The 71,008-nt window shown below is 38.7% G+C and overlaps 7 protein-coding genes across 11 annotated transcripts; 3 read left to right on the top strand and 4 right to left on the bottom strand.

The window, feature by feature from the left end:
- The first annotated feature begins 27,625 nt into the window (after positions 1-27,625).
- Positions 27,626-28,338, top strand: LOC6562572 (NADH dehydrogenase [ubiquinone] iron-sulfur protein 6, mitochondrial). Its single transcript, XM_001988384.3, has 3 exons — positions 27,626-27,829; positions 27,930-28,106; positions 28,173-28,338. Exons 1-3 carry the CDS (start codon positions 27,698-27,700, stop codon positions 28,242-28,244), a joined length of 381 nt encoding a protein of 126 aa, XP_001988420.1. The 5' UTR covers positions 27,626-27,697; the 3' UTR covers positions 28,245-28,338.
- A 1,500-nt stretch (positions 28,339-29,838) lies between these two features.
- On the bottom strand, positions 29,839-32,217 carry LOC6562573. Its single transcript, XM_001988385.3, is given in 4 exon segments — positions 29,839-30,767; positions 30,826-30,940; positions 31,381-31,580; positions 31,929-32,217. Coding segments are annotated over 4 exon segments (1,242 nt in total). The 5' UTR covers positions 31,997-32,217; the 3' UTR covers positions 29,839-29,908.
- Positions 32,218-32,807: 590 nt separating this feature from the next.
- LOC6562574 (protein insensitive) lies at positions 32,808-35,144 on the bottom strand. Of its 3 annotated transcripts, none has more exons than XM_032736138.1 (3): positions 34,998-35,144; positions 34,072-34,130; positions 32,808-33,994 (listed from the first exon to the last, which is right to left on the bottom strand). In XM_032736138.1, the coding sequence occupies exons 1-3, from the start codon at positions 35,059-35,061 to the stop codon at positions 32,861-32,863; spliced, it is 1,257 nt and encodes a 418-aa protein (XP_032592029.1). In that variant the 5' UTR covers positions 35,062-35,144; the 3' UTR covers positions 32,808-32,860. The 3 variants fall into 3 exon arrangements, with proteins under 3 accessions (XP_032592029.1, XP_032592030.1, XP_001988422.1); XM_032736139.2 differs by lacking the exon at positions 34,998-35,144 and adding an exon at positions 34,320-34,520; XM_001988386.3 differs by lacking the exon at positions 34,998-35,144 and adding an exon at positions 34,329-34,519.
- A 205-nt stretch (positions 35,145-35,349) lies between these two features.
- LOC6562575 (early boundary activity protein 2) lies at positions 35,350-36,910 on the top strand. The gene has a single exon (XM_001988387.3). It carries the CDS (start codon positions 35,504-35,506, stop codon positions 36,704-36,706), a length of 1,203 nt encoding a protein of 400 aa, XP_001988423.2. The 5' UTR covers positions 35,350-35,503; the 3' UTR covers positions 36,707-36,910.
- Positions 36,911-37,160: 250 nt separating this feature from the next.
- Positions 37,161-38,395, bottom strand: LOC6562576 (probable NADH dehydrogenase [ubiquinone] 1 alpha subcomplex subunit 12). 2 transcript variants are annotated; one of them, XM_001988388.2, is made up of 5 exons: positions 38,353-38,395; positions 38,199-38,294; positions 37,958-38,135; positions 37,383-37,467; positions 37,161-37,320 (listed from the first exon to the last, which is right to left on the bottom strand). In XM_001988388.2, exons 2-5 carry the CDS (start codon positions 38,291-38,293, stop codon positions 37,253-37,255), a joined length of 426 nt encoding a protein of 141 aa, XP_001988424.1. In that variant the 5' UTR covers position 38,294; positions 38,353-38,395; the 3' UTR covers positions 37,161-37,252. The 2 variants fall into 2 exon arrangements, with proteins under 2 accessions (XP_001988424.1, XP_032591622.1); XM_032735731.1 differs by having other exon boundaries at positions 38,349-38,355.
- A 59-nt stretch (positions 38,396-38,454) lies between these two features.
- On the top strand, positions 38,455-39,335 carry LOC6562577 (actin-related protein 2/3 complex subunit 5-A). Its single transcript, XM_001988389.2, has 2 exons — positions 38,455-38,782; positions 38,854-39,335. Exons 1-2 carry the CDS (start codon positions 38,570-38,572, stop codon positions 39,094-39,096), a joined length of 456 nt encoding a protein of 151 aa, XP_001988425.1. The 5' UTR covers positions 38,455-38,569; the 3' UTR covers positions 39,097-39,335.
- A 487-nt stretch (positions 39,336-39,822) lies between these two features.
- LOC6562856 (dynamin-1-like protein) lies at positions 39,823-44,887 on the bottom strand. 2 transcript variants are annotated; one of them, XM_001988390.3, is made up of 8 exons: positions 44,639-44,887; positions 43,256-43,400; positions 42,502-43,166; positions 41,965-42,416; positions 41,545-41,905; positions 40,367-40,586; positions 40,091-40,302; positions 39,823-40,023 (listed from the first exon to the last, which is right to left on the bottom strand). In XM_001988390.3, the coding sequence occupies exons 1-8, from the start codon at positions 44,738-44,740 to the stop codon at positions 39,967-39,969; spliced, it is 2,214 nt and encodes a 737-aa protein (XP_001988426.1). In that variant the 5' UTR covers positions 44,741-44,887; the 3' UTR covers positions 39,823-39,966. The 2 variants fall into 2 exon arrangements, with proteins under 2 accessions (XP_001988426.1, XP_032591620.1); XM_032735729.2 differs by having other exon boundaries at positions 43,244-43,400; positions 44,639-44,845.
- Between the last annotated feature and the right edge of the window lie 26,121 nt (positions 44,888-71,008).

Here is a 71,008-nt window from a genome sequence, read left to right as displayed (position 1 = left end):
CTATTTTCAAATATGCAATTTGCAATGTGCGTTTATTGATTTTATTATTAGCCAAACAACAAAAAAAAAAAGAAAGAAAAAACCTAATAAAAATCAACGACAAAAATGTAAATCGATATCGATCCAGCGACCAAAATTATGCATTTGACGATACATTTTTACAACTCATACTTCACAACAGTGACAAAAGCAAGTTCACTATGAGGAGCTACTTGTCAATTGAGGGAGATTTTGAGTTTAGAAATTCAGTTGTTTCTCGAGAGATGTAACATCAATCGAAAGTATATTCCGCCTGTAATTCAAATAGTTCTAAGCATCTTTGTGGTTTCGTTTGATTTTATTTTCTGGCTGTTAAATTGTCACATCAATTTGTCTCTTGCAATAAATTTAAATATTTTACTATTTTCAAACGTCTTTTAATTTCGAGCTTAAAAAAAGTATTAATAATAAACGTTGTTGGACAACGTTATAAAAACTTGATCTGCAATTGGTGAGTTCATACAGACAGACAGTTAGACAGGCAGTTACACAGATAGACTTAGGCTTCAATCTTAGGGGCTTCAGATTATAGAAACCCACTCGCTAGCAGAGTATCCACAGTTCTGCGATGCTATACCTCATTTGCATCAAGCTAATGGGTTAACTCGAGACAAATGCCAAGACGCTGCGATTGCCAACGTTTTGGGAATGCTGCCGACGCCAAAGGCGAACGTTAAACAGATTCAGTCCGTCTGCCATCCACAGAAAATCCCCGTAAGACCCGCTCACAACCCTTGCACTTACAGATCGATCAACTGCTGGCCGCCACATTATTATGGTTCGTTAACCTGTTTTATTTTGGCCAGTCAACGCCGATCAACGTCAACGTCAACTGCCAACTGGCAATTGGCAACTGGCTATTGCGAGCGGGCAACTGGAAACAGAAAACTGGCGGCTGGGGGCTGCATATGAATGTCGTTTATCATAATCTTATCAACAATTCACATTCAATTATAAATCAATCAAAATTGCACCATTTTCATTTATTTCATTTGTTATTTGTTGTTTCGCCGACACAGGCAAAGTTTTGGGTTTGCATTTTGATTAAGATTTAGATGTCGATTGATATATGGCGACCACTTCGGAGCTCCCACGTTTAAGTTTAATGAACGTGTCTACCAGGAGAGGGCGCAGAGAGACGGGGGAGGGCTTAAATCGTTTTGCATGTACGAATCGATAGCAAAATGTGCCGTATATCGATAAGTTCTGTTCGGTTTGAAGTTGTGGTTATTTATGGTCGATCTGGCTTGGCATTCTAGTTGATTGGGTCAGCGCTTGTCCCAAGTGCTCTGGTGCGTAAATTTATCTCTCAATTGCAAATTGGCAATTTTGCAACCCCCCGCGGCACAATGCACAAACCCCTCGACAGGCCTTAATCAGGGACAGACACATACTACAACTGATTGCAATCAAGTTGCACTCGTCTCTATTATCTCTGCGGTTGTTTTGTGCTTATCTCGCCAAATCTCTGCTAAAACTTAATGCTTCATTAATTTCTATTTTATGTGTGGAGTGGCAACAAATTTCAATTAGAAACCACTCACATTATGACAATCCTCTGGACTCGCTCATATCTAAACGAATATCTGCAATACGTGACTGGAATATGAATAATGCAGTTTTGTGCTAAATTTCCATTTGCATTTTGCACACGCGGATAGTACAAGTACAAGTTTGAGATATTGACAACCGAAATCGCAAGAGAATTACGTGAGTTGGGTTGAACTTCAATTGAAGTGTGTTTAAAGACTTCAATGCGTATATGCAGATAATAAAATGATTGTCTTAGTTTTGAAACAGACAAAGATATCTGCAAATGCAAACGAGATCAGACTTTCATTGAGTCGATTTCCCAAGAATCTTGGAACTTCCGATTAGCATTTGATTTTATATTTGAGAAAGAAAGAAATCAGGGATCTTACAAACAAATATTTTAAAATACATTAATAATGCGAAAAATGGTATAATAAAGTTGTATAAATCAATATAAATGGAATTCAACAATAAGCGTAGTAATAATCTAATCTTAGAGAAAGTTACGGCTTTGGGAAGAATCAAGCTCAATCAAGGGACATCGAAAAGTCTTATGCTTTTTTATAAGGTCTTAAAAAGTATATTTAATACACTGGCAACTAAAATCATAGAAGAAACCATGAATTAACAAAGTTTTAATTAGCATTTTAGATAAGTTGCAGACAATGATAGTCAAAATCACAATGAAATTAAAGCATTTCTTAAAATAATTTTGCGCAATCAAATTAAAATTTGTTTATTTACCTAAATATTAGCATCATTGTCATTAGCATAAAACAACAATTTATAGACTTTTCTTTTGTTATTCTAAGAAGTATGAAACTGAAAAACTTAGTAGCCCACGCGTATGCAAATTGTATATACTTAAGTATATTTTGTGCGCAATCTTCATCTTTAGACCTGCCCCAATCGAGAGGTCATTAGGGTTCATTTTATACAACCTTGAACCAATATTGTTTTTGCTTTAACTGTTGTTGTTGCTGCTGTTGTTGCTGCTGTTGTTGCTGTTGTTATCGCGACACCGGCATATGTTTCATTTCAGAATCAAAAACATAAGAAGACTGGTCCCATCTTGAGCTAATTATGCCGAGAGTTTTTAAGCCAACCTACACACAGAGTGACATTTATTTTTGGCCACCTTTGCTAAATGTTGGCAACATTTTTCTTTCTTGTTGCTGCTAATTAATTACATCTTGGCAAGGTGTGCCAAGATGTGCTCAGCGATTCATCAAGAGAAACCGAGGCGAAGACAGCGTCACATTCTCGCAGCCATCCAAAACAAGTCAAGGCCCAATACCAACTTGTAGATGAGGCAGCAGTATTCAATAACTATGCAATTGGGACATGGGATTGGTGCCTAAGACCTCATGACTTTTAATTTGATTATGGGTAAAGAAGTTATGCAAATGCTGGCAATATGTATTCATATTACCTAAAGGTCTAACTGGCCTGCCTTTATGTACCGATCGGTCTCTGGGAGTTATAGTAGCTGTAGTGTAGCTGTGGTCTACAAATATTTCAAAATATATTCGCATATCAATCTGAGTTATACTACAAATTTCATTATGATTTGTCCGCCAAATAAGCAACATTATCGTCGAGTCGAAGAACTCTAATTGTTTATTGTAAATGTCGTAAATCTATAGAAATGAACCCTAACTATATTTTTCTTTACATTGTCTAATACATATGTACTATATGTATAGATCCCATATTTCCCAAAAAAACTTTCAATGATATCTACAATTTATGATACTTAATAAATGTAACCCTTAGTCGAGCATTTTTAAATGATTTTTTCAACAATTTTTCAGGGGTGTGTTTTGAGTCACATCACAGTTGTCATTAGGCGTGTACGGAACACCATATACAATATATATAAAAATAATTTCATATAGAGTATTATTATTTTTTTTGGATTTTGCATAAAAAATGCATTTGAAGAGGCAGCCCCGAGGGGTCAGCAGCAACACCCCGTCGACAACGCGGGGTAACAATTACAACAACAGCGATATTTTTAATAGAACAAAATGAAATTATTGTAACAAGCCAGATTTATATGCATGTGTATTTTTTTATGATATTTGTGACAGAAAATTGTATGCATTTTCCAACTAATTTACTGCCTGGATTGTCCTTTCAATTCGAGTACATTACGAAACTGGGGCAACAGCTGCCGTTGCAAGTTCAACTAATTGCATTTAATTACGCCAAGTTGTAAAACGAAGATGAGCAGCGACACACACACACACACACACACACACACACACACACACACATAGTAGTCTAGCCCATCCTGTGTGTCATAACAAGCAGCGTTGCAGGCATTGCTAAAAAGGAGAGAGTTAGGCGCTGGGTTAGACTGGGTTTTCGGGTCGAGTCGGTTCGGTCAATGATTTTTATGGCACGAGCATCATTTTTACGAGCAATTATGCAACATGGGCCAATAACAACAACGGCAGGCAGATGGGCAGCTGCTTAGAAGGCGTGTCCCTGACACGCTTCGACAACGTGCAACATTGCGAGTCGAAGCGTTGCAAATGCCGCCTGATGGATTACAGTTTCTCCAGGTCTCGCTCTCTATCTCTCTCTCGCTCTCTCTCTCTCTCTCTGTTCCTCTCTCTAGCTCTACTGAGGACACCCCTTTGGCTGACTTAGTTTTGATTTGTGACAAATTGTCTGTGACATGCGTGCAACTGCGTCTGCGCAACTGCTGCATGGAGAAGAGGATGTGCCCAACTCACACTTGAAAGTGTCGCAACACATTCGTCACTCGTAGGCGCATTGACAACAGCAACAACAGCAACAACAACAACAACAACATATACATATATATTTTAAAGGCGTGTGTCGAGCGATACGTCAACTGTCATTAGAGGTACATAACTGTAGAGTTGCGCCAGTGCTTGTCTGACAGCGGCAGACGGACGTGCATGACGGACAGCAGATTTAAAATGCTGCATGCCACCACGCCCCCTCTTTAGTGCACGCCCTTGCCCTTGCCCGTGGCCAAAACCTAACCCAGTTGCATAGTTTAAAGTTATGTTTATTTAGTTGTGTCTTTTCGTTAGCGAAAGCAGCGTTGCGCTTCAACAACAGTTGCCAAGTTGCCAAGTTGCCAAGTTGCCAAGTTGCCAAGTTGGCAAGTAGGCAAGTGAGGCTTATGGGCGAGGCAACTGACACATCATTGAAACATCAGACATGAACGTAGTACGCTCAGTTGTAGTACAGTCACAAAACAATGAGCTATTAATGAGCTGCCCAATGTGATGAAGCACTTAACGTGCCCATAAAACAGCTGGGGGAATGCCTTCTACAGGCACACACACACACACCCACACACACACACTCACACACATATCTTGAGTGTAATTTTACACCTTGCAAACAAATTGTAGTTTCAATTGCATTTCTGGTGTTATTTATTTGCTTTAATTAGCTAATGATACAGCTATTTTAGCGAATAAAAACACTTAATAAAATTATAATCAACAATTTGTATTTTTATATGAAAAAAAAAAGATATTAATGTTAGTATAATAATAGTAAAATATAACAACTATCAGATTCACCTGAGGCATAGTTCAGCAATATTTGTGAACAACATTTAAATTTGTATATTTTTTTTTATCGAAATTCCAATGTAGCTTTTAATTTCATTTCAGTGTACAGCGAAGCGCTGCGAATATGCCAAGAGGAGAAACAGCAAAATCATAGTCATCAGCATCATCAGCATCATCATCATCACCATCATCATCATCACCATCATCATAATTATAATCGTCATAAGCAAAAAGCGTGCTACTGTAACTCGGTCAAAACCGTAACGATTTACTTGTGGGATGCGGCGTTAATCATAATTTGATTAAAACGAATATTTCCATGTAAAATCAACAGATATGGCAAATAGGCAAAACACCATTTGACATTGGCCTTTGTTCAATTCACAAAAATCTATATATAAGGATTACAATCATCCCAAATTAGCAGGTGACAATTAAATTATCAACTTGACCTTGGGATTTAGAGCCAAAGATGTTTATTAACATATTTTTGTGCATAAATTGCTTTCCATTTGAATATGTTGTTTTTTAATATTTTATGAAGCAAACTTTTTCTTTCGTTTTTTGTTTTTCTCATCTCTCAACTCAACTAATGTGACTGCATTCACAGGCAACACACACACACACACACACACACAGCAGCTAACGATTTCCCTCCCCTTGCCCATATCTCTGGGTGTATATGTGTATACATGCCCCAAAGTAAAACAAATATAATTTCGCAAAGTAAATATGAAATTATGATAGCCCATCTGGCTTCTGGTTTCCATTTCCCAACCTCAGCGCTCTGGTTAAAGGTAAAGTGAAAACATTTTCAATAAGGCGAATAAATCAATCACCCAAAATTAAGCATCGCTTTCATTATCAACGCACACTAACCCGATGACAACCCTTTCTCCAAAAAAAAAAAACAAAAAACAAAAACAGAAAAAAAACAAACCAAACCCTTTTGCCTGCATAAAAATGTCAAAAAAATCAGCGAAAAAAAGGTAAAAAGGGTTAAAAAAAAAAGAAATAATCAACATACATAAAATATGAAACGCGGCCTTGTGTTTTCAGTTGAAATGCAACAATAACAACAATAACAACAACAACAAACAACCGGAAAGTATCATAAAAATTAATTAAAGACGTGCTGAGTGAAGAAAAAAAGCAGAAAAATAACAAAAGTGAAAGTTCAATGGGATTGCAACGAAAATGAAGCAATTCGAATGAGCATCAAATGAATTAGCGCGAAAAAAAAACACAAGGAAAAAGGCGTGGAAAACTCTGCATTAGGCTACCGCAAAAGGCTTAGATGCGCTTCAATTGAGTCAACGCGGGCAGCAGCCAGAGTTCAGGGGTGACTCCCAATCCTGGCCACAGACAGCTGCCAATATTTGCTAGCAAATTGTTTGCGGCAACTCTGGCCGCATTATAAAGCGATTACGTTCGATTTGTTGGGGGCGCGAAAAAAAGAAAAACAACAGCAACAATTTTACATGGCTGAGCGGAAAGTGACCAGAAGTTAAAACCAACAAACCAACAAAACCAACCAAATATCCGCAATATTCAATGCGTGTTTGTGTGCATGTCAAAAGCAAAATGCCCGCCCCGTTCCGCCCCTGCGACCCTGACACACAAAAAGGGGCGTGCAATGATGGCGAGGGAGGGCGAGGCAGGTCCGAAGGGGTCGCACTGATTGCAGGCCCATTGTATGCAATCGCATCTCACTTTAATGCTGACCATTGTGTGCTCTGATTTGGTTGTTTGTATGCATTTATGCATTTATGATTCAATGCAAACTGCAACTGCAACTGCAACTGCCTTTTGAGCTGTCAACTCGTCGACTCAAATATCGTATGTGCGTTAGCAATGAAGTTGTCTGCATCTGCGAATGCGACGCCTGCGATCATTAAAATATATTTCAACGAGCCCCAATCGCTGCAGCCAAAGTGCCGGGCGCGTAATTTAAGCCCAAATTGACCCAAAAAACGAGAAAGAATGTTTGCTGAAGCCAAGCCACAGTTTACATACCCTTACAGACCGGATTTTCACTGGCTCACATTCAAAATTCTATTATTACTTTAAGTAACTCAGATCGATTGACTATATGGTAGTTATAAATTAGAGTAGTCAATTTGTTCTCAAAGTTTTTGGAGCATTATAAGACTCGTAACTCTTGATAAGCTACAAAAAGTTGTTCGTACTCGTAGAAACTCATCTTTGGATCGATGGTTCCTAAGGTAATATATGTACAGATTATAATGTTAATCAAGAGTATGAAGACTTTATGGCTGCGAAGACGTCTCCTTCAGGCATTATAATACCCTCTGCAAGAGTATAATAAAAAGCACACACTGAATACCAGTCGAATCCAAGCCACAAGACCCATGCGAACCAACTACTAAGTAAGCCAATCCAATCCAAGCCGAGCCAAGCCAAGCCAAGCCAAACCAAGTCAAGCCAGAGCAGGCCATTCCAAAGAGCCAGAGCAGACCGTGGCAGTCAATTCAAATCGTATGCCATGCACTTTATCTATGGAACTTTGCAGCGGCAAGTTGCATAAATAATCCGCCTAGCACTTCAAATTGATAAAGACAATTTACAATTTACAATATGCATGGGCTGCCTGCCACGCTAAGACCCAAAAACAATCTCAATTTAACAACACACACAACGCAAACAGCAACCAACAAACAACAAGCGACAACAACAACAACAACGACAACAGACATCAATAACATTTAGTAGGGTATCCCCTCATCCCCAACTCTAAAATGACAGCCCAAACAAATCAAATTGAAGTCATTTGCCCCATCAACACTCGCGTCAGAGCGTGTGGCAGGGGTAGACAGTGCCTCATGTGGCACAGTGGCATCTGCTTCAAACCCAACACAGCACAAAAACTAATTCCATACACCGCCCATTAAATGCGCTTAAGAAATATGCTTTAACAATTATATAAAGTTTTCCCATGGCTATGGATCAAATTCTTAGTTACCTCAGATTCCAAACCAATCTGAGCAACAAAGACTGAAAGGCTTTGCTTTGGGAAGTAGACCAAGTTACATATTATTTTGGTTGCAACTGCATATAATACAACTATATGTGTAAGTCGGAAAATTCTTTGAATAATACCATCTTTTCAAATTCAGATTCCATTTGCCATTATTGTTGTCATCTTAAAGGGCAGTCGCAAAAATTCTTGATTGAAACATTCAAAAACTTTAATGAGAAAATGAAAAACATTTGACATCTCTCTCTCTCTCTCTCTCTCTCTCTCTCTCTCTCTCTCTCTCATCATCTTACAAACACACCCACATAGCCGTTATACCCAATTCAGAGATCCTCTCAACTTAACAGAATTCTCCAATTTGATTATGCAAAACATTCAAGCTGTTCAAATTTGCACTTTGTGAATGCACAGATGTATGTATGTATGTATAGGTGACGTACGTATGTATGTACATATGTACATATATGTGTATAGATGGAGCAAGTGGAGCTGCTCAAGTGGAAATTGCTTGACTCAGTTACAGTCAGTTCAGTCTCAGTCTCTCCGGTCGCTGACTTCGACTTTGGCAATCAATCAACTCAAGTGGAGAGGCCCAAACCAGGCCAGGCCCAAGCATATGTCGGCGAAAATTATGAAATTCTTTGAGGGGGACATCCTGCAGTGAAATCGTTGAACCAGTTCTCAGTTGGGAGCGAGGAGGAAGACGCTGCCGAGAAGTGTGTGAATTGCCAATTATGTCAGACACGCGGCATACAAGCTGTAATCAAAACTGGTTACCTTGGCATTGCCTATTGCATTGACAGCAATCACAATTATGCCTCAACAGGCAATAACTGACTGACTGACTGACTGACTGACTGACCGACTGATTGGTGGACTGACTGAGTGAATGACTGACTGAAACTGAAAGAGTGTCTGCAAAGTCTTGCTGTAGTAATTTGGGTCAGGAGGCCGTCGAATGGCCACATTTAATTGGATTAACACATTGCTGGATGCACTGAGGCACCACCTAGCGGCCAAAGCAAACGAAGCAATTTGCTGTAATTAAATCCAAAGTCGAAGTCGCAGTCGGAGTCAGAGTTGGAGTCGGAGTCGGAGTCGCCTCGCCGTCTTGCACTTAAATGGCGCATTTAATGGTGTAATATCATTTTGTGCGCATTGCGCTTTTAATTTCTATTTATGTCTCTTTGGCAATTTCTCTTAATTGCCACAGCAAACGCCTCAGCTATGCAACAGGCATGGCGAACAAAACTGTAACACTAACTCCTAGGCACACTGACTCATTTCATACCACATGCCACACACAGCATATATACATATATATGTATACATGCCGCCAGACGAGTCGAGGTGACAACTGTTTGATAAACTGCATTCGAGACGCCTTTATCAATTTTGTTTTGTTGCCCACCGAAAAAGTGTCAAATGCGCAAATGATTAATGCGTTTTTTTGTATTTTAATAAATACAGCAATAGAGCAATGAATACTTCTACTGTATGCTCGAATTGTGATTTGGGGGCAGTCGGTTCAAGAAGTTAACAAACTCAATTTTCTACTTTATCAAAATGCATTCAAAACAACAACAACAAACATATATGAAAGGAGAACATGTACGCGTTTTTATCTATGTTTGCTGTGTTTAGTTTATTTTAAGTTCAAATAAACTAATTTATCATGACATTAGATAGTACATGCCAGCCTTGAAGTCACTCTCCGGCATTGTACAATAAATAATTGGTCAAATCGGCCACAAAGGGGCCAAACGAAATGAGGCCTTGACTCAACGGCTACTTTAGAATGCGTAAAAAGCCAAATTGATTCGAGCCTATAATAAAAAAAAAATGTGCAGTTTAATGAGACAAGTCGAAAGGTGTATAAGAAACTTGGCTAATAACTGACTGGGCTTTTCTTTAAGTTTTGCAAACATTTCAATCTTTCAAGTCTTAAACTTTTTTTTAATTTCAAGTTATCTTGAAGTTAAAAGCACGTTAATTGATTACCGTTCATTTTGAAAACAAGTTAGAATACGACAGTCGAGAGAGTAGAATAGGAAATACCCTGAACCCAACTGTTAACTATGAAGTAGACCTGCTTTTAGTAGTTTATTCAATATGAAAATACTTTTTTTGTTAATAAAATCTGTGTTTCTTTTGTAGTTTATCAATAAGATGTGTGCTTGAATTATATGTATTAAAGGACATTTCTTTTATTGCTTTTAGAAATCGATTTGTATCGATATTCGCAGAACGAGCCAGTTATCGATAAACTCCAATAAGGTTGAACTGAGAAATCTTTTACCCATTCTGATACATTATAACTACACAAATGGCGAATATTCAGCTCACATCGAGTTGTGAAACTAGAAACATATATTACAAATTCGATTAACTCCGGTCATCAAATGTAAATAATCTTCGGTGTGTCTAAGATAACCGTTCTTTCTTGTTTTAGTTTTAGTATGGTGTGTATCGAAAGCAATTATAATAAATACTTTAATATGTCTAAAATAAAGGTTAAATGTGTTTTTTTTGTTCTTTTTTTAACAAACTTAATCTTATTAATTATGGTGCTTAATTTGATTAGAGCTTGTAGAGAATAGGCTATCATTATACAACTAAGTCGTTAGGCGAGCAATTAAAACAATTAACAATTTATACTATCGTAAATTTTATTCTGCTATGCAAACAAAAGGGGTTTTAAGCTTTTTTTTTAGCTTAAGTTGGGTAGAAATGTTTCGGTAATTTCAATAAATTAAACTGCATTCAAGCTTGTTTAAGGCTTTATGCGAAACTGGTTCTCTACGCATATGAAAAACTCAGTTTAATAGACTTCAATTTCAATTCCCTCAAAAATTATTGACATTTAAGAAGTGTTAAATTTCACTGTCAAATGAGATGAATGTTAGAGGTGAAGTTTTTGACGCTCCAACTTATTATGGTTAACAGCAAAAGCCAATGGGATAATTGTCGGAGAAGACAATGGCCCAATTTATAGGATTGAAACCGTAAAAGACAATGTTATTGACAGAAATGAAATGAAATTACCCACACTCAACTATACACATTTGACATTTCGGCATTTGCATTTACATAAATCATATTGGCAGCGGGAATTTAAAAGAAACAGAAAAAAAAAACAAACCAATGCTAAAACTAAAATCAAAACACGACAAAACAAATGCTGTTGTTGTTGTTGTCGGTGTTGATGGTGATGATGATGATGACGGCATTTTCCATCTGGCGACTTTAAAAGTTATACACAATGCCGAATCTCGTATTGCTTGGCAATTTGTTGCTGCTCCCAAGCGAAAAGGTCAGTTGCCATCTTGCTGCCACAAAGGAGAAGTCGGCAACAATAAGCGTAAATAACCTTTGAGACCCAGCGACGCCGCCAAGAGAAACTGGTTGCTCCTGGCAAAGGATATGCGATGACTTCCTGACGTTTAGCTATTGACTTTTGAGACGGCACCTTTTCAATTTCACACACAATTCAGAAAATTTGCAAAGGAAGCAGCAGTTATAAGTTTGCTGCTGGCCGACACCTACTCGAATCAAAACTGTATACAATATGGCAAATTATGGCGTTTCCTATTGACCTTTAACCTTCAACGAACTGCACACAAGTTATGCAATTGTGCGTCACATTCAGCATCCCAATTTTCTTGGCAATTAGACGAACCTGCTCGGGTGGAGAGCGTGTAGGTTCCTTGGGGGCAGGTTGGGAGGTGCCAGGGGAGTAATAGGAACTGCTGCTGACTCAGCCAATTGGAGAGCGTTGCCTGCGAAGGCGTCGCACTCATAAGTGCGTGATAAGCATTTTGATTTATGCCATTGAGGAAGTAACACACACAAACACAGACAGACAGTAACACACAAGCAAACACACATTTGGCAAGATAAATAGATACAGTGTGTGGCACACAAGTAATCCTTAATTGAACATTGCAAAGCAAAACTAATTTTATGGCATATTAGCAGACCATTAATTATCAAAGCGTTATAAATTTTAATGCCGATTAATTGCTGCCAAAACACAGCCAAAAAACTGTGAACATAACAAGCGCTTGTAGCACACATGAAAGTTGTTTGTTGTTGTTTGTTGTTGTTGTTGTTGTTGCCGCTGCTGCAATTGCTTTAATACATTTCAACCCAAGCCAAAAAGCCAAACAACTCACCAGAGCAAAGCAGAGCAATGCGTGCCACTGGCCCAAAAAGTCTTCCTGTTGTGCGTGGGTCGAATTCATCCACTTCACGAACCATGTTGCCAGATGCTGCTCCTGCTGCTGTTGCTGCCGCTGTTATTGCTGCTGTTGTTGCTGTTGCTGCCACTGCTGCTGATGCGGATGACGATGTCGATGTTGGCGATGGAAACTTTGTAAACGACAGCGTCATCAAATTGGCCGCACGCGTCATAAAACTGAACAGCCAACCAAAAAACAAATCAGTCCAAGTCAGAGAGAGTCGAACAGATTCGGTCTAAGCCGACAAGAAAATTACCTTCATAGCAACATTTTCGAAAAAGTAATGGAGTATGTGAATGTAATTATATATAGAAAAAATATATCATGGTAGATATGATGTTCTGGACCTTCACATAGATATTAATCAATCAATATTATTTATTATTTATTAATAGATGAAAGAGGAGGATTCCATTCCAATCCTCACTAACTCTCTCACTATTTAGATCTCTTGTGGTCTCCTTACTATTCTCCAGCTCAGTGAGCTACTCTTTTCATATTTCTGTTACCAATCGACTGCCAAAACGCAAAGGGCTCATTTTTATTTCGCATATAGCGCATTATGAAGTCAAAATTATAAGCACATAACTCTTTTTTGGCCACGCAGCTGAAATGTTATTTATGTTATTTTGATTGCACTTAGTGAGTGTATTAATTTGATTATAATGGTTATATATGCGGCATAAATAAACATTTGTTTTTTTCATCTTTTATTTTTGTTGAGGTTGGTTTTTGCATTTGAATATTTATGTGGAGCCGCATCGATGAGGCTTGTGAGTAACCTGCGACTTTGTGGCCCATAAATGTCGCACAAAAGTGTCTTCGCATTTTCGGTTAATTTGACAATTTATTGGGCCCCCAGGTAAGACCACTCCAGCAGGTAGCTTCCGCCAACAACCCACACACATCATCATCATCATCATTATCATCATCGTCATCATCATTAGCATCATGGTCGCTTTGATGTGCAGCGAAATGTGTGAGTAAACAATTTCGAGCTTTAAGTGTGTTTTTTCCCCTTTTTTCTTTGGGTTTTTTGGAGCTTGTTCCCAGCTGAAAGATGCTCTGGTTTATGTAATGAAAAGCCGTAAAAACGATGCATTAGGGCAGCGTCTTTTGTTTGGCAGCTAACTAATTAAGTCTGTTAGATTTGTTTTATTTGCTATGGCGGTCATTTGAAAGAGCAACTTCTTCTTCAACTTAGTCGAAACGGATTTCGGATAAGATATACAATAATTAAAGAAAAAGTGTGCCGAAAATTTGTCTTGTGTTTTTCTGTTGTGTTTGAGAAAGTCATTAAGAAAGCAATGGTAAGCAAGCCTAGAGAAATAAAGCATTGACAGGCACTTCAGATCTTAGAAATTGAAACGTCTACGAGGAAAAGTTTCCAAAAGAAACCTTTAAATTTATATAAATATAGACATACATGAAAAGAGTTAGCTGCACTTCTGGCTGCTGCCTAATTAACCATAACTGCCGAAAAAAATGATATATAGCAAATTCTGTAATGACTTTAGCAAAAGCCAGCTGCTCACTTACCCCCTGCCGGAGTCACAGCCACGCCCCCTAGTGAAATGCCAAAAAATTATGAGTGCAAAAAATGATGACAGCTCAAAACATTTCGCCAAACTAAATCTATTTATTAGCTGAACTCAGAAACCGGGTGGAAGAAAAAAAAGAAACATAACAAAACAAATCTATAATTTCTGCTTTGGGAAAGGTCTGGGTCTGCGTCTGGGTCTGGGCGAAATTTATAGTGGCTCTCATTGTGCCATGCAAATTTATGACAAAACATTTGAATGCCGCCTCAATTCCGTGCAGAAAGGTAAACAATGACGAGCGTGGAAATGCGAGCGGGCTTGGAACGTGCATAATAATTTAATTATGAATTTGAATGCGTGCAAAATTTTTGGAAAATTGCAGACGAACTGGCTATAGAACAGCAGAAGGGTTTTCCCAGCACATTTCTCCGGGTTCGGTTTGTGTTAGGGGTAAAAGGGGCGTCGTCTATTTGCCACGCTTGTGTGTGTAAATTGAGGGATCGTAGCTGTCCGGTTCGTGGAATTCGAATGTCAGACCAACTGTCAGAAAAGTGTTCATATCATATCGCACCCACGCGATAATGTCAATCAAAAAACTGTTCACTACATGAAAATTGTTCAATTAACATTTTGCTAGCAATTACACGGCGTCCCCGCCAGATCTGCCGGGCAGCGATAAGCGGCTCAGCGTTATGTGGTATAGGGATAGGCAGTCAGATGCGGCAGCGAACCGGTTCGAGAACCCTGCTCCGAATGAGTGACGTGTGACCAGCGGTCAGCGGCCCGTCAACAGACGTTGGTTGCCCGCCTATGGAAATTAAAACAAAAGGTTACCTTTCTGAAGTGGCAGCCAGTTGCGTGTGTAAATTTAATAGGATTTGTTTGCTAAGCGTAATTAGAAGACTAGTTTCGAAACTGTTCCCAACTAGTCGACTGACTGGGTACAGTTGTCAATCAGCGACCGTCAAGCTCTGCCCGGTTGTTATCGTTTGTTATCGTTCATTATCGTTATCGAATGCAAATGTTTACACATTGAAGTGGTTTTTGCATAATTTGCATATTTAATGAGCTGACACATTCGTTTTTATCCCACTTTTGTTATCAGCTAGAAAAACAAATAAAAATTAAGTGAAAAACTCTATAGAAAATTGTATCGGTTTTTTTTTTTTGTTCTGCAACGCTTTGATTAGCTAAGCAAAACGGGGAAAACACCAACCCCTCAAACGGGACAGTAAGGGGTGAAAAGGGTTAAAGCAAGGCAAGCTGCAAGTTGGACTCATTCGTCATTTGCATACAACTGAAGCTGAAGCTGAAACAGAGTCTGAATCTGAAATGCATACTGAGAATTGCATAGCACTCGCAGTTAATGTATTATCAACACACACACACACACACACACACATACGCACACGCACACACACACACTTAAATCAATTGCTGTGCCAAGTTACAGTTACATTTATGGAGTGTGTAATATGGGATTAAAGACTTGGATTTTACGTCCACTAGGCATAAATAAATTTATTTATTCTCTCATCTGTCACTTGCTCAAATGTTGAATATCTCAAATACAAACTCAATTAAGGCCTAATAGCTGGTTAAACAAGACCATTGCGATTAGTTGCTGAGTTGCCGTATGTAAATTGAGCTTAGTACGTGTGTAGTCAGTTTTTGAGATATATAAACACATCTTTTTGGGATGATAGATAAGATAAGGTTGAAAGGTGGGTTTTTCTGATACTCTTCAGTGTTGAGCAGATATCTAATGTATATGAGTCTATCCATTTTAAATTGATTTAATTTGTTTTAAATGTATATGAGACTTGTGTGATTAGGATTGAATTTTCCAAACCTATTTGGCAGATGAAGTATGCACTTATGTCTGTTATTTGATTTGGAAGTTTGCTGCATATTTAATAGAGGATAGTAAGCCGTAACATATAATGAAATTATTGAATTCTGATTTAATAATATTGATGTAATTTAATATAATTTCGAAAATGTGCATGGCAATGGAAGTGAGTATGAATCGAATTTTATGGACATTATCCTCTGTTATAGCGTTTGAATGTCGAGTGTGTTGTTAGCAGTATCAATCGTTGTTGGCCACACTAAATGCATTTGCATGGCAATTCTGTTTCCAATATGCAAAGCATGCCACTCAGATAAACAAACATTGGCAGCTTAGTCGCTGGTTAAATTTCAGCTGCTCCACACACAATCGATATCTATGTGTGTGTGCTTGTCCAGGCTGGCAACAGCAAAACCCATTCAGATATGGAAATGTATATACATATATGTATATATATATATGTAAGAGAGAGAGGGGGGAGTGGGTGAGGATGTTTAGGCGCTGCACCGAGGCCTAACTAAGCCAAAGCTTGCGAAAATGCATAACTACAGCCAAGATTTGCATAAATTATTAAGATATCAAACTGCAATCCGATTGTGAACTGAATATGCCAGCTTTAAGCTGCAACTGAGAAATTAAGTTTCATAGTTCATTTCAAATGTGAACTTGTGCAGTTTAGCATAATATCATAATATGTATCTCTATCGATATGTACATCTATATCTATATTTATATATGTACATATATTTCTATATCTATATCTATCGATACTAATCGATTTCCGACACATATTGCATATGTATTAAGATCGAATTGGAAATATAGATTTGGTTAACCAAAACGTATTTTCATCTTGAAGAAACATTTAACCGATGGGATTAGAATATCTCCAAGTGAATTTCTCTCGAGTAGAGCATTCAAACTTGATTGATTGAACAATTTATTAGAGAATTCAAATGTTCAACTTTCAAGTAGTTCTAAACATAAACTAACTTCAACGCTATGCCAGCTGGAAATCAATTTCATTTTCAATCCTAGACATTGTAGTTGTGATTGTTGTTGTTCTTCTTGTTGTTATTGCTATTGTTTGTGGTAGTTGCAGTTGTTGCTGCTTGTGATTGCTCCTCGCTCCTTAGCTGCTAAGTAGCTGCACGCATAAAACTTCAAATTGAATGCACCGCGTCGCAAGGAGCCAGGACTACCGCTGCCACAACAACCCCTCCCTCCGTTGGAAAACAAGAGTTCATCTAACCAGAAGGCAACACGCAAGAGTTGCGTTTGGGACGTTCGCCCAAGGCGAGTAAACAACACAATTCAGTGGCAGCAGCAGCAGTAGCAAAAGCAGTGGCAAGGAGGAGCCTGAAGCGTCGAAGACTCGTTCACGAACCGGGACACGGCAAATAGAGTGAAATGTGTGGGTAAATATGACATGCGCTGGGCGAGAACCAAGAGTGGGTTGTTGGGATGTCGCTCCTGGCACGTGGATCGCTTGAATTTCTGATGCGTTTTCGATTTTTCCACGCGCGCACATTTTTTCCATTTTTATTTTTCTATTTTCTTTTTGTATTTATTGTTGCAGAAATTGCAACTTTGTTTACTTAAGCATTGCACAGGGTTCGCTGTGGCTATTATCTTTGTTGCTGTTGTTGTGGTTGTGGTTGTTGTTGTTGTTGCCATGTCTCTTTTACCGTGTGCACATTTGCACTTGGACAAGTATTTATTTTCGATTACATTTCAATTGTTGTTGTTGTTTAGATTGGTGCATTGTTGTATTTGTAGTGCGGAAGGAATTAGCCAAAACAGTTTTCAGTGTGTAACAACAACACTGCAATAATAATTACAATATTTATGTACTTGTTCTTGCTGTTTAGTGTAATTGCACTTGGCAGCTAAAATTTACAGCCCTGAACCCTGAAGCAGCAGCGCCGACTGAAAATTAAAATGTGTCGTCATTTTGAGCATTTCCAGGCTGTGGTTGACCAACAGTATTTGTTGAACAAAATCTGAAAGCTTAAGAAAATAATTCAATTTGTATACAACTAAAGCTCAGCTTTAGTTTTTAAGTTCAGACAAGAGCACACTTAATAGACATCAAGTAAGAAATGAAAATGTTTTCAAGTGACTCGACCATTGAATAGTCCTTAATGTATCCTTTAAACTATGTGGCTCTTGCTCTAAAACTATGGGAGATTTACAGAGGTAGGAAGGGCTTGACCGAGGTATAAATATATATATATAAATATGTTTATATTAATGAAACAAATACATGCGAATGGACAACATGACAGACACTACTCATAATCAAAATACCATTGGTGTCAGCGTTATGCTCTGACTGGTTACAAAAAAAAAAAAGCTGAATCATATTGCCCATGTTATGTGGCTAAGAAACACTTTAAAATCGCTTAGGGCAAACTTGCATACAAATTCAAAACTCCAACACAAAGTTTTTCAGTTGCCGTGAATAATGAATGTCAAATTTAAGACCCACTGTGCAGTGCATGACAACGAACAGGTGAGTAGGCAACAGCACACACACACACACACACACACACACGCATGTGATGTCCCTTAACTCCCACGTGCAACGTGCCGCTGGTCGCCTGCCCCTTTATCCCTTGGCACATGCGGCCCTTGAAGCGTCCTCGTCATTGCGGGCCACTGCAATCCCATTTGAGGACCAAAAAAAAACACTGGCGAGTTGGAGGCGACACCCGGTGGCGTGTGGCAACTTCGTCGCAGCGGCGGAACTGTCGCATTTCCGCATTGCAAATGACTCCCTTTTCTTTGTTGAGTGCGGCGTGGTGCGGCCTGCGGTGAGCGAACTAAGCATTTTTGTAATTAAGATAAAAGCGACAAAGACACGGAGAGGGGACTAAATGCGAAAGGGTATATCAAAAGCCGTTAAGTGTTTGGGCCAAGCACGACATGTGACCAAAAAAAAAAAAAACACAACACAACACTTAATAGTGGATTTAAAGGGTGTTCCAAGAGTACATCTAACTCAAGTTCGCTTAATACAAATGCTATCAATGTTGAGTTTGTTAAATGTGCCATGCAAAATTGCATAGAGCAAATGTCAGCTTAGCATCAACAATCCAAGAGCAACAAAAAAAGTGAGCAGCCAAATGGACACGCCCCGTCGAGATCGAGAGTCGAGGTCTAACCTCAGAGATGGGCAAAACATGCAGATACAATAACAAAACAGTAACAACAGCAACAACAACGACAACAGATAACAACAACAGCAAAAGGAGTACAGCTTGGACAGCTGCATAATATATAAAAGCAAACACGCCCAACCCCCAAAATGCAGTAAAAGGGCATTACAAGCTCATCAACGGTTAGGATACTTTTCTGTTCTGTTTTTTTTTTTGCTGTGTGGACCAAAACCCAGAGACAGCCCCTCGATTGTCATTCAAATGCGAACCCGTTTCCTCTGATATTTTGTGACATTTCCACATTAAAAACATTTAAAAAAAAAACAACAACAACAATAATAAACATGCAGATTTAGGTGAAGGGGATTGCGAGGGGTTCCAACAGCATCCGCGCTAAAATCTGCGCTCAAATTGAAACGTTTTGACCCGAACCCAAAAACGCTGAAGTGGCCGAGCGCATTAGAGATTAAAAACCAAACACACACGCAAACACAGGATGAAGAGGACGCAAAGGACACGCAGAGGACGAGAATGTTGCTGATGTTGATAATGTTGTTGTTCTTGATATGCTTTTGTTCTTGACACGATTCACAAATTTCCACCGTTTTCTGCCACATTTTTCGCTGTCATATTTTGACAGGCCAACAGAAATGCTTAAGGCCAAGTGTGCCAAACACCAGATAAAATCAAACGATAAGAAAAATAAATATTTAAAGTTTTGACAGCCAAAGATAAGGGGTGCAAAATTTCGCAAAAATATACAAAAAATAAATAAAATTGCAGCCGTCAATTAACGGCGATTTATAGCCACAAGGGCATGCGTAGTGTGTGTGTGCAAAAAGAACGAAACAATTAACAATTGTTGCAGCAACAACAAACAAATCGCACGAGCTGCGCCTGCGCCGACAACAAACAACAACAACAAAAACAAAAAAAAAAAGAAACGGAATTATTTCCAATGGCGCGAAATGGAGTGCGCTTTAATTTGCATAAATTACGTGGCCAGCGACAGTATCTAAGCTAAAGCATAAAGGATGCAGGATGCAGGCAGGAGGCAGCAGACAGCAGACAGCAAGGGGTAAAGGGTTGCCACCACTCGTATGAATGTGAATGTGAATGTGAATGTGAATGCCACCCGCTTGTGCAGCGCACTGCGTTCAAGTGGCTGCCGGCATCCACTTGTGAATGTTGCGAGGAATAGGATACGCAAATGACTGTGCAACGCACCGAAACTTAATTACTCTTTCACTTCGAAGTGAAGTCAGTGAAGTCAGTGAAGTCAGTGAAGTCAGTGAAGTCAGTGAAGTATTCTTAATGTGTATGTAAAATGATGGAGAAAGTTTCAAATGCTGCATGCACCGGCAATCATAAGCTTCTCCTATTTTCATTTCGGCTCAACAGCAATGGTTAAATTTCTTTCACTTTGCACAACAACCAGAGAGATAACTCAGCCTCTATTTTATAATCTCTTTGCCAACCACATATTCATTTTCTTTCACAAAAACGAAAAAAAAAGAAAAAGGAAAACTTATTCAAAGCATTATATTTGTTTTTATATTTCTTATTTAAGACAATAAAATGATGATTTAAGATCCCAATTTAACACAATTTAAGTATTATTATTAGGTGATTCAATTATAATTGTACAAATCAGATGAATGAATCACAAATGAGCAATTACAAAACGCAATCTTCGATTGCAAATCTCTCAAATACGAACATATCACCTGCCCATAAAATAATAGAGCAATATGGCAACAAATTGCTAAACAAATGTAATATGCTCAACAAAGGCCATAATATAGTTATAATAGCCCTGTCCTGTGCCCTATAAATCTGTTGCAATCATACAGACACCCAGGCAAATACTCGATCACAGACACATGGGCACTTGGGAGCGCTCCAGGTTTTTGTTTCAAATAAAAAACGTTTTTTATTTTTTTATATTTTGCTCAGTTGTTCGTTGAGTGGTTGATTGCATTTATGGGCTGGACTCGCGACCAACTCGTCGACCATCCGTTGCTCCGCTTTGCCTCGAGGCGGATGCTGAGGAGGCTTAGGTGATGATGTTGCTGTTTGATGTTTGATGATGAGGAGCAGTCAGTCAGTCGGACATCGACTTGAGGTGTGGCCGCTTAGCTGAGCCGTGAAAATGTAATGTACATGGCAATTCCATTTCATAGAAGTGAGCAGACATGCAGAAGAGTTACGCAAATATAGCCAAAGGGCAGAGCAGAGCAAACCGAAGCATTTCTCATTCGTTGGGTTAGCAATCATTTTAAAAACCCGCATAATTGTCAGGATTTGCACGCCGATGCGAAGCGGGTTGAGTGGGTTCGCCCTTTAAAAGGGTTGAGGGGCGGCAACTGCAGTGCGCTATTTGAGGTTATGTTAAAGCGCTGAAATCTCCACACCTCTCAACGTAAATGAAACTATTCAGGGAATTGTTTAAAAGCAAACATGTCTATGTTATTATTCCAGCTATATAATTTTTTAGCTTTAATATCGTATCTGAATGCGATTTGCAAGCAGCTGTTTTTGCTCAGATTTAACCAAACCGCTTTTCACCTATTTCCCGCTTTTTCAGTGTATAGATTAAAATTTATATTAAAATCTTTAATAATAAGAAGCTGAAAGTCGGTCGAACGGAAATACTTAATTATTTACTTTCATTTTTAGACAATATGGAATGTATTTTCTGAAGAAAAAAATAAATAATAATGACTGATTTATTGAAAGATCGATTGGACATCAATCAATCAATCAAACAATTACATAATTGGAAATTACAAAAAAAAAAAACAGCACTGAGAAAAATTTATTTTCTAAATTAAAAAAAAAAAAAAAAAATATTTATATGTAAAATTTCTTAAAGAAAAATAAACAACCTTCATCAGACTGTCTCAATTTCTATCAGCATTCTTTTTAGCTAGACATTTGTCAGACATTTAATTTCCAAATAACATTTTCTGAGCTGGAAAGTTGATTTTGGTTTTCATTTTGCTTTTATTAAAACACCCCGGGTGACAATTGCAGACATGTCGCAGCCGACGCATTTTGGATGACAGCACCGCAAAAACCAAAAAAAAATAAATAAATAAACATGAAATGAAGCAGAAAAAAGTAAACCTGAACAGATTGATAGCGATACAATCAATGTGCACCACAGGATACTTGTGCCACATAAAAAACACGCACAGAATTAAAAATAATAATAATAATGTCAGCAAGCGAAAATGTTGACAATCCACGCAGGGCAATGCATTATCATGAAAAAAAAAAGAATTAATCAGGCAGGCAGAAGATTATATACTCTTGCGGCCCGGAATAAATGTTAAAATTCAATCAATTGTCTCTTTGAACGATTTTATATAGTCTTCCATTATCCGAAGATTCAATCCAAATATAAAATACATTCCTAATAACTTTGACTAGAATAACTTGGTAAAACACAAATCTTGCTCATTTGAGAACCAGTTTTTCGATATGATATTAAAGCCCAATCTCAATTATTATTTTTGGTTTAAATATGAGCTGCATAATAGCATGTTAAACGAGTTTCATACAAGAACTCATCCTGTGACACAGTCAGAGGAATATAAATCTCCTCTACAAACTTCACGTCAGAATTACAAGACCCTCCGCAAGGGTATAATGAAAATACACTCGAAAATTAATCGCTTGCACGTGCATTGAATGTGAAAATTGAAAATTGAATTGAATCCGTATTAAATAGCAAAGCGCTTTTAACTGAAGACAACAATTGTGAATTGTAAATCGTAATACTCCCCAATGGATTTGTCACCTGGTCTTTCCTTCTCTTTCACTCTCTTCAAGTTGACGTCGAAATTGATGAATAAAATTGAGGCTGGTGGTAAAAGTGTGCGGCGTATGACAAAGATTAATAACGATGATGATTTTGTTGATTTTGCCGATGATTATGGTATTGATGATGATGATGATGATGTTGACTGAGGACACTTGATATGTCTATCAACAACTTATTGAGGTTGCTATGTGTGTATTCGAATAAAAATAATAATAATTGTGCACCATTCGGTGTTGAGTACAAAAGAAAGTTTTTTTTTTTTTTTTTTTGGCACTCAAAGCGAAAAGAAAAAATAACAATTTTGTGTCATTATAAGAAGTAAATCCACTAAAATGATGTCACAATGAAGCTAATTTCAAGGAGTTTTGCTGTGCCAAGGAAAAGAGATGAAGAAAAGTTTGTTCAAGTTAAACCAATTGAATTGAGCCTTGATGTCGGATTTGAGAGGCAGAAAAATACATACGAAAAAGTTACTTCAAGTTAAACCATGAAAACAAAAGTTTTCGCATCGTTTTCTCATGTTTCTGCAGTACGAGTTGTCAACATATCAAATTCACTTCAAGCTGCCAATAAGCAGCTATTTTATGTTGACAAACACTATTTGCGGCTGCCGGATTTGCATTTTAGCTGTCAAATGTTTCACAGCTCGATTAACTGCCTGATCAATTTGAATCGCCAAATCAGCTTAAGAGAGAGTTTCAAACTGGGAATTAAACCTGTTGGCAGCTAGACTACCTAAACTCATTGACTAACTGGGCAAAATGACTGCATATGCATAGAATATCAAAATGAATTTCAACTAAATTGAATGCTCCCAAATTTAAGTGGGTTAATCATCTAGAGGCGCAATCATGGTAAAGAAAAAGGGAATCAATTCAGTTTTGAAAAACTAATAAGAATAAAGTTAACATAAACCCAAATAAAAAAATTAAAATGATTAATTAATTAACTTAATTGTCATATGTCTAACAGCCAGATGCTGTAGTAAATTCAAAGGTGAACTTCAAAAATATATGGAAAGTCCTTCTTAAATTTGGCAACAAAAATAGCTTTCAATTATTGTAAAAATTAAGATAGTTACATTCATTCATTTGTGTATATATTTTATATTTGTAATATATTTTATATTTTATTTTATATTTTCTTTAGTTAATTTCCAAGTTCAATCTAATTATAAAATATCAAACAGCTAAAGGCTTTATTAAATTTAAGACTGAAAAGTGCCCTGTCAAACAACATCTTGAAAATAGCCATCAATTAACTCGAAAGAACTAAAAATTTAATTATTCATAGAAATACAATAAAAATAACTATAACCCCCCCAACAATAACAGGACAACAAACACTTTCAGTTTATCCAAGCAAACAACATAAAAAACTGTCAAACAACAAGGAAAGTCGAGATTTTTTTTGCTTTTTTGTTTTTCGGCTCTGTTTAAAATAATATGCACCACCGAATGATTGACAAAAATCCAGCAACCACCCAGCTGTCCCTCTGCCTCTGCCTCTGTCTGTCGGGGGGTCAAGAGCGTTGCCTGTACAGGGGTCACTCGTAAAAAAGGCCGTACCAAATATTGTTTTCTGTACAAAATGAGCGTGAAACATGGCGGGACTTCTAGTTGGATGGTTGAATGATTATGGTCGAGTATGGAGTACATATTGTATTTACTGTATTAGACAGCTGGCCCACTGGCTCTATTGCTGACTCACTCTAACTGTTCGTCTCTCTCTCTCTCTCTCTCTCTGTCGCACATCAAGCTGCGCCGACGCACAGCGTGTGATAAAAAAACACTTGAGGCTAATTTCGCTGGCTTGTTGCTTGAGCATTTTCAATGGGCCAATAACAGATTTTTTTAATTAAGCCAGCGACATGATTGTTAATAGCTAAGTCTACAACAACAACAGCAATAATAATAAATGCTAAATGTACAACAACAACAACAGTAACAAAAACAACAACAACAGCAACAGCAAATTGTCGCTTTAACACAAAAAGCTGTTGGGAAGCAATTTGTTGTGCAGTGAATGAATAAGTGAGTGACTGAGTGAGTGAATGTGTGAGTAAATGAGTTAAAGTGTGAGTGCATGAATAAAACTGAGTGAATGCCAATTTACCGTTGTTGTTGTTGTCGCTATTTGTTGTCCAGTGCACACGCGTATTGAATTTCCAGAGAACATGTTTTTTTCATTTTCATGCGAGAATAATTTTGAATGGCGGAAAAACGTTGCTAGCAAAAAAATACAACATAAAAAAATAAACAACAACATTGTTTGTCCAATGGTCGGTGGACACTTGACAAGCTATGGCAATGACCATGTGCCCCCCTCCCTCTCTCCCTCTCTCCCTCTCTCTCTCTCTCTCCTCCAACCCGCCACGCCATCTCCTTGTGCACCCAGGGGAGTTTGGTGCAGCTGCCATTTGAATTGCATTTGTATTAGTTATTTGTTTTTATTTTTTGTTTATTTTTTTTTGTATTTAATGAAAGGTTATTTGAAATTGGTTAACTGAATGGCGAACAGCAGGAAAACAAAATTCATTAAATTCATTAAAGCTGGCTAAAATTGCTTAAGCACTCAGTTAAATCCAAAGTGTAATTGAAGATTGAAGATACTTTTCGAAAGTGGATAATTGATCAAAAGATGTGCAATGGGAGTGACATGAAATCAATATCCATAAATGCCTTTCAATCCGGATATTACATATTGTGCAAAGATTATTAAATACGATTAAAGACTTTAAGTTAATATATTTCTAGTCTTTTTTTATTATATATTTTCTCATAACTATTGCTTGTCTATTTTGCTAGTATTCTTTCTGAGTTTTACTGAATTTTATTAAATGATTGTTATTGCTGAAATGCCAAGTTAATGTCGAACAGTCTATTTTTGAATACAAAATCTATTCACAACAGATTCATTTGCCATTAATCATTTCGAAAATTACATTTAGCACAAAATAAAATGTCAATTTTTAGTAACTAAAAAATGAAAATTTCTGATTTTAACTCAACTAAAACTAAACTTATGTTTAAATTGAGCTTAGTATGGATAACAATCTGCACATATCAAAAGTGAAATTTGAATGAATTATTTAATTAAAATTTTATTATTAAAGGTAATTTATTTTTTTTTTTTTATTATATTATTTGTCTTACTTGTAACTCAAAATACTAAAAGAAATCCTCATACAGCTGCTTAGCTACGCTGATTTCCGTCCATAAATCTTCGAGTTGCTTTGGCTCGACTATCTAACTATGATCTATGATTAGAAAACGCCCCTCGAGTGTCTCTGTCAACCCTTGTGTGGTGCAACCACTCAACCACTTGAACAGTGAATGCAATTGTGAATGTCGCAATAAATCTTCAAAAAAAAAACAACAAAAAAGGAGAGAAAAATTTGTCACTTTCACCGCGACAGAAAAACAATTGACAAATGTGGCCAAAATGCTATACAAAAAAACCCAAAAAGAGGAGAATAAAATAAAACAAAATAAATGTTGTATTATATGGGCGCTGAGTTTTACGGTAAATTGCGCTGGCATAAAAGGTAAGTCATCCTTAATCCTTTTTTTTTTTATTTCATTTTTGTATTTTGTTGTTGCAGCGAAATTGCCACTCAAAAGGTGAAAACTGTCGAAAAACATGCGTCGTGTGTCGTCCAGCATCTCCTGCTGTGCGCCTGCGCTGACTTATTGGCAGCTGACCAGTCAGCCAGCGGGACGATCAGCAGCAGCAGGATGTGCGTACGGATGTGGCACGTGGCACGGGGCAAGCAAAAAAGGGGTCGTTGGTGCCTGCGGTTGCAGCACAAATTGAAATAGCAAAAATCATTGCCACGAATCGCCATGGAAAATTGCATTGGATTTAATTGCATTTACAATGACCAAACAAATGCGATTACAACATTTTAAAGCAGCGACGCCGACCAATGTCCGGCATTTCAAATTTTTAGGGTACAATTCACGCCTCGCTACACAAAAGCGCTGTAAATTATATTGTTAGAGCTCCGATCAAAATCGGGGAGGGCACAACTGAAAGAGAGGGAGAGCGAAAGAGAGAGAGCGAAAGAGATAGAGAGAGAGAGTGCTGCATAATTGCAACGGCTCTGAAACAATTGAAACACAAACAGAACATCTAGTTTCACCCACCCCCTATCCCCTACCCCTACCCATACCCCTGTCTGTTCCCTGACCAGCTAGTCGTGTAATTTTATTAGTTTTGCGCTCATCGATTATTTGTTTAGGATGCTGTGCAGCAGGAGGAAACGGTTGCCGTTATAGTTACAGTTATGGCCAGTTACATGACGGGACATAATAATAAACATGCCAACTAAATTATGGAACAACTGGCAACCCTTAAATGCAGTGCGTTACGCAACTCGACAACTCATTGCTATTTTGATACATATTGTTACCAAATATAGAGCTACAAAATATAAATATATATTTGGTAAACTATTTTTATAATTTTAATATGTCTTCCGTTGACTTTCAGGCAAGTATTTCGATATATTTAGAGTCCCGAAAAGCATTTAAGTATTTTCGTGCTTAAAACTGAAATACAATCTTATCAAAAAAAAACAAAAAAAAAGGTAAGCATCCAATCAGATTCCTATTCGAATCAATAGCGTTGCCACGTCGTTGAAAAAAGTAGCTGCCTGCCACTGTGGCTGCTGCCGTGACACAACACACAATTCACAGCAATTATGTATCGATTTTATTGATGTGTACCAAAAATTACGCAGATTTCTATTCAAAACAATAATTAATAATAGTATAGTATAGTTGGAGTCATGTTGCACAACAACGCAACGATAGCAGTTCCACTAGTTCAAATGAGCTGAGTTATTTGTCATCGCTAAACAAGTCGATAATTTATTGGCGCATCTCTAAAACATAGCAAAATTTAGGCAACAAATTTTGAAGAGCTAACAGCATAAAATGGCCAGCAAGCAGTTGATAAACCGCTTAAGCACAGTTGGATGCCGTGGCCAGAATTGGCTAACGCCATTGGCCGTCGTGCGCAACTCGAGCACACGCGACGACATCCAGACTGTCACCCACACTGGCCAGGTGAGTGCTGCTGCTGCTGCTGCCGACAACGAACAGCTGTTGAGGAGACCCGATTACGCAAACAAAAATGTCAAACAAAATCTTTGGGTTTTCATTGTAGGTGTTCGACAAGGACGACTATCGCAATGTGCGCTTCACGAATGCCAAGCGCTATGTGAACGAGAACTGGGGCATCAAGCTCATCGACGAGCAGCGTCCCATTGAGACCACGGAGCGCGTTGTCTACTGCGACGGTGGAAACGGGCCACTCGGCCATCCTAAAGTCTACATCAATCTGGTGAGTTGTGGCTTATGCGCTGCTTTGACTCAATAATAGATGATGTTATCATGTGTTGTTTCTTAGGATAAACCTGGCAATCACATCTGCGGCTATTGCGGCCTGCGTTTTGTGAAGAAGGATGACCATCATCATTAGAGGCTGCTGTGGAAACTAGTTGAAGCTGTTGAATATACTATTACAAAATAATAATAAAACCTAGAACTACCGCGATAATTGACGGCACTTCAAATCATCAACAGTTCTTTTTATAACGGAATAAATTGCATGGATTATATGACTATAGCTTGTATAATGGACATTCGACTAGCGTTCACTGTTCGACACTACATGTTCGACTGCAATCAGTCAAAGTAGAATAGAACTTAGCATTTTGGTCAACAAACTGTTAACTCTAATCTTCAACTAGTTTGGGTTCTTCTAAGCAAAGCTAACCATTAACAAACTGAGAAATTGTAGAATGCATAATACAACTGGACATAGATGAACATCGAAGGAACTGTAATCTTCAACTAGTTTGGTCATCAAATAAAGTCGAGTCAATGAAATCAATCCATTAACACTGCTTATAAGCCACTTTTGATGAAGGCTACTGGTTACACTTATTGCCTACTCAATTTTCATGATATATTCTTATCTGAAAGTATCCTTTATCAAATTAAGAGAAGAAAAAAAACACTCTTTAGCTTGTTGCACTTGTCTATTGTACAACATTATTTATTCACTTGCATATTGTTGAATGACATCTAATACAAATGTATTTGTTGTTCGCATTGTGGTCTATTTGTGTAATTAGTAATTAAAATATGATCAACTAAAATTAGTAGCTTTTTGTAAAGTAAATCATATGAGTAAGTATATAATATATTTATGCAAATAAATCAGTTGCATAAGCTAAATAATTATAAATCACAAAGAACACAAAAAAAAAATACATAATAATAATATACATATATAAATGGTATATATGTGTGTAGATCCGATCACCATTTAACTTATTGGGATTGCATATGTATATATATATATATAAGAATATCGAAAATAAATCAGTATGTGTATATATAGATATATATATATATATATTTGTATAGGTCATAATTATGCTTGTTAGCGGTATACTATAGAATTTGGTTGCATTTTTGTGTTGCTTTCTTGTTGTTATATGCGTTTTGTAACGGTTATCTTTGTTACTACGGGCACTTTAGATGCTGCACGCTCCAATTGAGACACAGATAGTACCACGAATAGAATATAAAATACAAAATAATAATTTTGTCCATCAAACCGTTAGCCGTCGGCTGTCAGCTGTCAGCTGACTAAAAATCAAGCTCGTTTTTCCGACTGGCTAAACTCAAAACAGAACACCAACTCCGAGCCTGAACTGAACGACACGAGACGAAGATGATGCGATCCGACACGAAGAGGACTCGTGTGTGAAACGAACTTTCGTTGCTTTCATCGCCTTCGTCTTCGTCTGTGTCGTTGCGCTCTCTCTCTCCGTCACTCTCTTTCTCTCTCTCTCTCTGGGCGCGCTGAGATGCGATGCGATGGGAATCGTCCCCTTGCAGTAATGCTCTGGAACTGAAAGTGGGAATGAGAGCCGCTGCTCCCAATACACACACAAGCACGCACACGCACACACACACACATCTGGACGCGCGCACACACGCAGGCAGACAAACGGCGACTTTTTCTCAAAACGGAAAACGGAAACGGAAAAAGGAACGCCGTCGCTGCGGAAATAATGATCAATATATGGTCAATCAATAATCGTCGTCATCTGTAGTTGTCTCAATTGCGTTTCATCTAAAAATGCACCAACAAACACTGAAGAGAATGTAAACTAAAATGTAATAGGTTCTAATTTGGATGATTTTGATGTTGTTGTTGCTTTTGCTGTTGTTGTAGTTGCTGTTGTTGTTGTTGTTGTTGTTGTTGTTGTGTGGGACTATGTTGCCGACGAATCGCTTTTGCTTATATTCATATTGTTGTTGTTGCTGCTGTCGCTGGAGTGGCAGCAATGATCGCTTATCTTGATTGGGGCAATAGCTGTTCACCACTGGTCACCAGAGGTTCCTGGGCATGGCGTAACCTTCTTTTGTCACAAATATATTGCGATTCATGTTCGCCACACGATCAGCTCCAGTACCAGTTGCAGATCCAGTTGCTCCCTCTCCGACTGCTGCTCCCAGCGATTTGGAGGCCAGTCCATCCTCCTGGCTGACAGTCGTCTCCTTGCGACCATCTACGATGCGAGTAACGGTTGTCGTCTTCTGGCCGGACGAGTCCTGGGTGACTTTGGTGGTCTCATAGCTGCCATCCGGTTTGCGGATCGTCTTCGTCATGACGCTCTGGCTAAACATCTTCGGGCCCTGATAGGTGCCATCGAAAACGCCACCAAACGGGGTCATCGGTGTCATGATGCTGGGCTTGCCGGTCGGCGGTGGCGGCGGGGGGCGTGAGGGTCGCATTACGCCCGGCTTCAGTTCGCCATCCGCATTGAGGGTGCCATGGATGCGACCCATGATCAGCTCCTCATCCGAAAGCTTGAAGCGAGGCAAACTCTTGCGCAGACCACGTTGATTCGACGGCAAAATATGCTCGTTGCCTTCCTCCGGATTGAGACGCTGTATCAGCGAGTACAATTGATCCGGATAAATTCTGCACAAATTAAAGATTAATAACATATATTTCACATCGTTTTTTTATAGTTACTTACTCTCCATCCAAATCGGTGTCCAGCGCACTTGCCTTCTTCTGAAACTCCTTGAGTATCTTGCTTTCGAATCCCGGCTTCAAGAAGTCCTCCTTCAGATTGCGCTCAACGCCAGCATCTGTTGAGGGGCATTTAGAGTGGATTAAAATAGGTTTATAAATATTTATGCAAATAAATAAATAAAGATGAAAACAACAAGATAATAAATACATAAATCGTATATATTTGTGTAGATCTGTTCACTATTTAACTTATTGGCATTGCACATTAGAATATCGATTAAAAATCATAATTATATAATTTAAAGTGGATTAGAAGAAGTTAAGAATAAAACAAAATATTTTAATAAGTTAACCAGATATTAAAAAGGGCAATTAAAACTAAAATTTAAATTTCTGAATAATTCCTTAAAGCTTATATTAGAAGACTGTACGTATATATTTACAATATTCAATAAAAAATTAAAGACTTCGTTCTGATTAGATAAGATAAACAATTTTCAACTCCTATTAGCAATAATTCAACCTTAGCGAGTGTTTACTGTATTGGGAGGCCTACCCTCGTTGTTCTCATGTATCGACTCCAGGAGACGCTGCAGTTGACGCTCAAAGTGTTTTTCCATTTCCATTGGGCTGGTGAAGACCTGGAACGCAAACTTGCGATCATCATCGAAGAGTTCATCATCCGTTTCCGCCTCCTCAAACCATTGCGGCTTCCTGAACTCATCCTTGCTCGAAGCGGATGCGGAAGCGGAAGCGCTGCACCAACAAAAAAGAAAAATACACAAAAAAAAATGTAGTAGGTGTAGTAGGCGGCTTTATCAAATACACCAAATACAGTTACGTCAGACACACACACACACATACGACGACCGCCAACTCCCCCTCGACCCAACCACAGGCAAAGTTCACTTCAATACGCAGCCTCCGCAAAATACACACACACACACACACACATATGCATGCAGGCGCCTGTGTATATATCCTGGTAAAAAGTGTATCTATCATGTGGCAGGTGCCTGGTGCCTGGTTTATCGATCCATCCACACAAAAAAGCCGCTGCTTCAATTTGCAGTTTTGTGCACTTTTTGCATACTTAATACTCACTCTTGCTCCTTCTGCTGCTGCTGCTGCTGGTCAAACTCCGATTGGAACATTTTCTTCAGTATATCCATGGCGAGATTGTTGTTGTTGGTATCTGGTTTGTTGTTTTGTTTATTTTACTTTAACCTTTTTGTTGGTTGGCCGAGCAACACAGCGTTCTGAATTTATATAGAGAAAGAAAAAACTAAAAGAACCAAAATGACGCAAATAACAATAGTGTTGGCTAATTTGTGAGAAAGTCTCGCTTTTCTATACACTTTTCTATTTTTTAGTTTTCTTTTCTTTCCTTTTTTCCTGATAATAATTGTATTTGTGTGCAGAGAATTTTCAAGTATCCTAAAAACCACCACGACAAAAACAGAAATTGCTCGATTTGCCAGCCAGCAAACAGCTGATTGCTTGGCGTTCCGCTTCGGCTGTTTCACATGCATGCATTGCACACACTCATACATACATACTCGCACAATCATGCCAGCAATGAAATGGAATCGAAACGCACTGGAATTAGAATATGGCGCGTTAATTCAAAAAACAATGCTAATTAATTAGAAATCAGCTGATATGGGTATTTATAATAATTTATTCAACTCGCTGCTTTAAATATATGAATAATTTCTATATGTGATGAAAGACGAATGGAAACCCTGATTACGACCTGAAAATCGTATTCTTTAGCTTCTCATTTACTGTGCGGCAATCTTAGAATTGTTTAACATATATCTTTTTTTGTTGTTACAATATTATTGTAACTATATATTTGTTATCAGTTTATCGGTTTAGTTGTTGCAGTTGTCGGCTTCAACTGCGAGATCTTCAAATTTGTACAAATACAAAAGTTGCTGGCTGGTTTTCTCTTCTTTTCTTTTTTTTAGTTTTAGCTTGCTTTTGATACTTTTTTGGCAATTGTTTTTTTTTTGTTTGTTTTCTTAAATTTCTTAAAGTGTTGTGTATGAGATATTCTCCTTGTTGTCGACGTTGCCGCAGCGTATGAACTTTTGGACCCTCATCATTTTATTCTCATCGGCGCATTTGGTTGTGATCGCATTGCGAACTTCCTTTTCGCTGGCATTCGATTTGTGGGTCACCGCAAAGATGATGTCCTGTACCTTGAGCGGATCGAGCATTGGCTTGAGCGGCTTGTGCTGACCCTTAAATGCCGGCGACGGTTTCCCCGACATCGAGTGCGTCGCCAACATTTCCCGATCAAAAATGGCCACCAGCAGTTTGCGAGTGGCCAGCGAGGAAACAGACCAATTGATATTCTCAAAGATGCTGGCCGGGACGCGAGTATCATTCGGTCCAATGGACACCATCACATTGTCAGTCAACTGCTGTTGCTGCTGCGGCAAATAAGATTCCTTGGGGCGACTGTAGCTGCGTCGAGTGGGCAGCTTGTACTGGACATTGTGCGACTGTGGTGTCGACGTTGTCCGAATGCTATTGTTATTGTTTTCCTGCAGCTCCAGTTTGCAGCGTTTGTTTAAATGCCCTGTGGAGGATTCACGCTTGCCATACTGCTGGTGCTCCTCGTTGCCCAGGCAGATCTCCAAGCGATCCGAGTCAGCCGATGTGCTCAGACTGTTCAAGCTCTCTGCAGCCAGGCGTATCTCGATGGCATCCGCATCGTCGCCCTTAATGATCTTGTAGTCAATCACCTCGGGATGCTGCTGGGATTGCCCCGCCGTGGAGGCTGGGGCAGCTGCACATATCACCGAACTGGGCGGTGTCAGAATCTGTGGCTGTTGTTGTGTTAATGGCGCCACTGTTGGTGGCGATGGCGATGTGGCGACAACTGTTGACATTGCCGATTGCATGCGTGCCGATGTTTCATGTATTTGGGACAAGAGATCCGTGTGCTCCTGCAGCTTAGCCTCCAGGTAGCGCACCTTTTCGCGCAACGCATGATTCTCCGCCTCCAAATTGGTATCCTGCTGATCGAGGACGCGCAACAATTCAAAATCCTCGCCAGTGGTTTGTGTCCACGCTGTGAGCAACATGGCCGGCTCCTTTCCGTTCCAAAGCGATTTGTCGCGTACATTTATAAAATTAGCGCCATTCGCTTGCAATATCTACAAAAAAAAAAGATTCCTTTTTTAATATAAATACGTATTGCACTTCTGTAGGGAATAAATAAAAAAAGACTTACATGTGGATCCATTTTGGTGATCCGCTGTTGTTGTAAGCGTCTCGCTGGCTGAGCGTCGACTGTGCAAAGAATTTGGCGGCAGAATATCACAAAGAAAGAAGGGAAAAACAAATGCGTGAAATAAAGTACCAAAATGCATGCGAGAGCGAGAGAGTGATAGGGGTAGTTTTATAGTTTTTAGCAAAAGACAAACAACAACAACAATAGCAACGGGAATACGCACGGCACAATGCATTCCAATTACTTACACATGTTACCTGGCAAACAAACCAACAGCAATATCCACACGTACACATATATGTTATATTATTGTGTGTGTGTGTTGTTCTCTCTCGTTTTCTAGCCCTGTCGTTTTCAGGTAAGTGTAAAATTGCTGAAATGGGACTTTCTATATCCCAACTGGTGCGGGACCAATTTTCAATGTCGCTTCGTTTTTTTTCTTTCTTCCTTTACGTTTCGCTGCCTGCTTTCGCTGCCGCTCGCTGCATACATCTGATTCGCGCGGGAGCTGGCAAGGTTTAATTTGAAGGCGAACAGAGTTGTCGCCCAGCAGGCAGCTTTTGGGAAATATTCATGTTTCCACTAAACGCCATTAGCATCAGCCACATTTATTTTGTAGGTTATTCTATTTTTAGTAAATGTATTATATTTAAACAGAAAAAAAATATACATATATAAATATATACGTTCATAGAGAAGTCGCTTAGCTGTAACCGGTTTGCAGCAGTGGAAACGAAGTGGGACTAGTTGTCATACAAAATGAAATATCCCTTTTGGAACTGCAAGGGGCAGAATGCAAAAAGTGCTCTAATCGGAAAAATAAAAATAAAAATCAACCCCTATGCAGGCAGCTGTGGAAGTCATTAGAGCATATAGTATGAAGGAATTCTTAAGCAAAATCTACTTGTAACAGGTAAAATGCGTACCTTTTGTTAAGCGCTCTTTGTTGTAATTCTGTAAACTCGATTCGCAGAAAAACTCAGCATGCATTTTTTGGCAGGGGCAAAATGCTTAAGAATGAATATTTCTTATGCTTCGGTTCGCTTTGAGATATTTATAGGCCATGTTTTGAGTCCATTAAATTGTGTCTTTCGTTCTAATAGCAAATCTAATTTGACTTATAAATACAACGTATTTTTAATGATTTTTTCTATAAAAAGATTTTAGACAGCTAAAGAAAAGAGTTGTAAATGAAATGCATTCCACTTGAGTGGTCTCAATTTCTTGTCATATCGACAACTCTATTCGCCATCTGCAAAATAACTGTTAATCCTAGATCATAAAATTCGCACAAAGCGAGTTTTAAAGGGAATTTATTCAAGGACGCACGTAATTGTAGCTTAATATTTAAAAGAGAAAAAAAAAAAATAGGAAAAACCCTTGCAGCTGCACAAAATTTAGTTACCTGATCTATTTTTCTGTTACCTGTTCCATGGCGAATATTCATAATTTCGAGAATAAAAATGACAATGCTGAGGAAATTTGCATGCCATTTCTCAACCAGCCGCAGACTTGGCCAGAACACGCGCTACGAGCAAATTTCGCAGCTCATCACAATCCACCAAATCCGCAGAGTTTGCTGCCATATCTGCATCCGATATATACGTATAGCTATCAGCAGTATTTCAATCAGTTTGTGCCCTACATTTACGGACTAATCAATCCGGTTGTTAATTGCAATCTCAGCCAGCAATCGACGCCATCCACAGAGATGGACATTGAGAAGTACATCAATTATGAGCTGATCAAGCAGAAGGGTCTGATGCGCAACCAGAATCAGCGTCCTCGCATCTTGAGTCAACTGCAGCTGCCCACCACACGCAGCAGCATCAGCATCAGCAACAAGAAGAAGCAGGAGCAGCAGCGACGCATCATCAATGTTGAAGTGGTTGCCATGGCGGGCAGCACAAGGGAATTGGTCAAAACCCAGGATGACATCGAACCCTTGCCACCCGTCACAGCCGAGTTTAGAGCGAGTGTGGCCAAGATCGCCAAGAGCCAGCAGCATTATACGCAACTCTTTGGCCGGCTGACGAACATGTTGCAAACGCTGAATCGTCGCTACGATGGCAACGAACCGGAGCCGGAAGAGCAACAAGAACAGCAGCAGCTGATCGTTGAAGAGGCACCGCCGCCGCCGTCGAAGCGTGCCCGTCACGACATGTCCAGCAGTTCGTGTGAATCCCACTTGGATGTGGAAATCAGTGCGCCACCAGCAACGCATGCCCAGTATCCACTGCGTGTGAAACTCGAGAACGGCAGCTCCATATATGTGCTCGGCCCGCATGGCACCCACATCGATGCCAAGGATTATGGCCAGGTGTTCTGGACGAGTGCACCGGTAGCGACACGCTGCCTGCTCGCCGCCGTCTTCACCAGCGATGAGCTGGCCACGCACACACTTACCGGCAAACCATCGCCGGCTTTCTATGGTCGCGAACGGCCCGCGAAGAAGATGTTGGATCAGCGCCGGGTCGATGACATCATTGTCAGTGTCCGGAATCGGACGGGTGGCAAGGAGCGACACATTAGAGCCACCATTACCACCAAGTGTGCGGACACTGCCAAGAAGTACAAGCGTCGCGCCAAGAAGGCTGGCAAGGATACTGTGGTTGTCAAGGACGAATCGATTTGAAGTCGATATATGCTTAAAATAAGTTCTTTAGCTGGATATGATCGAGCTATAAATATATACAATACAGTGATCGCTCGCTAAATAGTTAGCTTAAATCCTTTATCCTGATTTTCTATGCAAAACAAATTCATACTTTACTGACGATTTTAGATTGCTAATTGTTCTTAAATACACAATAAACAAATTGTTTGCCGCAATAAAAAAGTTGAAGTTTCCACTCTAATTCTTAGCAGTTGAAAGTTTTGACTTCCATTCAAATTTTTTCCATTTTTTTCTATAATTTTCAATTTATTAAATTCCAGACTTTTTACAAGCTCTATTCACGAGTTTCATCAAATTCTGTCTTCAAAAATAAAAATGCGCATTAAACAAACTTTTTAAACCACTGTTTAAATAAGAACTAAGTAGACATAACAAACTAACTTTTGCAAGTAAAGATATTTAACTAAAGCAATTATGCTGCGGCTTGTGTTCCTTGAGGATCTCTTTATTTTATATAATAACCATTTTATGCTAACGAGTTTATATTTAGGCCTGCAGAACTCCCTATTTCTTCGACGATGGATTCCAAGCTTCGATTTTGGGAGGCGTTGTGGTGTAGGGCATATAGGACTCTGTGGAAATACAATTTTATATTGTATTTGTATGTGGATTAGTTGTTCAACGATATAGTTACCCTTGGTGCCGGACAGATTCTCACTGTGATCCGCAATCCATTTGTATTTGGGACGACAACCATCGCGAATGGGTGGCAAATCGGTCTGCAATGAGGAACACAATATAAATACTCAATTTAAATAAGATTGCACGACGAGAAGATACCTCGGAGTCAGCAGTAAATGATTATAACAAACTTGATGATATAAACAATTGAAATGCAAGCACCTCGTTATAGTAACAACTCTTTATAGCACCACTAGTAACTTTCGCTCGTTATAGCAACAGAAAATCCTTTAAGCAACACCCACTTCTTTTAGTAGGTCCGAATTTTTATAGCAACAACCCTTCATAGTAACACTCACTCCTTATAGTAACGCCCAATCTTTATAGTAACATCACCCACAATTTGTAGCAAAATAAACACTTTATAGGAACACTGACACCTTATAGCAACACCCGCTCTTTATAGTAACATCCGATAACTCTTTACAGCAGCACCCATTCTTTATAGCAACACCCACTCTTTATAGCAAAACCACTCTTTTAAATGGCCACAGGTCTAAGCAAAGGACAACTTGAAATAAATCTTACCTTGTAGTGCATCCAGCCAAACCACTCGGCGGGTATTTGTGATCCATCGTACTCCATATTCACATGGGGTGCGAACTCGACCCAGCGATTTCTGCCATAGAAATAGTAGGGGTTCTCAAAGTACTTGTTGCCGTACTTGTCTATGCCAATTAACGTGCCCGTCTTCAGGTCGTCATTTCTGTTTATATGCGAATTTAACTTATTTGCAAATTATATAAGAGTGTTTCTTGCGCTGATTTACCTGTATAGCTTTAGATAAGCTTGCTTAAAGCCGCCCGCCTCGCGTATTGCCTGGAACAGTCTGCCCAGGCGGTTGATTCCCAAAAAGTTGGCCATTCTACTTCGTCAAATGTAAATAATATAATTTTGTGATTATTTCTAAAATAAAAACTTACAAGAAGAGCAAAACAATGTTGCCACTCAGCTGAAGCTGTTTTTGCTGCGCTGCGAGGGCTGCATCGAGTTATTGACCGGTGTTGGCAAACAATCGATAAGAAATTGTTGCAACCCTGCGTTGTTCACATCTGTTCGCCGAATTGGTCTTTCGTGAATCATTTTGCTTGATAAAAGAAGTAAAACATTGAAAATTTGTGAACAAATAGCAATCGAAACATGGCGAAAAACACGTCAAGCAATGCATTTCGCAAAATCGATGTGGATCAGTACAATGAGGACAACTTCCGGGAAGACGAGGGCGCTGACAGCGCCGCCGTCGGTCCCGACGAGACCGAAATCACCTCGCTGCTGACAAAAGGCAAAAGTGTCGAAGCGCTGCTCAGCGCACTCCAAAATGCCCCGTTACGCTGCAAAAACCAGCACGTTAAGGTAAAGATAATCATAAGTTAAGCATCTATATGTTTATAGCAGAGCTAAACAATTTGCCAACCCATTTGCAGGACAACGCCCTAAATATAACACTGCGCGTGCTGTTATCAATCAAGTCGACACAAATCGATCAGGCCATCGATTCGGTGGAGGAAAACGATCTGATCGATGTGCTCATGAAATACATTTATCGGGGCTTCGAAATACCCACAGAGGGCTCCAGCGGACATCTGTTGCAGTGGCACGAGAAGGCATTCGCCAAGGGCGGCGTCGGCTGCATCGTTCGAGTACTCTCCGACACGAATCGGGCTTAGAGGAGGGACTACTGTATTCTACTTACAGGGACCGAAAACAACCAGCTAATTTAGTCAGTCAGAAATGTTGTGTGTAGTGTCTGCCAAGGAGGAGGATTACCATCCAATACCAAGAACGAAAGAACGAGAGAGAAGAGAGCCAGTCCTAGTTTGATTTTGCCTCAATTACAAATGACAAAGTTTTCCAAATTAGATTTTAACTCGTATTCAAGTATTAAAGTTTTTATTACAAAACTGTCTTCTTCTTGTGCACTGCTTTTTCATATTTAAATATATGTTTTTATAGCCTGGGAAATGGGAGGAACCAACTGAAGAATATACGAATATATGTTTGAACATCGATTTACTTTTCACTGTATTTTGTCAATCGTTTGTTTCTTTTATTTGACTATTCAAAAATGTAATAAGTGCATTGATTAACTTACAAATGAAAAACAAACCAATCACAATTCGGTCATCTCTTTTCACATGCAACATTGTCGAATGAATTCATAGAGCTGGTTTGATGATGGGAGGAGAAATGCTTGTAGAACATGAAATACTCTCTATGATAACGACAGCGATAAGAAAACGAAGAAATGTTTTAAATATGTATGCATGTATGTATGCTTAAATCTATTATAATGATGTCTGACTTAGCGCGTATTCAGAATTTGGTGCTAACTACAATGCGCTAGATTTCTTTTTCTTTTTTTTGGGATACATTCAACGAAGCGAAGAATCTGATTTGTTTTCTATGTTTATAGTTGTAGTTGCAGTTGTCTTCAATAAATAGTGCGTTAAATGTGTTGAATGCTGCTGCCCAATTGCTGCTTGGGATTTAAGTCGAATTTCCGGGTCCAAATACACACACACATAGAGAGACCCACACTACCACATATGAGTCTCGCGTATTTCGCTGATAATGTGATTTGAACGTGTGAGCGCCTAAAAATTAAATAGATATTTAATTAAATAATTGTCGAAATATCAAATAGAATGTGGGGCAAGTAACCTTTAACATATCTGCTGCTTCTTTGCGGCGTATCGCAATGTGATCGGATTCATTCAGCAGTGTTTCAGCCTTTTCCGATTTATACAAATGGGTAACCAGCTCACTTTGCAAGTTGTCCTTAACGTAGTTAACCAAGAAATGCATAATTGCCTTTGGTACTGAGTCTTGTATGGATTTGCGCACAATATAGAAATACGATTTGATCAGGCGCTCTAAAAAAACAATGAAAAATAAAATGAGTTTGGGAAGCGATGCTTGTTTTACGACTCAACTGACCAATGACATCACAATCCTTTTGCTCCTTGTCGGTGAGGCGACGCGGATTGTGCATAGCCGGCACATCGGGCAGCAGATTAACGGGCTTCAGTGGATGCATCATGTTGTTGTGCACCGGCGTATTGCTGGCCGAGTTCTCAAGGCTGTCGGGACGATTGGGCGCGGGTGGTAAAATGTTCGACAGCCACGAGGAGCCCGTTGAGTTCTCGCCAACGTGATTCTAATAGAAATGTAGATTAAATATTATTTACAGCAAATATGCATATTAAGTTAATTCTCGCTTAGGGGTATCTCAGTTTATGTCATGGGCTGCAGCTGTGGTTATGTGAACAGTAAGTCATACTGGGTATTAATAATCAAATGATCGCGACTCTTTCATTAATAATGCATGTTTCTTAAACAAAGGGTAATCGCTGCCATGCTTACATACCCTTGACACAATCAGCCCATAAAATGTTGAAGCGATCTATGAAAATAAGAGTGTGTTCAGACAAAGGATACTCCAAAATCTAGTTTGTGTGCAATTGCTCAAAAATTAATATCATTTTAAATTGCATGTGTTTTTAAAGCAGAAACAATCAGTTTGAAAAAAGGTATATATAGAAAAGATCTCAAATATTTTGGGAATCTCACTTATTGAGTGTGATAGGGTCAATTATTAATTTGTAATTGCATTTACTTTTCTTAATTAACTAAAAGAGACCAAGCTAATTGTGTAGTTTTAAAGATCGATAGATTGTTCGTATGAAAGCTATAACATAGTCCGATATTGATTTATTATTATTTTTTGTTTAGTTTGGCTAGAATAACTTGATAAACCAAAAAGCTGTTCATTCAAGAACTCGTCTTATCGTTCCTAGAGCAGCTATATGTTATAGTAGTCCGATCTGGACTAATCTGGGAAGCTATAAATACGCATATTGGTTAAAGTTGGCACGAATATATTGGTACAAAAAAGTGTTTCTTACAAGGCACATCCTTTGACCTATCGTTTCTATTATACCTATATGATATGTTAAACAAAAAGGATTTAAAACAAACCCTTGCTTCAACAGTTAAATTGCTGCTTTATCCATTTACAAGACTTTCACAATTGAATCTCTGCTTAATACAAATTCTTCTTTAAGTTAAAAGCTGGTTTTTTTTCTCGTAGCTATCCTTAAAAAAATGTTTGTTACCTGGTCAGCGACATCATTTTGTTGTTGTTGCTGCTGCTGTTGTTGCTGCTGTTGTTGCTGCTGTTGTTGTTGTTGCTGTTGCACTGACTGCTGCTGGTTCTGCATGGAGCTGTGCATGGAGCCCTGCGTCGAAAAGTTTGTGTTGCGTGGCGTATTCTGGCGTCGCGACTGGGAATACTCGTTGTCCGTCTTGAGTAGACTGGGCACAAGTGCGGCCTCCTTGTGGAAGTCCGGATGCTTTGTATTAATGTACGCCAGCTCGATGGCCACAATGTTCTCGACCATCACATTTGTGGCAGGCAGACGACAGCGCAACAGTTGCGTCACCACATCGACAATCTTCTCATGCAACTTGGGAAAACTGCAAAGGAATAAGTTAAAATTGCAGTTGATATTCAATATGGAATTATGTTTAGCTACCGCAGCATCTCCTGTTGCACCTCGTTGCCGCAGTGCTGCACAATGCGTTGCATTTCCTCGTGTATCAGCTCCACGCAGCGCAGAGAGGGCTCCTCCAGCCGCCGTATTTGACGCTTCACCAGCAGCTCGAACGACACCTCGGGCACAAACAGCGCTGGTCGCGGTCCCGTCGCATTCCTTATAGCCGTCAGTATGTCCATTTTGGTCAAGCCGGCCAGCGGGTGTATCGAGTCCAAGGTGCGCCCAAAGATCTCATGGAAAATGTAACAGAGACGTGCTCCACCACACAGCTCCGTTGTCTCAATATTCCGGGCCGTGCCCTCAATCGTCGAGCAATAGGCGCTGGAGAACTTTGTGATTATGTGCAGCAGCGTTTGGCTCTTGTCCGAGACATCCTCGCCGTAAGAGTTAAGCAGCGATTGGAATTGCGTGGCCATAATGTTCACGCGCGTCTACAAAAGAGGAGATATTTAAAATGGCAAGTATAAATATAAATATTCAGATTTATATATAATTTCATAGATTAGTGACTCCAACCTTAAGATCGGGCAGGCAGTCGCGTATGTGATGCATCAGCAGGCGGTTAAGCGTCTTGGCCAGATACGGTGTGCCGTTGCGTGTGGCCAGCGTGGGATATTTGCGCTGGAGGAAGGCCGCCTCGTCCTTCATCTGTTCCTCGATGTCCTTCTTGTCGATGATGTCCTGCTGCGAACGATTCATCACACCGATGATGCCCAGCTTGACGGGTATGACGCGACCGCACAATATATCAATGGCATCAGTGCCGGCATCCATGAGATCCAGTTTGGTGACGACGGCCAAAGTGCGCCTGCCATCGGGATCCACATCTTTGGCCAGCTTGAGGGCCTCACTCGTTGCCATGTCCGTGTTGGCCGCCGTTACCGCCAATATTATCGAATTGGGATTCTCAATGTATTTGACGACCAAATCCTTGATTTGCAACTCAATATCCTCGGGCTGATCCCCGACAGGCACCTTCGTTATGCCGGGCAGATCCACAAGCGTCAAGTTGACAACGCGAGTCGAGAATATCTTCAGATTAATGGGATCCGGGCATATGCCCTTGTTGTTGCCCGCCACACGTTCCGTGTCGTTCTCGATCTCCAGACGTATCTCATTGAAGTCCGTGAAGCATTTCTTCGTGTGCAGAAAACGTCCCCATTCCTCCGCATTGACTGTGCCTGAAAAAAAGTATGGCAACCTATTAAAATCTGTATTCCATCAGAGACTTCTTCGTCTCTCTCTTTCTCCGTCTCACTTTCTCTCTCACCATTCTCGGCCGAGCGATGCTCACGATCCTCCAGCGGGCAGTAGATCAGCTGCAGTATTAGCGGACGGCGTGTGACGATGCCCGTTCCACGTGGCAGAAACGAACGTCCGACAATGCTCTCAATAACGGAACTCTTGCCCGAACTCTGCAAGCAGCAAGAAATTCATAGTTAGCAGTGTTGTAAAACGCTTTCGTATTAAGCCAGCAACAATAGAGGCTGCATTCTCTCCCACTCTCAGTTACGCTTCGTGTGGAGTCGAATGCAAGCAGCCGAACGAACATTCGAGCAGGATTAGTGTGTCGCTGGGCTTCGTGTTGACAAGTCCTCTCCTCGTGTTTATTTATGTGCGCACATGTGTGCAAGCCAACAACACTTTTACACTTAGTGTTAGTTCTTATTATATCTCTAAATGCAACCAGGAAGTCAGCCAGCGTTTCGATTATCGCATATAAATACAATTAGGTGCTTATCAGCAAATTACACAATTTCTGACAAGCGGAGTTGGGAAAAAAGTGGATTTGGATGAGGCAAGCGACGCAGTCTTGGGCGTAATATGTTGATCATCTACAATTAATGAACGCTTCGTTTCAAGAGTGGATCACAATTTTCAATTGTCTTGCAGGTTTTTGACATAACTCTGCTCGATACCAGTATATTTCCCACTATGTTGTCTTGGATTAATACTGGGAACAGTAAGATTCTGACAGCAGCGCGCCTATTTGTTTTATTAAGATATCTTTATGCAAAATTTCAATCAATGATATTTTCTAGTTGTAAATAAAAGTATTTTATTCTGAATTTGTTATTTTAATATGTGCATAAAATAAAGTAGTTTTTTAATTGATCTTCGTCAGATGTGAATCTGGATTTGTTTATGCTGTCAGATGAATCAGAATGCATTACTATAATACGCCAATTCAGCCTTAATTACAGCAATGACAACAAAACCACAGATCGCAATTGAATGTGTGTGTGCGTCATGTGTGTGTTTTTTTTATGTTTTGTGTTGCGGAATGTGTGTGTCAGCAGCAGCAGCAGCTGCTTTTGCTCTGCATACTGTGCAAAATATCGATTTTTCGTAAGCAGCTGCGTTCGCCTTAAATTACATAAACATTATAGTGGAAAATACTTAAAGCGGGCTGCTTTTTAATTTAGAAAGCCAATTGTTATTCTTATGTAGTACGTGCCGGCAAGAAGGCAAGCCCCGTTATATAATTTGAAGTATGTCAAATTGTACAAAGTGCGTTGCTGTGCGCAAAATTGAACCGATGATGACAATCACAAAATATTCTCGGCTAGCTCTATTTTTGGTGTTTGGTGCAGATTCAATATTAATGCTGCTGGCGTTGCCAAATTGTTCCTGTTGTTGTTGGGCGACTTACCTGACTGCCGAGCACAACAATTTGCGGCAATTGTATTGAGTCAGAGCCGACGGTATTGAAGACATCTTGTAATTTGTTGATAACTGGAATTAATGCTTCCATTTCCACGGTCGGCTGGTCAATAAGTACGCTGGAACGCTCGCTTTGTCACAATCAACAAACACTTCACTTAATCAATAAGCTTATTATTAATATATGTAACACATTAATACTACGCGTTGCTCAGTTTCTTTTTGATTGACGCGAGAGTGTGTGGTAAAATCTTTTTTTTTGCAAATTTATACAGGGCTGCACTAACATTAAACCCGCAACGAGTGTTGCCACATCGTTCAAATAAGGTGCATGTATTTTTCATCTACAACAATAAAAGCAGAAAATGTAAATTTTTTTTTCTAGAATAAAAACCATCTGCATACAAACCAACTTTTTTTTGTGTTGATTTTGCAATACTCAAGCTATTTATGCTGAAGCATTTATTTGTATTAAATTTCCCAGCAGTGTTTGAATAGTGCGCACTTGTCTGACTTATCGATAACATTGATAGCAATACATTGCCCGCGTTACGAAATTGTTTAAAAACTGAGTACTTATCTTATCTATATGCATAAGACTTTCTGATTATTGTTTAAAACAATTTGATTTATATGAAACAATGCGCATGCACATGATGAAATCGATTTAAAGAATTGGCTTAAATGGATGTAGGCATGTGCCTCGTTAGACTTAACTCTTTAAATTTAACAATTGTGTTTGAAATAGCCACAACCACAAAGACATCCGCTGAAGCCGCAATGTTCGATTGAAAAATTTAACAAAGTGGCAGGCAACAATAGATTGCTCCATATCCCTCCATCCATTCTCTGCTCCACACTTATCCGTTCCACGCTTTTATGGTTTTCTATTCGTTCGTTTTTTTCTTCTTTTTTTTTGGCTTTCGTCTGACAAACAAAATATGTGGACGAGTGTGTGTGTGTGTGTGCTTGTGTGTGTGCCTGTGTGTGTGTGCTTCATTGTGCAAACTTAATGATATGTGCCCAGCCCGAGCTTCAGCTAGTAGAATGTCCATGTCGACGTCCAATACTTCAATATATACCCATACAAACCACCACAATTCACAGTGCATTGTCGGGCCATCTCAATATATTCCACTTTGGCTTCAGATAAAAACTGACCAGGACCAAGGGAGGCATCGCAGGGGAAGACGGGGGATATAAGAGAAGAAGAAGACATCCATTCAAACAGCCAAGTGGTCAGAGGCACAAACAGACGCACACAACTCGCAAATAGCAAATAGAAAAAGGAACAATTGAGCCTCGAGCCTCCGAGTCTGCCTCAGATTTGCATGTGGTGCAGTGGGTGGTGGGTGGTTTGATGGCTTGTTAGTTTGTTACACGTATTGGTTGCTGGCTGGCGACCTCATTTTATCTGTCGATTTTATTGTATGTATGCATATCAAGGCTCAAGGATACTTGCCACTAGGCACAGAGCATTTAAAATTTGATAATGGCCCCAAATGGACTCGAATATTCAATGAATGCGTTTCGACGTTTATTTGCCTTATTTGATGGCAATTCAGTTAACTCTTTTGTGACGATACTCATTAATTTGAATGCATTAAGTGTGTCATCAAAGCCATTCAATGTGTGCTAATGGCATACTGAATATAAACACCTTAAATGGATGGGCAAACGTTCTGGAATGGTCCAAGACATATGACAGCTTTTAACTTAAAGCGAATGCTTTTCTATGTGTGCCGATGGAGTGCAGGATACGAGTACCCAAATATCTTATTCCATATTGGTTTGTCTGCTGTTGATCCCTAACAGATGTGCGAGTATTTTCAAAGATAAGTCTCTAGACTAGATAAATTAATTAAGTAGAATGGAAACATAGAACTAATTAACTAATTACATTAATATTATTAAAGTTGAATTGAAATAGTTCCTTGAAACTCTCCAATTCGAAAAGGTTGGAAAGTTCTTTTGAAAGCTTTCACTTCTGTTATAATTGAGTTCCTTTATATTTAAACAATTCGTAAGCTCCTTTGAAAAGCTTAAGTCTTGGAGTAGTTTCATTGAGCGATTATATTTGTATATTTGTGTTCATATTTTGTATATAAGCTAGTGTCATTGAGGCATTATTTCCAAAGGTGTCTGACTTGTGCTTGGTTTAACTTTAGGCTTCCAATTAGCAAAGGTTGGACCACACACACACATGCACACACATACACACACACACATAAAAACTCAATGGTGGAGTGGGCATATTTGAATGTCTCATCAAATTCACATTGTTGGAAGCAAGTTTCTTATTTGCGTTGACAACTTGCCAAAAATATGCGCAACGCTGACAAAATTTACATACACACACAGATACATACATACATACGTACAATTACATGGCAAACTTGTCGACATTTATTGCCTGGAACAGTCGTGCGGAGTCCTGTGTCTCCACAGACAGCCAGGCAGACAGACATAGTATCCTTAATGCCATTCTCGAGGTGACTGAATATTAATTTGATAATTTTACGCTCGAATGCAAATTTTGGTGTCGAGTCTTTTGCTCTCTAATTGACTGACGAATATTTTAAATATGAATTTCAAATGAAGTTCAACAAATGTTTTCGCCATTTTCCTTTTGTTCTCTTTTATTTTCTGCTTCGTTTTTTTTGTTGTTTTTTTTTTTTGGTTTCCTGTTTCAATTATAATTGTGTTTGCTGATGATGATGATGATGTAAACGATAGTCACTGCATTTAGCTGTTGAAAATGCGTCAGCGGAGCCCTGCATTAATCATTCGAAAGTAATTTTGCGGATTTGCATGCGTTGCAGAAAACGATAATTTTCATCCATCATTTTCAAGTGTTTCCGCAGGATTATAATAGCCAGATAGACATGCCAGAATGGGTAGCAAGCGGAGCATCCGGCTGCCAGCCAACGAGCCTGCCATTCTCTGTCTGCTTACCCATCAGATGGCTGTCTGTGTGTGTGTGTGTGTGTGTGTGTGTGTGTGTGTGTGTGTGTATTCTACGCTCATTATCCTTCGTCGTCGTCAATTATTCTTGTAGCATAGCACTTGTCGAGCAGCTCGAAGGAGCATACAACTGCTGCTCTTACATTTTGCTGATGAGCTCGCCAGCTTCTGCATCAGTTTCCACATTTTCCTACCTCCCCCTCCCCCTCCTCCACACTCCTCTGGTCGCTTAATTTATGTGGCATGCATTGCTCATTTTCTTGGCCGCCTTTTGTAAATAGCATCTTTTGGGACGCAAGTTGATCAATCGCATAGACCGCATCCATCCATAGTTCAGTTCAGTTCAGTTCCGTACAGTTTTCGTTTTGCTTTCGGCTTCAGTTTGCAGTGTATTTACATTACGTATACGACATGTGTGCAACGGTTGGTAGAAGTTGGTTTTGGTTTTGATTGCGCTTGCCACACAACTCTGTAGCAATAATGAACTTGGATTTTGCCTTGTGTGTGTGTGTGGGTGTGTGTGTGTGCACTCGGCCTTGTATTGTGTGCTCCACTAATGACTGTTGCACAGTTGCACAGTTCCACAGGCCGCCAGGGCTATCGGTGTGCATTGGAAATGTTGTGGCAAGCGGCAGTCTCAGTTTGGCAACTTGAGATGATTGACTGCAGTTGACTTCATGCAATATTTTGTGGAACGATGGCGATATCTGAAAATAAAAGTTGATCAACAAAGACGTATAAAGGGAAAAATAATTGGATGTGCAAATATACGTAGAGTATTAAAGACGAAGAAAGCGAAGAATTAATGAATCCTTTTACGGTGCACTGTTTGTATAAAGCTAGCTGGTATTCAACGCAAATTCTATTTATTCTCTGGTAGCTGCTAAAGTATTTCTCAAAAGTTGAGGAAAGCTCAACTTCTGCTCTTAATTGTCAGCATTGAAATACGATCAATGATTAAATTTATGCACATATATAAGTATATATATGTATGTATTGGCTGGGTATAGTGTATTTCATAATCGGATAATCGTGATCTAAGGCACTCCCTCTTTTTAAATGAATTCCAAGTCAAAATCAATGCCTACCAAAAATTGTGCTTATAAATTTAAAAGCAGCATGAAATGAAATATGAAAAAAGATTAAGAAGATGACGCATGACTTATCAGCAAACAAAAATGCCGATTCACTTTGGGCTTTCCCAAAAAAAATAAAATTAGAGAGCAGCACTCACTGTTAGTGTTATCAAAGCAAATTTAGTAAACGTAAAATCTTTAAATAAATCTTATGAATCTTTATATATATTAACATGTATTTACATAATTATATGAATAGCATTATTAAAATTGAGAATTCATTGAGACTTTAGAATCAAGTCTGTATTAAATGCGTACTAGCTTAGTTAGAGTTAAAGATAATGATCTGAGGTACACCAATAGGGATGAATGAACTTTATTATCACACTGCGGGCAGTTTAGCTTTTTGATTGTGTTCAGAACAGTGTGCCTTTTAATTATGAATAATTTTACTATGCGAAATCATTCGGTTGAATGAGAATTTACTCTCCACAAACAGACCAAAAATACGAACTAGTAAAACACTCAGCAGAAGGAAACATTGTTTTTGAAAAGAATTAATTAATTATGAGACGCTGTAATATCGCATTTCTGGCCAAGGCAATTTTTGAAATTTTGGCAACATTCTTAGCAGCCAAATTATCGCACATTAGGCAAGTCATTAAAACGTCCAACACAATTCAATTTATGGCAATTTGCGAACTTCCCAGCTAACTATCTAGCATCTGGAATATGAGTCTATGTGGTTGGTATTCTGTGCTGGCTGCAACTCAACTCAATTGCAATTCTCTCAAGTCTCAACGAGCAGAAAGCAGCAAAAAAGTATCTGTGAAGTTTGCAGATGTCGTTGCCAAGTCGCAGTTGGCCATTAATTAGGCCAAAACGGCTGTTGCCAAATGCGCAGATGCGAAATTATCAGGATGTGACACACATGTTTTCGTCGCAGTTTGGTCTGTTTAATTGGATTTTGTATAATTACATACACTACACCCATTAGAGATGGTTAAAGAGGGTTTACTTAAGCTGTCCTCAATTATGCAACACACTGATAACAAATCATTTATTATAAATGATTAATTAGCATTCCAATATGTTGGACAAACAGCTAATAGTTGCTAACTTTCCTGAATTTCCATTGAGAAAAAAATGTTTCAATACAGATACAATTCTTTTAATAATATTACAAATGTGCACTCAATCAAAGAATGTATTAAAATTCATTTGTTAATCAACTCGACAGCAGTTTTACAGCCTGATTCTACTAACAACATATCTGCTGTGTATATTTCTCCATAAGGCACAACATTTTATATATTCAAGAATCGAAAAGTATGTTGCGAATGTTAACAATTCGCCACGAGTAACGATAATATAAGAATTGTCATAAATCGCTATATAATTGTCATAAACAGCTGTCATTTCAAGAAAGCTATGATAAAACACAATTATAATTTATTAAGTATTTTTAAATAATTTTTTATAACTTTAAATAAAATCTTTTTCATTCTTAAATGAAATGTAGCAATATATGTTAATTAATTGTCTTATTATTCATTTTACAAAGACAACGAACAAAAATGCTTATTATCGGTTTTATATTAGCTGTTTTACCAAGCAGTAATTTTGGCATTCACATGTTGCACGTAGACTCTTATTGGATATGCGCAATGTGGAGAATGTGAATGCAAGAAATGCAAGAAATACTATTAGCTGCATTTAGGGTATAGTCTAGATGAATATTTGATGCTGATTGCGAATAAAATATAACCAGAGGCAGTGGCAAACGGCAAGTGGTAAGTGGCATGTCGCAAATCGCGCTTTACGCGTTGCGAGTTGAGAGCGGCGACACTCAAGTGTAAATTTCACTTGAACTGATAATTTCACTCAATTTGTGCGCGCTGATGAGCAAAGTTTTCCCATTTGCATGCGACTACGTGTTCAACCAAAACCACGCCTAAGGAACCCACGCCCCTTCTCCATCCCGCCGAAATTATTAGATTCAGCCGGGTGGCATTTGGTGGTGTGTGGTGGTGGCTTGGTGGTGGTAAGTTTTCATCATTTGCTGTCAGTTTCGTCGTCGTCGTCTTCTTCTTCATCTTTGGTTGTATGGCTTTGATTTTTTTCTTCATTTCTTTTTTTTTTTTTGCTGTCGTCTTTGGCGCTGACTTGAAGGTGCCAATTAGGGATTTCCGCCTCAATTACTTTTTGTGAGCACACGAATACCCAAGTTTTGTATGATTTTCGCATGACAAACTTGAAACTTGCCACACCCCTACCCGATACCCTCCGCGGTGCTTCCCCTGCCCAACCAACCAAACTGAGTGCTGCTTCCGTTTCCAGAGTATTTACTTCCTTCAAAAATGTAATTGAAGCAGTGACTGTCCACAGAATCAAAGAACAAATTTTCAAAAAAAATCAGAAGAAAGTAGAAAGTTTTATGCATGCCAAAAGAGCTCGTTTGCATTTTACATGTTCCATCAGCAGTTGCTAAAATAGTTTGTGCGGCTTAACCACGCAACCAACGCGAATCGCTGATGAGCAAGCCACAAAATTTCAACGGTGAATTCGCGATGTGCAACAGCGAATACTGGTAATGATTTCAGGCTAAGAAATGCAAAGCTTATAGCCGCATTTGTATGCCAGAATAATGTCAGGCATGTGACGGATGACATTCTTGAGAATTTTGTAGATTTGAATCACTTAATGAATTTCGAGCTAGGTGTAAAATATTTTGAGGTACTTAAATTGACGCCAATGACTACATTTAAAGTCTTCTAGTTTGATAGAGGGTTAAACTGATGAAAATTTGTAATATTCCTCAGAGAATTAGTACAAAGTGTGTGTTTTATTTTCAGATTTGAAAAAAATAAAAATAAATAAAATAATAATTGCGTTGAAAGATTGAACTTTTTTTTTCTGAGTGTATAGAAAATAAATTAGTTTGAGAACTATCTGAAAAGCAATAAATAAATTGGCTTAAGATGTCACTTTCATTGTTCTTATTTATAAAGGCAGTCATTACATTCATCAGAAATTAATGATTAAATTTATGTAAAATATGCTAAAATAAATTGCAATTGATTGCAATGCAACATCATCATTATTCAAGATGGTGCTTTAATTGTCATGCGAAATGAAACTAAGTTCAAAGCAAGTCGATTATCGACTTCAATCCAACGGAATTTTGGCAATGCTGTTGGCCAACAAGAAATGTTCTTCGTCTTTGCTTGATTATCTTCGGGCCTGGCTTTTTGGTCTTTTGTTCAAGTCATGCTTCAGTCTGGTTAGCACTTAGCATTATTGCAATGCAACGAATCGAAGTTAATAGAATTGATTTACTTGAGGCGAGGAGAAAGCCGTTTGTATGACGATTTTCATTTATTCCTCTGCTCCTCTGCTCCTCCCCCTTTGGCGTTGGTAAGATTCGCTTAAGTGTAATTAAATTCGTCACAATCCTGCGGCTGCTCATCGTTGAGGTCGTCAAATGGATTGATTTATGATGAGATGCCGTTGCCCCTTGGCTTCAACCAGCATCCATCCATTCATCCATTCATCCATCCATCAATCCGTCTCTCTGTGGCATGACATAACAAATGCTGTTGTTGCTGTTGTGCTGCTTGCACGATGACAACACACATAACACACACATGACTTTTAAGAGTTTTGCTGCAAGATTTGAAAATTAATTTGGAAAAGTTTTTGGCTCTGTCGCAGTTACCAGTTCTCAGTTCTCAGCTCTCAGCTCGCAGTTCTCAGTTCTATGCTTTATTTATATTTTATATTTATTATTTAATTTTCTTTCCGTTTTATGTTATGTACTTTCTGCCTTTCTGCGTCTTTTTATGCTTGACTGCTGCTGCTTCGGCTCCCTGCTGTGTTGACGGCAAAGTTTAATTTTTATTGTTGTTTGACTTTGTTAAATGATTTTTATTGCCTCCTTTTTTTTCTGCGAAAGCGAAGCCTTTGTAAGAATTTAATAAAAACTGCTGGCGACCGTATTGCCAGGCAAACAAATGCACAATGCTTAAGCTGAGCCACAAGCCGTACAAGCCAACCAATTTTATTTCAACCAACAAACACCCCAACCTACAGCATTGAGCCCCAAGCCACGTTGATGTTGTGTGCACTTTAAGATATATGAGTGCCATTTGATTGTACCCAAAAACTGAAACTTGCAATGGGTTTTCCCCCACTTTTCATATGTCAAATGCAAAAGCAGCGCAACTCAAATTTGTGTCATAACTCATATGACGCCGCGTAATCAAATTGATTCAGGTAATAAGTACAAAATGACGCAAACTTGGCCAAAAGCCACAACAAAGTCCGCCAAGCAATTTGTAACCGCGCATTGCGCACATTTTCTATTTCCAGCTAACTTTCCTCCCCAAAGATGAATCAAAGTCACCACAAGAAAGGCGCCAGGCACTTTTCGAATCTCAAGCGTTTCAGGGTGTTTGGACAACTTTCGGCAAAAGAGTGGAAAATTTCATTTTCAGACGGCATTTTATTTTATACATTTTTCACTTTTCATATTTTAAGGTTTAAGGCTTAAGTTCAAAAAGGAGCTGAGCTAGATTTTTAAACAATTTGAGTTTAACCTGGACTTGGATGATCTTTAGAAAATATATGCACATTTTATACAAGTTTATCATATTATCTTAGAATAAAGAGGAGATATCCTGATCATTAAAATAAACTTTACTATACTCTATTTACAATTGAAATAAAGCGAAGAACTTCAGCTGAAAATATAAATTAAATGACACTCTTAAAAGGTCAACTTATTATATTGTTAACTATCTCTCACTGTCTCTCTGGTGTGATATCTATTCCCTATTTTGGGAGAGGCTTGCTGTGGGCTGAACACTTAATCGGACTTTTCTTGCATTATTTATGGCCATGATTTAAAATGGCAGCTGGTTTAATGTGCATTATTGGGCATTTTACAAATTACGGTTATTCAATGCAAGCTTATGCCAAATGTGTTTTGTGAGTTTCAACTGTCAATTACAGAACTGTCAACTGAGAACTGGAAAACTGCAACTGCAACTGCAACTGCCCCCCTTTGATTTGTGCATAGGACAATGGTAAATTAAGCAAATTGAACTGCGTTTCATACGACCAAATGCTATGAATGGCTGTCAAACCATCAAAGCTAGATTAGATAGCCAACAAACACTCAACCTGCCCGTCCTCGCAGAGAGCATCCCCTTGCCCGTGCCACGCCCACAACTATTCTATTCTAAGCTGCATTTGTGTCAACTGTTTTGTTATGGATGCTTGCATCACACAACTATATATCTCTTTCACTACATATATAGCACTTTTACTCATTTAACATTGCATTTCCCAAAAAGGGGGTCAAAGGTGGGGGAAGGGCGAGGAGGAGAAGGTGCAAGGGGTGTCCTATGGCAATTGTGTTGAGGAGCACAATGTATGTGTACGCATTGCGTCATTACGAGAGATACGCCCCATTGTTCGAGATGAAACAAAGCCATAGACCAAGCACTGCATCAGTCCTTCCTCCTCCTCCTCCTCTCTACTCCTCTCCTCTGCTAGCTTTCTCTTTTGATGGGGCCCATAGTTTTAATCTCACTAATGGCAGACCAGGACCAGGGAGGACAACAATTGTTTTTCGCTTGTTGCTGCTGTGCCAGTAACTGAAGCTGCAACCAAAGCTGCAGCTACAAAATCAAAGACCCTATACACGTTAACCTAAAAAAGAATAGTTATTCTAGTCATGCCGTAGTTTATATACCCTTGGAGACTGAAATTCAACGGATGACATTTAAATTTTTGTGAATTAATATTAAAACCAATCGATTGTTAAAGCTTGTTTAAAATAGCAATCCGCTCCGGTCAGCTCCTTCTTAGTTACTAATTTGTTTAAAAATATAAATACTCTTATAGCTCGTGAACATCTCCTTTAACACATTACAAATTTCACGATGATTTTATAATGCATTCTGCAAGGTTGTAAAAAGAATTTGTCTTTCGAGCTTTGGTTAAAATGACTTTCGCTAACAACAAAAATTCGAATTTCCAGATAAAGCTATTTTAGAATTCAAAATATCGAAAAACAAAGAAAATGATAACATTTTGAAAATGATGTAACATTAATTGTGATTTGAAAAAAGGGTTTGTTCAACTTTAAATGAAGTATTATTAAGTATTGATTTGAAAACCTTCAAGTGCATTTTTTGGCATAGAGTGCCAAGTCAAGCCATAAACTTCAAACTATTGCTTTTCAAAATCGTTTCAATTTGGCCAAAAATAATGTCAGTGACAAACTTGCAACCCGTTCGCAATCAACAAGTCTGTTTTGAGCTTTTATCAAAGTGGGCACGGAATATATCAGAGATGATGAAAGGATGGCAGCACAAGTTCATTAATTTCTCATAGTATATGAGAGCCAAGGTAAAACAATTTAAACTCATGAAAAGCATAAATAAATTGCTTGGTGTCCAAGCGCCAAATCGCTTTTGCCTACCTGGAACCAGGTGCTACGATCTGGCCATAGAACATGAACCCAAAATGCAATTAAGCTTTGCGCAACGTCAAAACGCATTTTAGCCCAGCATGTACCGGGTCAGAGTCGTTTATTGATGTTGTTGTTGTTGTTGTTATTATTTTTGTTGTTGTTATTGTTTTTGTATTAACTAGGCTAGCAGCAAACTGTGCTTGCCCCAGCCATGGGCTGTCTTGTTGTCGGGCTGGTTGCCTCCGCTGTTCTACATGGCCACAATGAAGGAAATGGACGAAGCTCGGCTTTACAATTTACACATTAATTATGAGCAGACATGTGTTGTAGGCGTATGCGGCGCCTACACTGTGCCTGTGCCTGTGCCAGTGCCGAGCAACACCGACGGCACCATATCGAGTAACACTCGCGGTAACAGGTGCCTGCAGACGTTCACCGCCTGAAAGTATGCAAATGCACAGGCATTGCAAAATATGCAACCCTCAACCCCCAAACCCTCAACCACCCACAGGCGGCTATTTTATGGCAGCGAATTAATGAACGCAGCAAACGAGCAACCGAAACAGGACGACAAGGATGTAGAATGCAACCGGGATTGCAGCATACTGGATGTAACTGAGGGGGCAGGGTGACATTGGCGCTGGGATTGGGCCTGGGCAGGGCGTAGGGTCATTATTTTTCACCCCAGACCTTGCTGCCTGGGCAGCAAACAGCAGCACCGCCTGTGTGTGCGGTCGATTCTGAGGTCTCTGTTTCTTGTTGTTGTCGTTGTCGTTATTGTTGTTGTTATTGCTTTTGTTGTTGTAGTTGTTGCTGTTGTTGTTGTTGCGTGTGAGCCTCCCCGTGTGCAATAACAGACGTAATTTATTACGCCGCTCAAAATTATGCATGCTACTCAATTGTGCGTGAAATTAAATTTTAAGCGCAAACAAGACGACTAGTCGACTCTCGACCTGTTTACTCCAATAATTTGGCTAATTTCACATGTGAAGCATTGCCAAAACCACTCCCCTCACCCAAACTCAATGAATTTAATTGACAAATTGTCAAAGGCAATTCATATGCTGAGAATAATTTTATGCACGTTTTGATTAAAACTAGAACTCTCCCATAAATTAATAGCATTTCAGAAAATGTTCTTGGGAATATGAATTTTGTTGCTGGACCTTATGCGGCTTAAATGCTGTTTTGTATACCAGAAAGATAATATTTTATCTTCTAAAAACAGAAATCTAATTTCTTATTTAAATTCAACGCCTTATTTACTCTTATTGCAAGTAATTCCTAAGTTAGTTCTAAGAAAATCAACCTTCCAACCTTAAACGTAATATTATAAAGAGCTGAAACCACAATAGGAGACCTCTTTATTTTTCATCGGATCTCCTTTGACAAAATTATCAATTTGTGGAAAGGCTCGTTCCACACTGGGAAGGCTAAAGTCATTAAAGCTGAAAGGTAAGTTTCTGTGGACTTCCTTCAAAGATTGATCAGCTGGTATTATACTGACACCAGCCGATTACATCTTATTGCAAGCTTTCGCTTGATTTATATTGGTACTTCCATTTAAATGGAACCAAAATTTTATTTTCTGTGTGTGGGTGAAATGCAAAGTTTTTGAATTGTACTTTTGTCGCCAAAGCAGCTTTGATTGCTTTAAAAATAATTTATTGAGTCGATTGACTTTTGCAATGAAGTCTTTGCAAATAAACGCAATGCAATCTCAACTTACAATCACCAGGGACACACACACACACAACCATACACATATACAGTGCGTGTGTGTGTTGAGTCCACAAAAGGCAGTCAGTAAACTTAAGTGCTGTGTGCAACGTAGTTTAGTTCAATTTGAAATTTATTGCGGCTGGAGTTCGTTCACATACCAAGTTAAAGCTTCACTACTATGATTTATTCGCATGAATAGACTCCCACACACACATACACCCACCCACACACACACACACACCCCCACACACACACACACCCACCTACAAACACACATACAGACAGACAGACAGACAGGCAGATAGACAGGACTGTCCAGTTACACAAGTCAATTCACTTTGATGATGACCGTATTGTGGTTTGGGCTGCAAGCCTACAGATCCCAGGAACACTGCAGGCATTGTATTGATTAGGATAAGCTGACAGTTAGTTGCATGTACTTTGGTTTTCCTAATTAAAATGTGTTATCTTATGCATTTTAAGTGTTTTCAAAAGTTTTGTCGTCTCTAAATGTATGTGTGGTTTGCTATTGAAATATCTGCTAAATGATTGTCAATTGATATTAGCTTCATAATTTGTAAATTATTTGACGTACATTTTACATAGACAAAGGCATATTTATTTATTCGAAAATTGTCAGCACACAATGGACATTTCATTAAAATTTAAATATGCTCAGCTTCTTGCTCAGATTAAAACTTTGTTTATCAAAAGAGTCGAAGGCCTCGGTTAGTACTAAAACGGATAGTGATACTTATATAGAATATATATATACTTCGTGGGGCTAGCAAAGTCTCCTTCCATGCCTTTCAAGCTTATAATGTTTCCTGTAAAGGTATAAAATTAATTAAAGTAATCCAAAAAATGAATAAGTATACAGCTAAATGTAAACATAAGCACAGCTGTAAATAACAGCTCATGTTACGAACAGGCTCTGTTAGCAGTCTCCACGGACGGTTATCAGGCACATTCAAAATATGTTAACTCACCACAGTTGCTCGTCATAGAATTTTCCCGAACCGTCAACAGAATCAAAGCAAAGCGACAAAATTGTGGCCGTGTGGACTGTAAGCATTGTGCGGATGCGGGGTGTTAAGGGGGTTGGTTTTGGGCCAGCAGGGGTGGTTGTATAAGTCTTTTCGTTCCGGGTGTGAGAAGCAATTGAAACCGTAGCCATGACGCGTTTGTAAGCAGACAAATATGCGCTAATGTTAACAACATGATTTACATTATTGTGTTAGGCTTATTAACACAGATATAGTAATTTATATGAAGGCGTTGTGTATTGCGTTGTACACAGATGAGGAGAAGGTATATACTTAAAATTTTATTTCGATTTCAATATATATTGGAAATTTAGAATGGGAACAAATTTCGGCAATAGATGTATAAAATAATACTAATGGTCTCTGCAGTCTTTTTTTTTTTTTAAGTTTACCACTTGGTTTCTATATTTTTTTTGTGGTTGCTTGTTGTGCAATTCAAATAAATGGTGCCCATAAATTTTGGCTTGTAGCGGCTGGCAAAAATACAATAAATTATAAAGCAAAATATCATAAATAACAGAAAAGCTTTGCCAAAATTAAAAGTTGCAATTTGCTGTTATGCAAAATTTAAAAGGTAGCAGGTGACTTATATACATTTAGATATATATTTATATAAATATATATATATGTATATATATATATATATATAAATATGCATATCTCCTGCGCACTTGCCAAGTTAGTTGTCTTTGTCTGTCTGGGCAGCAATTATGTTGCATTGATGACATGACAAGAGCGCTATAAATTGCAGTCTAGCGACAGTCTTTCGACGGCCCCGAGGGGTAAATGAACTGCAGCTGCTGTTTTATGTCAAAGGACAAAGGTCGTCGTTGTCGCTGTCGCTGTGCATTTAATTTGCACTTGAATGCGAAATGGTTAAATAAACTGCACAATTACAAACTACAACTACAATAACACAAACAGCAGCAGCGCCATGTATAGAGACCAGATGTAAATGGCCAACGATTTCAATTGGTTTCGTTTTTTAAACATCAGCTTTGTTATTTCAGTTGTGGCCATTTTTGTAACTGTTTGTTTGTTGCTTGTCAAGTGGCTGTGTCTCGTATCCCTTAACTCTTGTGCCCCACACCGCTGCTGCTGTTGTTGCCCGCACTGTTTAATTAATTTATTTAATTACGTACACATTTGCATTTATTTTTAATCAGTTTGTAATGTTGCTCTTCTGCTGGGCATTCAACATTTAATCATATGAAAAATGCAACTGTTTATTTTCCTGTGAGCAACAACAAACACAACATAAACAAAAGAAGCAGAAAAGCGTCTGACAAGCATGCTCGACTTATGTGACACCCTATTGCGCTGCTCCGAAAGATTCAAAAGAAGATTTTGTATCTCCACGCCAGAATGAAATTTAAGTAGAATATCAGCATAGTTTTGGGATATCATCAAGAGGAATTCCAGAAGAATTCGAATTTCTGAGAGACCTTACTTTAACTGCAGAGCAAAATATTGAAATTGGTTTTACCAAATGTTTTACCTAATATCTGATTTATTCCTTGATCCGAGTGCTCTTTTATATGCATATTTGAACTACCCTCTGTCTAATTATTACAATATTCAAAAGCAGTTCGGTTCATTATTGCAAAATGGTATACAAAAGTAAAAAGGTCGTCCAAATTGTTTGCATTTGTTTATATGTTTTATATTTGCACACATATTAAAGAAGTATATGTTTCTTTCTTTCCCACTATATATGTATATGTGAATATATATATATGTATATACACACATCATATAATTTGATGTGATTGAGGCTCAGTTTGCATTGATAAGCAGCACATTGCAAATGCATAAATCAATTATTAAATTAAATTGTGTGAAAATAATCGTGAGTTTCATATTGTGCATTCCGTCTGCTATGAATTAAATTTAATAAATTGCGTATAAAAATTCTTTGTGAGCATAACGAGTGCGAGTTGTAATCTGTCAATCATGCAGGGCAAGATTTAATAATGATTTGCAGTGGTTTTTGGAGCACGGTATTTAATTACGCTAATTATGCGCTTTACGACAAGGAAAAGCTCTTCCCAAGATACGTTACCAACAAGCAAACCCTTAACTTGGCCTAATGCTCGATGCTCGCATTAAAAAAAAAGGGTAAACACAAAGACAATAAAATTAAGCCATAAAAAACGTAAATGAAGCGCATCAAGCGCTGTTTCCTTGGTTTCCCGGTTTTATTACCTAAACTCTTTAAAAGTCTGAATTTAATTTTAAAGTGTATACTTGATGGTATTACGCATACGCCACGTTAATGTATTTATAATATTTAGTGCAAGGATTTTCATATTATATTGAACATTTAAGCCTTCTAATAAATGATATACTAGACAGACTGTTAAATCAATTAAATTCTAAAATTCTTCTTTTGTTTCGTTATGAATTTCATTTTTGCGGCTAGCGTTTTGCGTACACGTTTTTTGGCCAATTAATTTAATAGAAAACTTATTTAAAAATTCAACATGAATTGCCGAAAAGCTATGCATTAAAAGAATAAAACCCACCGCAATTGAAATTTCAAATGCATTGGCAATAATTGCATGGGCATTGTAAAAATGCATGAGCGCACAGCATTTTCAATTATATAAATTGCGTGTGGTTTTAAACAAAAATTTAAAATTGATACTAATAAAAAGCTGTTTGCAGTTCTATGAAACTCAACTATCCCCATCTAATAATAGAGACAGGAAGTAAAACATCAAGCTGAGGCAATTGGTATAGGCTCAGAACTAGGCAGAATATATCTAGCTGGTTTGTTCCCCCAATAACAATTAATCTCCTTAGTCACTCGAATCTAATCTAATCTAATCTTGTATTATACAATTTTTGTAGAGCTGTCTATGCGAATTTGTAGCTGTAATCTCGGCATTTGGCAAAAATGTGATTTTCTCTGGAATTTAAATGGCACTGCACACCCACATCCACACAAATACAAATAAATATTCAAAAAGATTTTGCATGCGGCACACATTTTGAATACATTTGACAATTTCGTTGCTTTGCTGGAAGTTTTTTTGCTCTTGTTATTATTATTATTATTATTATTTTTTTCTTTGTGTGTGTGTGTTGTAAGAGAAATGAGAAATATTTGCATTTACTTGAGTAGCAGCGATGCCAGAATGCAAAAATGTAATTTCCATGAAAGAGCACAGACCAAAGCAGAGTGAAGCCCATTGCTATCCAAATCCGAAAGTGGCTGCAAGTGCACAAGCATGCGAAGCAGTTGCTGAGGATCTCCTCTCCCCCCTAACCATCTCTCCACTTTACCAAGATTTGCATGCGCTGGGTGGGCGTTATAGGTTTGAAGTTTCCCGGCAAATGTCATCGTCATCGTCGTCGTCGTCGTCGTTGGCGTCTATTGTTTGGGTTAGCAGCGCTGCATTTGCATGCTGACAGCAGCTGCCTGCTGTTTAAGTAGTTGCAGCAAACATACCCAACTCGCCCCTTATACATGCTCCCCAACCCCTCCACTCCACTCCCCTGCCGAGCACCCCGTTTTCAAGTTTTGCCGGCACGCAACGAATGCTTGTCGCAGTGCATGAAATATTTGACTTTTGATTAAAGCGCCAACTCAAGTGTTCTGCTCTGACGCTGGCGCCATAGTCGTTTTGCTGTAGTCCTGGCCGGAAACGGAGTCGGAGCCGGAGCCGGAGCCGGAGTTGCTGCGTGCTTGCCACTGTGGCACTTGACAAGATTCACTTGTCTTTCAAATGCATTTCATATTGTGTTGCATAATTTTGTGGTTTTTCTAATGTGAAATGTGTGCGCGCAAAATTCTACAGAGACAACATTACAACATAAAAAAGCAGAAAGGAAGGAAAGAAAACTGCCAGACGTCGCGGCATAGTGAAAACTTTACCAAGAAGTTGCCAGCTAGTTTTTCCAATGTCTGCTGTGTTGCACATAACTGAGCATGACCGTGCAAAGTGTTGGCTTTTGTTGCTCAATCTGCGGCTGCTTCACTTACCTCAATTCGCCGTGAGTTGTTGCAAGCATCGTTTATTATTTTAAAAAGCAGCGGCCACAAATGTTTCATACATTTTAATGAGTTTTAGGCACTCAACTAAATTTCATACTCGAGAAACACTGTGATTTCAAAAATCTCAAAGTTAAATTACATTTCAAAGTTATAAAAAGTTATAAATGTGTAAAATAGCATACGTAAAACTTGTCAAAATCTTTTAACATTCTTAATAATTGGATACAAGGGGATGCACATATAATTGTCTGAAATATATCATATAGCTTTTACAATCAAAAAGGAACTATCGGTCAGTCTTTTTTCTATAATGAAATTTAGATGCAGATTTGGGTCCGCTCTGAAAGGTAGCCGTTCTTCCTTGTTATGTATTTTATTAACCTCTTACGATAATATCTCATATTCAAGTGGTATATTTTGCTGTTGACATAATGAATACATGGACTACTCTTAAATTTCACTTTAAGTGCAACTGTATTTGATTGTTTTCGAGGCTTCGGCAAAAGTGAATTATGATGTTTTGCAAAATTAACATTAGTGTTGGAAAATAAATGTTTATTTGGCTAAATGTAATATGCTTAATAGTCAACTGAACGCCATGCCAAAGGCATTTAATTAGCAAACAATGTGTTATGCATACACACAATGCACCACACACACACACACACACACACACACACACACACCCACACTCACACTCACACACTCACACACACACACACACACAAATCACCGATTTTTGGGGGACGGCATTGCGACGGAAAATTAATCATACGCTCTGATTGGCAGCACAGTCAAGGGGAATTCCACAGTACGGATTGTGGTGTAGCCGCTGGAAGATGGGGTGCTTGTCAGGGTGCAACAGATCCACCAACAGCACCACGAAAAGTAAAATATTTTTGCGGAACACAAAAAGCAAATTAATTTTTCATAAAAGGCAAACCGCGTGCCGCATTTCTGCCGTTGGCTCCTGCAGCGGCATCATCGTCATCATCATCATCGCGAGACCCGCTGCTGTTGGAAGGACGTGTAAGTTGATGTTGCTGGAGCGGTTGCACACTCATTTGTACCGTTACCTGTACACTACCTCATACACATACAGCGATTTTTTTACGACATACGCACACACACACACACACACACACACACACTTGTGAGCCGCAGATGCAAGAGCCGCAATTAATTTTCAATGCGCACTTTATGCGCCTCCATTGCGGTTCAATGATATTGCCAATGCTGCCTTATCCCGGCCTCAATTGGTACCAAGTTGCTACCCGCCACATCATCAACCACCTCAAAAGGCTGTGGCAAATGCACGGGAGCGTGTTAATTGCCACGCCACATAAGAAACGAGGCGAGCTGAGATGCGTGCCGCACAGGAGTAAATTCAAATATATTCAACAACTTGATCGAATTGCATCGAATCGTTGGCTAATTTATATGATGTTTTTGTTTTATTTATTTTATATTATATTTGTATTTATGTTGAACGATTTGATTATGGTTGAGCCAGGCGCTTAGCTGATTTAAGCTGATGCAGCAACTGCAAACAACTTTTAAATTCATTTGAATTGCTTTAATTTTGACTTTTCGTACCTTTCAATTTGGAAATTGATACAATATATGTATTGTATTTAGTTGTTAATATTTCTTTTTATTTATTATTAACTTTGACAAATTTACCAATATAAACTGCTTACAATTAGTCCTCTTACACAGAGCTATAAAGTGCACTCTGTTTCAGTACTGCTAAAAAAAGATGCAAAACAAAACAAAACCCGTTAGCGGATTTTCGCTCAATATAAGTTAACGTTTGCTGACGTCACAGTTGAAAACTTATTCGCAATGATTGCGTTGCCCGCCTGCCAAATTGAGCGCAAAAGCCTTGACAGCCCAACTGAATGAACCTGGGTAGGGGATGGTGAGTTGATCCTAGGGGATGAGAGCTGAGAGCTCAGGTGCCATCAGTTCCGACTCGTTTCAGTCTGAAGTTTACGCTGTTTGACAGTTTCGGTTGTGTGGCAAAAAGTTGAAACTGTTTTGCTAAAAACAATGACAACAAATACAGTTGCCAGCAGCACGGCGAGGGATGCGGCGTAAAGAGCGTATATATAAATCGAAATATTATCAAGATGCCGTCGGGTCGCGCATCTCAACTCAACTGCTACTGAATTGCTTGGCAACTCTATAACCCCCCCTCTCTCTCTATCTAGCATTGGCTAGAGAATTTGATGTGGGGCGGTGGCAAAGCCATTTAAGCGTTTTGGTAAACAAGTTTTTACCTACCCATAGCATACATATATAATTCTCATATATAAAATATATTTATATATATGTATATGTGTATATATGTATATGCATATCTATGTATTTGTGGGTAATTTATGTTCTATAATATTGGCCTGCCAAATTTGCCTTTTGGTTAGCTTGTCTGTATTTCATTTCGCTTCAACACTTGCAATTGGGTTTTTCTTGGTCTTCGGGGCCGGCACACATATAAATAACATAAAAACAAGTAAACATGCTCTAGTCGGGAGTGCTCGATTAGGTATTACCCTTGCGAGGAGGAGACTTTAGTTTTATTGCCAAATTCCTTTATAAATGGCAACATCAAAATTTGTGTTTAATAGTTTTGTAAATGAATTGGAGATTATTTCAGCTGGTCGCCTTACATCAAGCCAAGTGCAGATAACTAAGCCAGAAGTCCATTTTAAGTCCTTGAATTGTTAGCAGTGCTATTTCTGCTACATATACATAAATCTAAAAAGGATTTGGTTAGCATGACCATATTTAGTCTTTATATTTGAGATCAGATATATATATATACTTTATGAAGATGCTTCTTTCCGCCTGTTACATACTCTTGCACATGTTTATTATGCCCCATTTGCAGAGTTTCAATGGGTTTCAGGGTATAATGAAGCGAATTCAACCTCAAAGTTCAGTTCAAATAACCACTCAATATATCCAAACGAATCGCTGGCAACTTTCGCATTTCATGTGCATACCAAATGGCCGCCGGCTGCCGTCAATAGACGATGAATTTAAATATGCCCCAAATTGAGTATTGGGCACGTAATAAAAAAAAAAAAACGAAAAAAAGGAAGAAGAAAGGGCAAGCTCTGGCCAGGGCAAGCATACACAGACAGGCTGCAGGCCCTGCAGCCCCACAATGGGGGGTTCGTGTTATGTATGGCATCGTAAATAAACCCTTTTTTTACTTAATCCAAATTCGTCCTCGGGGAACAATTTGTTACACAATTTTAAGAAAGAAATGGGGGAAAAAAATGAAAATAAAATAAAAGAGATGCGCAGAGTTTATGCTTGAAGTGTGTGGGACTGGTCGGTGCAGGCGCTTAGATTTAGATCAGGTCCGAGGGTGCGCCCCCTCTCACCCCTCCTTCCTCCTCAAAGACCGACCAGAAGCAGCTGTGGCCCAAGCTTTAGATACTCTCTCTGTGTGTGTGTATGTGTGTGTGTGTGTGAGTGTGCCTTGCCGTGCTCGGCCAAGGGGTCAGTTTGGCTAAATGTATCTACATACATTGTCCCTTTTCAGATGCTATATTTTTGCCATAAAATATTTATATTATAAATACATATATTTATACATTTTTTTCCTTCCGAGTAATAAGGTTTTAAATTTCTATTTGGAAACACATTTTTGATATGCTTACATAAAGAATACGCAGCAATAAAATGAACGCGGCCGTTGGAGTTGCGACTGTAGGATTGCCTCCAGCATATTTCATTTTGTAAATTTTTTTTGTTGCGTTTACTTTTCTCATTCCACACAACAGCTGAAACTTGTCGCTAAGTAAATTTTGAATGCTGAAGGAAAGGTTCGACTAGGCACAAGCAAAGTATATTTAATTATTAAATGCAAACCATTTTTTTGGGTTCATGATTGAAGTTTAATTTCAACACTTGTTTTACTTTTGTAAATGCGTAAGAGACAGTGAAACATCTGGTAAGTATTGATATATATTTGTATTGCTCAAAATACTTGTTTTACATAGCCAACAGAGTTCACTTATTTACTAGATGATGTACTGCTGCTGTGGAGGATCTATTAAGGATAAGCATAAACCTACTCCCCATGTTAATTTCAAGTGGTTGATTTCCAGGGGTCTTTGCTGAGGTCTCTGTATCTGTATCTATGTCTGTATGTCTTTTTACAGCTTTTATTTGAAACCGAAGCTGGAAATGCCGAATGGCTTACAAACCACCTCTGAATATGCCTGGCTTTTCCTACAACTAAATTAAGTTTGCTGTAGATTTCGCTTAGTTTCATTCTTATAATTTCTGAGTACACACGAGAATTAGCCAAGTAGGTAAATGTACTTCCAGTGTAATTAGTTTAGCTGGAGTCTTTTCTGTTGCCAGTCTGCAAGGACAATGAGACCAGTTCCGGTTATGCTTTCAAAAACAATGTGGGCCTTGAATTGGCGTCGACTTTCAAAAATTAGCGGAAACGGAAACCAATCAGCAGCCAACGGAAACCGCATTGTGCGCCGCAGTACTTCAATTTCGTGGCTGGCTTCGATTATGATGAGGCTCCCGTTTTTGCTCGCCAACAGCTCCTCACCCCACCCTCCGCAGCTACGCAGCTGCAGTGGACTTTGGCTTTGTGGTCAGTGCCGAAAATAATGGCCAAGAGCCAAATTACGTTTCCGCCCGGTCGACAGCGCTGCTCTCGTTTGGCCGGAAATTGTGAAAAATCAACTTGGTCAAAGGCCACACACACACTCACATACACACTCATCCTTATATATATTTGTATATTTATATTATATATATATTGAAGCCGTGTATCCGCGTGCATGACCAAATTGAGTTTCATAAGGAATATTACTGCTTAACGAGCCGATTTCAATGTAAATTCAACTTATGCCAAAAATGTTGCATTACATCCCTGAAAATGCCCCCCTCCCCAAAAATATATATATATTTTTATATAGAAAAGGTCGCTGCATAAAACTTTTGCTAGCATCCAAAAAAGCAGAAGCAGCAAATCGTTCGCATCTGGCCAAATGTCTGCGAATTTTATAATGAAATTCCACAGAGTTTAATTATGCCAAAGGCATTTTAAGCCAAAAGTCGCCGCTCGTCTTCGAGCGTTGGAATTTTGAAAATATATTTATGTAAGTATTTGTATTAATGCAGCTGACTTAGAATTTGCATTCTATATACATAATTCGTATTGAAGAATTTCATGTTGAGTGGATGCTCAAGATTAAGCTTAATTGAATTAAGTTTTCATCTTAAATTGTGGCAGATTCTTTGTTTAACAACTACAACTGTCTAAATATATAAATGTGTTTAAAGAGAGGGTATACTTTTTTCGCCATACGTCTGTTTAAATTAGAAGGATATTTTGCGATTGTTTTCGATGTTATTACACTATAAATAGACCAGTAATCAACAATTGTTATTGTTAAATTTTATAATAAATTTGCCATTTTACCTTTGATTATCCACCGGATAAGTCAACTTAGTTTCCATAACTTTTTAAACTTAAATTTTAACCATTCCTTTACAAGACAAATGCTCACCGTTTGCTGCCACTATCTCTTCGAAATAATTCATATTTCATGTAAAGTCGAGTAAACAGGTGAAAGATATCTGGATAACATACATCCAGCATAGTTCGTACTCTATCTAATTCTACGTGATCGCACGTATGCACATTCGTTAGCCTTAACTAAGGCTGCGTGCAAATCCTACACAGAACATAAATTATAAAAAAAAATGAAAGGAGAGACAAGAGACGAGCGACGAGCGGCGAGCGGCGGTTTTCAGGGTGGTCACGTGGAACGTGAGAAGTTTGAGCAAATGTCGCCCGTTGGATAAAAGGCCAAAAATGTAAACTGGGCAACTGTTGCTGCAAACATATTCGATAATTAAATAAGGGCAACTCAAAATGCTCACAACTTTCAATTTGAATAGAGTCGCGAATGCTATTTAACTTTTTCGATGGAGGTCGCAGCAAAGTTAAAGCTGCAGCAGCGACAGGAGCTGGAAGTGCGCTGCTTTAGCTGCTGCGGGTGGACTGTGAAATTAAATAAGTTAGGGCAAACCGCTAACGAGATAGGTGTCTGGCACTAGGAATTAATGTGGCGGTTATGTGAAGCCTCTAGCTGTGGCTGCGGCTGCAGCAACAGCAACAACAACAACGTATGCAAATGCGGATGTGGGTTGCGGATGCGAAAGCCTGCGCAGCGACGGCGCGTAAAATTGCAGGCGCACATGTGTTCAGAGTTTAATCTGTTTAGGCAACAAAAGCGCCTGCCGACAACTTGGCAAACTTCTTCACTGGCGGCAAACAAGGTAACACTAACTTCACCTGGCAGCTACAACAGCTGCTTGGCTGTCACAGAGACAGCGGAGCGGGGGCCAGGTCGGGCCACATCCCTTAGGCAATTCCTCAATGCACAGCACTGCTGCAGCAGTTGCCAACAGATTTTTTTGGTTTTTTGCCTACTTAGTCGCTAAAAATGTTGAAGTTCTTTTTTCTTGACACACGCACTGGCAGCAAATTTCTTTTTGATGTCAAGCAAAACTCTTGGGCAATTCACGCTGATCATGTTTACTTAAGTCCAAAGAGAAATCATATGTGAAATAGAAACTATTGAAAAAGTTGATCTCCAAAATCAGTGCTGGCCTAATACTGTAGTATTGATATAAGTTTCCATTTTGTAGGCATGTCCGTCTGCCTGAAAACGGATCTCAGAGGTTATGCATTAATATATTTTATATTGAAACTTTTTTTTAGTTACAGACAAATTTGAACAAACTAGTATCATTTGAAAAAAAAAGTGCATGGGGGCTCGGCATTGTTTAATAATGTTAAGTTATTTTTTATTGTATTGCGAACAATTAAAATCAAATGAATTTTTCATTTCGAATAACTGCCACCACAAAAACCACCAATTTCTGTACATAGATGTCAACACTTTCGTTTGTGGTTGGTATATTATTAAAATGAAAATAATTCAATTCCTATAACAACACACAAATGCAGAAATGCGCATTGATGTGCACAATTTAAAAGATCCACATAAATACTGGCTCTAAAGAGCTCTGTAAAAACATCATCAGTAATGCGAATGCATAACGCAATGATTTTAAATTGAATTGCATTTTAAATCAATATTTTTAGTGTTAACAATGTTTTCTGTATGCACATAAGTAGATTATTGCATTTAATTCTTGGCTTACACAAATATTGCCAATCAAAACATTTATATATTCTGAAAGAAGACACCATTTCAGTAAATATATTGATTTTATTGCCTCTATTTTAATTATGAAAATTGTGTTTATTTCTATGTATTATGTTAATTATATTAAGTATGTGGTTAAAGAAATTGCTTTATGCCCTATTCCTCAACGCATTTCATATCGTTGTAAATTTTTAAAATAATTTTGTTGAGCTTTTCATTTGAAAAATAATTAATATTAATTTGGAAGCCCCTTTAAATTGGCATTTAAGTTATGGAATGTGCCTATTTAACTGGGAGCAGTAAGGCTCAAATGACCTGATGCCTGGGCGTTAATTAAAGTCAATTTTAGCAAAAATTTTAATTCCACAAAAACAAATACGAGCAATACCCAAACGAGCCAAGCGGCCAACATGCTGCAGAGACAACATTTTGCCATGTTTGGTGGCAGCCTAAATGGAACCATGGAAAGGGGAGGAGGGTGGGGGTAAAGAAAAACGCTGGGAAAAACTGGGCAGACTGGCAGTGAGCAGAAGCCATCAGCAGTCAGTTGTGTTTGCGCAGCCGTGAGTAAAAAATTCAAAAACATAAACGGAAATTACCACAAAATAGAAACCACAGACTTTCTACACCCCTCGCATAGACACACACACACACACATATACATATATAGGGCACACACAACACAGAAATGTTGTTTTTGCTGTGCCGCAATCTAACAGGACAATCTTTTGATTAACATTCTTGGCATTTTGGGGGGAAATTAGTTTTTATGTTTATTACCTGAGCCATTACATCGCATGGAGAATGAACTTGTTGAGAGGATTTTCTTTTTATACCCTGTAATGAAAAATGCGGGAAAAGTGCAGCCTGAACAACAAGTTTTGAATAAAGGTATATAAGAAAAACCACAAAGTTCTATAACTGTTAAGGACCGTTGCTCAGTTCGTCATATATATTAAAACATAATGGATCCCATAGGCACATGAAATCAGTACTATATTTCTGATCTAGAAAGTCCTGTCTTTTTTTATAATTATATCATTCATTTTTGGCTGTAAGAAACAATACTTTTCTTTAGTTACTAAAATCGATATCGTTTCCTAATTATGCCCTCAGAAGGTTTGACCTCCTATGAGGTATCTGGTAGGCAATCATTTGATTAATTTTGTATTTTCTTTAGTTTGTTTCGTTTTCGCTTTCAGCATTTTCAGCAATGATATGATATAACCGAGTCCATTTAGCTGCTGGCCAGTGAAAAGAAATGATCACAATCAATACTTTCTGGAGCCGAGTGGTCGAGCTTAATTAATGCAAATGGTAGACGCTCGTTGATTTTAATTTAGATTAGACACTCTTATTATGTAAATTACGGCAAATCGAAATGAGTCAACGAATTTCGAGGAATCTCCACCTATATTTTCTTCGTCCAGCTCATTCAGCTCGTCCGTTTGATTCTGCCTATTAAATTAAGCAATTAAATTTGTGTGCCGAGGCTTTGCTTGAAGCAGAGACACCTGACAATGACGTTGGTTTTATCGTTTGATATATGATATTAATAAATGTTGAGTTCATTGCGTAATATAAGCTGACAATTTAATTAACTAATCATAACCAACGTTTGCACATCGGCCTGATTTTCATCCAGTTTCATTGGTTTATTTATTCAGAGCAAGCACACACACACACACACACACACACACACACACACACACACACACATACACACACACACACAGACACACATAGCACACAAACATATAAATTTAGATTTCATCTTTTCGGTAATCACATTCGGCCATGAACGTTCCAGCATTCGGCTCCGGTTCTAGCTGGATCCGGGTGCAGAG

The sequence above is a fragment of the Drosophila grimshawi genome, unplaced genomic scaffold (assembly GCF_018153295.1).
Source record: "Drosophila grimshawi isolate 15287-2541.00 unplaced genomic scaffold, ASM1815329v1 contig_1377, whole genome shotgun sequence".
Taxonomy (NCBI): domain Eukaryota; kingdom Metazoa; phylum Arthropoda; class Insecta; order Diptera; family Drosophilidae; genus Drosophila; species Drosophila grimshawi.
This window is presented reverse-complemented; position numbering and strand designations above follow the sequence as displayed.

Excerpts from the sequence above, each read along its gene's own strand:
- LOC6562572 (XM_001988384.3), top strand. The coding sequence starts at position 27,698 with ATGGCCAGCAAGCAGTTGATAAACCGCTTAAGCACAGTTGGATGCCGT. Across the intron at positions 27,830-27,929 it reads CTGTCACCCACACTGGCCAG|GTGTTCGACAAGGACGACTA; the intron begins GTGAGTGCTGCT and ends TTTTCATTGTAG. Across the intron at positions 28,107-28,172 it reads CTAAAGTCTACATCAATCTG|GATAAACCTGGCAATCACAT; the intron begins GTGAGTTGTGGC and ends GTTGTTTCTTAG.
- LOC6562575 (XM_001988387.3), top strand. The coding sequence starts at position 35,504 with ATGGCGAATATTCATAATTTCGAGAATAAAAATGACAATGCTGAGGAA.
- LOC6562577 (XM_001988389.2), top strand. The coding sequence starts at position 38,570 with ATGGCGAAAAACACGTCAAGCAATGCATTTCGCAAAATCGATGTGGAT. Across the intron at positions 38,783-38,853 it reads GCAAAAACCAGCACGTTAAG|GACAACGCCCTAAATATAAC; the intron begins GTAAAGATAATC and ends ACCCATTTGCAG.
- LOC6562574 (XM_032736138.1), bottom strand. The coding sequence starts at position 35,061 with ATGCATGCTGAGTTTTTCTGCGAATCGAGTTTACAGAATTACAACAAA. Across the intron at positions 34,131-34,997 it reads CAAAGAGCGCTTAACAAAAG|TCGACGCTCAGCCAGCGAGA; the intron begins GTACGCATTTTA and ends TTCTTTGCACAG. Across the intron at positions 33,995-34,071 it reads TCACCAAAATGGATCCACAT|ATATTGCAAGCGAATGGCGC; the intron begins GTAAGTCTTTTT and ends TTTTTTTTGTAG.
- LOC6562576 (XM_001988388.2), bottom strand. The coding sequence starts at position 38,293 with ATGGCCAACTTTTTGGGAATCAACCGCCTGGGCAGACTGTTCCAGGCA. Across the intron at positions 38,136-38,198 it reads GCTTATCTAAAGCTATACAG|AAATGACGACCTGAAGACGG; the intron begins GTAAATCAGCGC and ends GCATATAAACAG. Across the intron at positions 37,321-37,382 it reads GAATCTGTCCGGCACCAAGG|AGTCCTATATGCCCTACACC; the intron begins GTAACTATATCG and ends GTATTTCCACAG.
- LOC6562856 (XM_032735729.2), bottom strand. The coding sequence starts at position 44,740 with ATGGAAGCATTAATTCCAGTTATCAACAAATTACAAGATGTCTTCAAT. Across the intron at positions 43,167-43,243 it reads CGAGAATGGTGAGAGAGAAA|GCACAGTCAATGCGGAGGAA; the intron begins GTGAGACGGAGA and ends ACTTTTTTTCAG. Across the intron at positions 41,906-41,964 it reads GTGCAACAGGAGATGCTGCG|TTTTCCCAAGTTGCATGAGA; the intron begins GTAGCTAAACAT and ends ATTCCTTTGCAG.